This window comes from Hirundo rustica, chromosome Z (genome assembly GCF_015227805.2).
Source record: "Hirundo rustica isolate bHirRus1 chromosome Z, bHirRus1.pri.v3, whole genome shotgun sequence".
NCBI classification, from domain to species: Eukaryota; Metazoa; Chordata; class Aves; order Passeriformes; family Hirundinidae; genus Hirundo; species Hirundo rustica.
Window position 1 is genome coordinate 64,199,979 of NC_053488.1, and position 52,056 is coordinate 64,252,034.

General features: G+C 40.0%; 1 protein-coding gene across 2 annotated transcripts; it reads right to left on the minus strand.

The window, feature by feature from the left end:
• Positions 1–3,896: 3,896 nt before the first annotated feature.
• Positions 3,897–39,319, minus strand: LVRN (laeverin). Of its 2 annotated transcripts, none has more exons than XM_040090138.1 (20): positions 38,730–39,319; positions 32,071–32,213; positions 30,728–30,867; positions 28,550–28,676; positions 26,233–26,387; positions 24,750–24,863; positions 22,496–22,636; positions 22,102–22,167; positions 21,909–21,974; positions 20,650–20,819; positions 19,153–19,229; positions 17,461–17,600; positions 15,210–15,265; positions 13,749–13,902; positions 12,402–12,496; positions 11,599–11,706; positions 7,706–7,876; positions 6,048–6,188; positions 4,730–4,805; positions 3,897–4,083 (listed from the first exon to the last, which is right to left on the minus strand). In XM_040090138.1, exons 1-20 carry the CDS (start codon positions 39,317–39,319, stop codon positions 3,937–3,939), a joined length of 2,877 nt encoding a protein of 958 aa, XP_039946072.1. In that variant the 3' UTR covers positions 3,897–3,936. The 2 variants fall into 2 exon arrangements, with proteins under 2 accessions (XP_039946072.1, XP_039946073.1); XM_040090139.1 differs by lacking the exon at positions 38,730–39,319 and adding an exon at positions 36,844–36,953.
• Between the last annotated feature and the right edge of the window lie 12,737 nt (positions 39,320–52,056).

A 52,056-nucleotide genomic window follows, 5' to 3' on the forward strand; every position in this document is an offset into this window, starting at 1 on the left:
AGTTGGTAAAGGCTGTTTCAGCTTTTAGAAGCAACCCTGAAACCTGTCCTAGCTCCAGTGGAGATCACCCCAATGCCACTAGCTGTTTAGCAGGCATATAGCTCAGAGAAGGCTCACACAGGCTGTCTAATTTATGGGATAAAGCAGCTGGCTCACAGTCTAATTACAGGTGATGGAAAAGGGAAGGGTGAGAATCCTCGCACCCACAACCCCCTTTGTTCCTTGACAAATGAGTCTGCTGTGTTGTGTTAAAGACATTTCCAGTTCCAGTTTCCAAGTTTATAGCATTAATGCTCACCTTGTCACTCTTTTCCTGCATGGGCTACCAGAAACTAGAGAAGTTTTAGCCTGGTCATGGTCTAGGCCTTTGCTTCCTTTGGAGTCTGAACCAAAGTACCATTAGTTTGGCCAAGAGGCTGGGATGTATACGTCACACCTGGCTCTGGAGGAGCCCCTACACCCCTGAGACAGGGGATGCAGAGACGACAGCTCCTCTTATCTTTTGTGAGTCACTGCACAGCAGAAATGTGGCAAGGCCACATCTTTGTTCGTTTTTTGACATTTTAGCCCATGTCCCATTTCACTACCCTATACTCACTCTTCTGGGACTTCCAACAACCCCAAAAGAAGCACTAGGCTGCTCCTCATCAATGTGCCATCAGTGCAGCCAAGATGGTATGGGTTTTGTGCCTTGGCCACCCAGGCCCCACACCCAGCTGCCTTCCCCTCACTTGCCTGAGAGGTTTCTCGGGGTGACAGGAGGGAAAGGGGGCACAGCTGGAGTGGGGAAGTACGACAACTGTGCCAGGAGATGCAGAGGAGAAGCTGGCCGGTGCTCCTAAAGTCTCCCTCTCCACTGGGTTTGGTGTGCATTCCTGCCAGCTAACAAGTCTGCTGCCCTGTCACACACACAGACAGTATTCGCAGAATATGTGTAACTTTTTGACTTCCATGCTGTCAAGACAGAGAGCAGGATTTAAAGCAAAAATCTGGTCTTTCACATCATATCTACTTTTTTTCCCCACTAAGAGCCTACTGAATGCATCCTATCACTGGGATAGGACACATCTATTTTGACTGGAAATTGCCCCACACATGTACACTTCACAATTGCATGGTCCATAACACTTACACAGTCTGCATAAGTACAACAAAAGCTGTTTTCCTGATGTCCTCATACTAATTTCCAATAGACTTTCTTTCACCCCAATTCTCTCTTCAATAAAGCAGCTTTCCCAGTTTTTCCCAGATTCCTCCCATGCACCTCTTCTTTTGCTGTATTTCCCAGTTGCCACTCTCCAAACCTCTGCGCTCAGCTTGTACTCAACAGCAGCAAGGGCTGCCACTGATAAATGCCATCAAATGCAAATGTGTGGATTCTAGAAGTGATTCAGATCTGCTCCTACTCAGGCAGCTTGCCTAGCAGTCACCTTCACTATTCTGCTTCTGCCATGAAAACTACACCGAAATTCTGAAATACATAGTCAGGAGCCATTATTTGAAAATAACTTCTTATTTTTAATTCTTCTAGTATTTTTTACATATTGACAGTACAAATTAAAAGTTTTGTTTAGTAGGACAAAGAGCAAAGTGACAAAAGCGTGGAAGACTGGTTAGAAAGGCAGTGTGGTTTCTCATGGTTGGAGAGAAATGGTTTGAACCTACTGGGTGTAGGGTGAAGTTATAGGATGTTTCTTGAGCTTTGCTTAACCCACATGATGAGATATATGGTGCCAGTGATGAACTAGTGGAAATCACTGAAAATGCTGAAGCAAAACTGCTTCAGTACTAGCACAGGTTCCCCAGGAAGGCTGTGGACTTCCCACCCCTGCAGGTGTTCAAGGCCAGGCTGGACAGTGCTTTGAGCAGCCCAATCAAGTGGAAGGTGTCCCATACCATGACAGGGGGATGGAACTACATCATCTTTAAGGTCCCTTCCAAACCATCCTATAGATCCTATGATAAAATCCCTGTAATTCATCACAGCCTTGTCAAGTTCCTCTGCTTTCTCAGTCAAATTGTAAAAGACTGGCAAGAACGCATGCAATTTTCTTTGGTGTTATCCTTAACTAGATCAAATGCTAAGAGGTCAAATGTTTCCAGCACAAACTTGTGTCACCAGCTGGTAATTCCCGTACAGTAAAGGGCTTCTCAAGCAGTCTCAAAACAGATCGAATTTTTCTTTGGAAAAAATTCATGGAGAGCAGAGGACATTCAGTGCAGTCATCATGGCAGCATTTTTCCAAAATGTATTTAGAGGATGCCTTTGTATTAACATGTCTGGAGTTTATTCATGTCTTTTCAGAGAGCAGTATTCTAACTTGTCTCCTGCATTCCCACATAATAGTGTTTCCTGATCTATAACATGTTAACTGATCACTAGTACTATAATTTTGTCATAATACTGTTACCCCACAAATAAATTATTTGCATGGACTGAGGATCCCATGCTTCCTTTTAAGCACAAGCTCACGCGTTTTGCTAATACTAACGGACTGAAATCCGTCTGCAGAATTGTGTCACCTCCAAAATGCGCGTAAGCAAGGTGATTAAACCTGTATCTACAGCAATGGAGCTGGACTCTCTGATTCTGTCGGGCCCCTTCTAACTCAGCATATACAGTGATTCTGTGACCAGCGAGCACCTCAGTGCAATTAGAACAGTGATGTTCTGTAGAATATGGGGTTGTAATTGTGAAAGTGTTCAAGGTTTGCTCTCACCAGAAGGCCCTATGGGAAAGCCACAGCGGCACGTCGGCGGGCTAAGGCGGATGAGGGGCGAGCGGCCTCAGGAGCGAGAAGAGAGTCGGCCGAGTGACAGTTGGAAATGAGGTTGTGATTGGCTGGAGGGATGTGTGGACAACGCAGGAACAGAAAGGCGATTGGTTGGAGGGTTGCGTGGACAGCGTATGAACAGAAAGGTGATTGGCTGGAGGGACGCGTGGACAGCAGCGCTGCAGCTGGGCCAGCCCGGGGTGCCTTGTTCCTGTGGAGTTCAGTTAGGCCTCGGTTCGGTTTCAGGTTTGTCGGGTGGGGACAGAAGGTATAAAAGGGGTGCGATTTCTGCAAAAAACCGATCTCCTTTGGATGCTCGAGGCGATCCGTGTCGTCTTGTTCCCCGTTGCCATTGTGTTGCAGAAGGGTTAGTTTAGACCAGTTGCACACTAGTGCCATAGACAAAATGACCATCAAATGTCACACGTCAGGAGCTCATCATCTCCTAGATAAATTTTATCCAAAAACAATCCAGTTCACACACTCCAAGACTATTCTGGGCCTGAAGCACGCTAAATAGACACAAGCAGCAAGGTCTCTTCAAAAGCAGTTCCTAATCAAACACAAATGTAGACACATTAAGTACTGATCTGCTGAGAAAAAATGAAGTTTGAATGACAGGGCATTAATTTCTTAATTAAAATTACAATTTGAGGATCTTCTAGTCCTTTCCTCCCTACAGGTCTGAAGTAATTCTGAAGTTTATGTTTCACAGAACTTTCTAAATTGTTGTCCTCTTTGCAATTTAAAAATGTAGAAGTGGAGAGAGACAGGTTATAGATCACTGTACAAATGAAACAAACAATATAAACTTATTCAGCTTCCTTATTTTTTTGCCACAAACATGCAGCACACTTTTCATTTGGCTATTCAGAAGAAAACCTCCAAATGATTCAGGACTGTATCTATTTGTTAAATTATTATTAGCAATTCATCCCTAAGACCATGTTCAGCAGTAAATTATTTTAGATATAAGATGCAAATATGTTTATAACTTCTTTTCCTAAATCCTTGATTTCTTTGTGAATTATTTTATCCAGACTTTCCAGTGGAAAGAAAACCAAAGGACTCATAAAAATGTGCTTTATCTTTAATTACAGCTTATAATGAAAATCAATATGACAGCAAATCACATATAATATACTGCAAATCGTTTTCCAAGTCAATCATCTACATTTTTCTCTAACCAGCTGGCAACTTTGGTTAGTAGTTTTCTCCTTTCAATATTTTCAAGCTTTGCAGATTCCAGTAGCATAGTAATAGCCTCTCTCTCATCCTCTTCCAAAGTAGCATTATAAAAAACCTGCAACTGAAGAAATGAACACATGAGCTTCGTTCACAAGTAACTTTACTTGCAGCAAGAAACTGTGTGCCTGGCAGATGTTTCAGACAGAAATGCACAGAAAAGGGACAGATCACTGTGACTAAAGAGGATGTGGGGCAAGGTTACTGATTTACACTGATGTGGGACATCTCCTTATATATCAAGAATGTGCCCTTTTGCTTTCCTCTAAAAATCCTTCCAAATGCAGCCAGCTTCACTGGTACTGGTGGTACCACACCATCTAGGACTAGTTGGATAGGGGAATCTTCTTGTGCTGCCTGTTCTACAATAACAGAATGAGAAATCTTTCTCATCAGTCTAATAGGCAAAAGACAAGAGAGGACTGAAAAATAATAAATAAATATTTGGGGGAAGCAGTGATTGAACAATGTGAGAAATTAAACAGTCAGTATGACAACCTAACAGGCCAGCAACCCAAATGCTGGTACATTTTCAGTAGGTATGAAAGATAGAAGAAAATGAGACAGTTTTGATAAAATTTGTGGGCACTCTGCTCCAAACATGAAGGTTTGGAAGACATCAACATTATGTTCAACAATTTCTTTAAAGAACAAAAACTTGTATTTACAAACTGGCAATGAAGTTGAGATTAAATGTTTCTCTGGTTTACCTCTCGGATCTGTACATCTGTTTTGACAAATCTTCCCATGATTTTAAGTACATCATGTAATAATTCATGCCCATATCTGTAAAATTGAGATAAAGGTCCTTCAAATACCACATTAGTAAATATACTAAAATTAATCTAATTTGAAAATAAAACATTTAGTGAGTAATGACTATGCTACAAATACCAACTAAGATTAAGTTTGCAACAACGGACTGTTTTCCTTCCTTTAAGGAACTACCATTAGTATTCAATTTAGACATTTGAGCTGCATGACAAACAATAATTACCCTTCATTTTCACTTCCCAGTAAGATCTGGTATTTGTACTTTGGTAATGTGAATTCTTTACATGAAACAGATCATCTCTCTGAGCCCATACGGCCAAACTGAGCTTAAAAAGCTAACCAGTAATGCATCTAACAAGCTGCTGTTCCTGTTGCTACCTTGAAGGTGGCCTATAAAAAAACACTTCCACTATTCTTTTAGTTTGAAAATAAGGGGCAATTTCCCACCAATTTTCTCATTAATTTAGAACACAGAAAAGCTCTGTAAGAGAACAAGTTGATATGACCCAAATCTTCTACAAGGTGCCTTTTCTAGCATTAGCAATAATTTACACATTTGAATGCTCCTAAATGACTGATTTTGGTTATGCTGCCACTAATGGATCACAATGGCCTCCTGTGCCATCAAAATCAGCTGGAATGTACTCTGTCACAGCCCTGCTGCTTTTCACAATTGCCAAGGAGAGAAGGAGTCTTCAAACAGACATTAAAATGCTTGCTTTCCTCAAAACAGATAGCCCAAGCTCACCTGCAGATTCCCTACAGCAGTGCAGGTAGGCTGGTGATGGGTTAAGATTTAAGTCAGGGAATAACACTGTAGTTGATTCTAGCAGCTCTTGCATGTCTGCATGCTCTAATACTCCATCTCTTCATACACTTTTTGGAGAAAAGGTGAGGATTTCACTTCAGCATTTTACACTGACAATTTATAGCATTTACACCCACTTGTAAAATCCTAGTGGATAAACCCACTTCTAGAGTCAGAATTCCAAGGAGTGCTTAAAAACACAGAAACAGTCATGAACAGACGAATTTTTAAGTCTTGTGTGTTTGATGAGCTATTCTGTGGCATTAAACTCTGATCAGAACTGAATCCTCTGAAAACTCTGCTCTGCATACTTAATTGAATCAATCATTACAAATAACCATCACTGGAAGGAAAATCTGCACCTGAATTTTACAGCTCAAACATAAAGATAGAGGAAGAAAACTAAGAGTCACAGATATTAAAGGAAGCCCAAACTTGTTGCTTACCCTTGATTTAAAAGTGGCCAATTTTCTGTAACAAAATCCCAGGCCATACGGTGCCCAATATCCTTAGTCACTACATGTGAGATGATGACTGAAGTACAATTGGAATAAAATAAAGTGTCACTGAGTCCATATTGCAAGTATCTGTTAGAAAAGCAGGAAAGAAATTAACCTGTCGTTTGACAGAAACTATACAATATTGAAATCTGGAAAAATAATCCAGTTCACAAAAAATCCTATCTCAAAAAATATCAGCATGTGGAAGATGATACCAAAGTTGGTGTCACTCTGAACTGTGTATTCAGCTTGAGTTTTGTCCTTAACATTAGTTTTTGCACACTGACTCTTCACTTCTTAGTAAAGTGAGGGTGTAGAATATCAAAAGGACATAGATGTGTTTATCTTTGTACAAGAAAGACAACTGCCAGTACCAGACAAGCTTGTGGAAGGGCAGACTCTCTTCACCTTCATGCAATTCACTTTACTGTGACTCAGATGGAACCTACAGAGTATGCCAGCAGTGAGACACTTTTACAAAAAATTACCTGTTTTACACAAAAATGTCCCCTATAACAAGATTCAATAAGATTTTCATGAGGACAAAGGCAGGATTTCAGAAGTATTTCAAGAGGTGTCTTCTAATTATGTCAGTGGCAGTGATTGTCTGAACATCTTGAAAAATAATTATTCTCTTTGTTGCCTCAATGTTTTGCCTTGAATGTTCCTACTTGCAAATGAACCCTTTTGGAGTTATTTTGTCATAAGATCTTGCAGGCAGCTGCTTTATGGGTAGAACAGTTGAGCTGGGTTTCTCCCCTTTGCATGAAATCACTATGCCTAACATAATGGACAAAGAATTGTGAGGGCCAGGCAAAGCACATCTTAACATTCTTCACCCCAAAATACTCCCTGGGTGGCAATTCAAAAAACAGGTTGCCTTATCAACTACTAAAATACATGGAGGAAGAAGCTCATCACAGCTCCCTGATTTATCAGGGAATGGTGCTAGTCTGTTCCAAGAAATAGGCAATAAAGGATTGCAGTTTAAGGAGGAAATGAGTATAGCTGGTTGGGCATCTCTTTGTAATATTTTTTGTCTTATTCTCAGTCATATTTTTTGTCTTCCCAAGTGACCACCACACTGGAGCAGGTGGCTGGAAGGACTAAAATGTTACTTCCACACCTTTAGGCCCATGGAGTTTATGTGAATATTTAGATGATAATTCTTTAGACCATCACTGCCAAAATTCCATTCCCTTAACAAATTCTTTAGGCAGTACAAACATAACCGATTAGAGAATTCAACATCTTTTTACTGACAAAGGTACAAATGCCAGTAAAAGAAAATAAACACTGTGTTCCAAACTGTGCTGTGGACACATTTGGACAAGGCTCTTTGATATATGCTTTAACTTTTTGGTTGCCCACATGGAGTCAGGAGTTAAGATGACCCACATGTTGTCTTTGCAGAAGGATTGTTTATTTGTGTTTGTCCCATTTTTCATACTTGCTCCCTAACAAAACTCTTTAGAACCTTACCAGTGGTTGACAAGACACGTGCTTCTGTGGCAGACAAACTTCCACCAGCTTTGTACAGTAAATTATTTTTGTTCCTATCATTTACTTCTACAAACATGAATATATACTTTGTTCAAGGTCACCTGTAAAGTAACCATGACTCTTTGGCACAGCTCATGGCATAGAGCAGGATGTCTTCATCTTCCTCAACAGAGTCAGTATGGTTGTACATTTCCCATGCAAAATTCCATTCTTTATCACTTCCCACTGCAACACCATAGCAGCAGACTGTTCTTCTAATTAAAAAGGGAATTCTGCAAGGCAAAATATGGTTTAAAGGTACTATACTGTTGTAGAGACAAACCCTGTAGTTAATGTATAACTGAAATCAAATGTTTATTTACAATTAAAAGATACACAGCAAAGCAAATATAAAATAGTAGTGTAAATAAGGATAGGAAATCTATTTCTTTATGATTTAAGCATTTAAAAAGCATGCAGTTTAAAGGAAACCAAAACCCCCAGCATTTTTAGAGCAGTTGGACCAGACTATTTCCTGTACATACAGTGTCAATGCCACTGTTCCCCATCACAGCCTAGGAAATGGGTCACACCAGTAAAGAGTGTACTAATGTATCATCACAGACAATCCTACATTTCTTCAGTGAATGCCTCCAGTAGGAAGGGCCATTTGCAGCACAGAAAGAAACAGAAGGGACCTCTTTCCATGCAACAGGCAGCCTCCTATTACTCTCACCCCAGGGAAGACTCTTCAACATAGCAATTAATTTCGTAACAGAAACTAAATGCAAACATTAGCAGTATAACACTCCATTTGCAAAGGCTGACCAGGAAATTTCTCCTGTAGCAACAATGTGTCCCTGACATTAAGATATTGTAAACACTTTCCAGTGATAGCACTTCTACTACACAGGCTATCTGAAAACAGTTTCAACTAATGGTATTTTGGACTAATTCCCTACCGAAGAATGGGTCCCGTTGCTACAAGCAAAACATTTGACATCCCTATGTCATACTGTTAGTCTTATTATTACATCAAGCCAAGATTGTAAGTGGAGGTGTAAAAATTATCCTCCCTTTGATCAGGGGATACACTTGGAAAACCAGATAAGTTTCTGGTCAGAAATGTCAATCTTCAGGCCCAAAACTGGAAACAGAATATTCAAATTTAAATACAATTTGAGAAAAATCCCTGAGTTTTAGCAGACTATCCTAGAGAAAATGAGAATGATGCCAACAGAGTTAGTCATTTAGGAGGAAGGATCTATGACATCAACCCTTAGAGTACAAGGTAAAGAAAAGGAAGTTATAAATTTTGGAAACAAAGGACTAGTAGGAAAGAGGGAGAGAGTTGGGTGTTTTACATGACAGACATCACTTGTTAGTGAAAAGACAAGATACAGGGATTTTGGTAGGTCTGTTGCAGGTGGGGGATTTCACTGTCATACTAACAGAAAGTGTGGGCATGTTCTATGTTTACTTAAAAATTAGTTTGGATTCATTTGCCTAGATATTTTCTGGAACATAAGGGATTTGCCACCAAGAATGACATGTAGAGTAGTTATGTCATGCTAAAGTATTGTCCTGTGAAGAATCCTTCTCTGACAGATTTGAGTTATAGGCTCTAGTATTTTGTTTAATAGTGTTTTCATAATGTTGCAGTAAGAGGTCATGGTAAGCTGATAACAGGGTAAAGCTATTTTGGCCAAAGTACAGCTATTTATTTTGCTACTGAAGCTTTTCCAGTAGTTGCAAGAAAATGTTTATTAATAAATGTAAAGTTGTTGTGTGTCAATAGACAAGTTCTGTGTATCATATGGCTGCAGCTGTGATGTGCAACATTCGAGGCAGGCTGGATGGGCAGCCTACTGTGGGGCAAAGGTTTGCTGGCTGGAGACATCTATGGTGGCCCTGAAGTGGTTTATGTTGCGTAGTTCCCAGAGGGTGTCCGATACAGTCCAGAGGGACTTCGGGGCTTGAGGTTAAATTAAGTGAGGGATGTGACTTATTCATCTCGATGTTTTTCCTGGGAGTGGCTGTGTGATTTGACATTACTGGTCTGCCAGCATCCCCTATTTCTGGATCTTCAAGAAGGTGCAAAAAGCTGCTGGAAAGCAGAGCAGGTTATTTTACATTGTTTTTTCGGAACTAATCCAGAAATGACATGGTGATTTCTTAACTTTTGAGGGTAGCAGCAGTATATGTGAACCTTTAGTAAAAAAGTAAAATGGACAGAAATTATGTCCCTCCCCCTAGGCTAGTTTCCTTTTTTCAAAAGACAAGCCAGTAGCAGGACCTAAGAGAATACATTAATTTAGCAAGCTTCACTACACTCCTAAAATGAGAAAGGAGTAAAGCTGAGAAACTGGCTGGGGATTATACTCTAGCTATTTCCACAAAACAGATAAAAATGCACTGTATCAAGCCCAGTTATGTTCTGCCAGGAACAGTTTGGAAATGTTCAGCTGAAAGTTGATCACCCAGTCTGAAACAGAAATGCTTTATTTCGTTCCACAGATGTGAGAATCTGTCTGGGTTCCACTTGTGACAAAACAGCTGTAGTGTGCTGTTATGAATTTGCTCTCAGCATGGAGAACATCAGAGCATCTAAAGGGATTAGTCTGTGAAATATGGGTTAAAATCGTATTGTGTCTGTTTCCTTTCCTATCCAGCACAGGTAAATTCTCTTCATTAAGTGCATGTGAAGGGAACAGTGATCTACCACTTGAAACCTAAGAAGTGTCCTATCTTCTTTGGGGTTTTCTCCTTAAAACATGATCATTTTTTCACTTAACCATATTCAGAGTTTTGGTTTTTTCCACAGATACAGCCCAGTAAAATCCATTTGAATTTTTCTCAGTGCCAAGAAGGGCAGCAAATTAATATTCTTCATCAAATTCAAAATCCAATCTGCTATTATATTTCACAGACTTTTCAGCTATTCAAATCAAATAAGGTATGTAGTATTCCATCACCTCAAATGTTATTAGTAGGGAAAGATGACTATTTTGAAAACAGACTGACTATACAGCACAGCATTATTGGTTTTAGTGTGGAATTCTTTTAGTGTGGAGAGCAAGAATATCCTCTCTAGAATGTAACAGCATATATGTAGGCTGTTTAATTTTTTTCAGTCTAACTGCAAAACTCAGTTTGGCTTTTATGGGGATGATCACTATGAAGCTATTTTAGAAAACTCAAATATAATAGCACAAATTCAGTTTACTTAGCCAACTACATGTATTGACATATATAAAGTAAAACAAAAATATTTACCACAACTACAACAAATAAAAATAAACTTTAAATATTCACTCACCAGTGCCAACACTATTTGATTATTGCATAGAAAGACATCAGAAGAAAAAGGGAGGGAAAGAGAATAAGAATTTCAATACATTGTAAATTTTTTTTTTTTTAAAATAATGTAGTACTTGACTACAGGAATTCTCTTCCTGGTAGAGTTGAGAGCCCATTCTCACAGACCAGACCCTGACCAGTACCAGCATAAGGACTGACAGCTGTTCCCAACACCTCTTTATGTGAACACAGAACATGCAAAGCACTTTGTTGGGCTCACCACGGGCAGATGGTTGTATCATGCAAACATCACTTCACTCAGTATTGTTAAGAGAAGCTTAAAAGCTGAGTTGGTGTACGTGACAACCCCAAGGCTGTACTATAGCAAAGGGACTGGGCCATATGGGATATCAGCACTAACAGGAGGTTCACCTGTTACATGGCTAACCAGGTTTTGGTCTTCATGGCAAGATCTGCAACCTCCAGCCTATAAAGTCTATATAAAAAGCAGAAATTATGAAATCACCCATAAAGCTGGGATTTGAGGAAGAGGGGGAGGTTGGGCAGACATAGTTGTCTTAAATTCCGTCATTCTGTCAAGAAATAAGAGGAGTGCACAGAGGCATTTCTCATTCTGCCTCCCATTGTAACAGCCTTTTAACTTTCCACCTCCCTTAGACGTGCACACCACTAAGAGCAAGAATACCATTCTTACTTGTACTCAGGGTTGTCCCTCCACTTAGCATACAGTTCAGATGACAGGTCCAAACAGTCTTGGAGGCCCAGCCAACATGCTGTTGCCAAGAGTTTTTCCAAATACACTCTTGAAGAGAAGTTAAAACAGTAAGAATAAAAGATATGCATACCGCATTTGGAGTACTTGAACTGTGCCTGAACACCACAGTTTCAGAACATGATGCCATTAACCCATATTCCTCCACTAGGAACAACTGATAAAATAATTTTATTAAATAAAATTTAATAAAATAATTAAACAAACAATATTGGTCTCCAGACATTAATATTAGTGGATATTAATGAGGCAACTAAAATACTATATCTTTTGTAAGTTTTTCATGTGGTTTATATCCTTCTTGGAAGTTTTAAGGTTCTGGTCCCCTCTAGTCCAAATCACTCTGATGTTTAATCCTGTGGCTGCAGTGGCATTGCAAAGTGAAGTATTTTAAAGTTTTATTAATTGATCCAAAAACCATATCTTAAGTCCATTGCTGTCAGTTTTTCTTCAACTAGCAGCAGCCTATTGAGCCTGTTCTGACAAACGAGAGCTACCACAAAGATCCTTAAATGATCATCCTTTATGCTCCTATCCTGATACTGCAGTTTCACTGGAGGTGTGAAGATAAAGAATACACACTTAAGGACAGTAAAATAATGATTCAGTTACATTCACATTAGAGAATTATTCCTGTATCTTGTATTTAAATTTACATGAGCAAACTGCAAAGTATCAGATCCAATCACACCAGAAAAAACTCTTTAAAAAGGCAGACTACTTACTGAGCAAAATAGTCATCTTCCAAAGCATCAACATTTTGACGAATAAAACCTGCATAATAATGGTATATTGGCAACATTCTCTTTAAAAGGTATTTCTTTTAAAAGAAGGGAAAGAAAAATTACTTTAATTTAGATACAGGTTTTTATTTTCCTTATTTACTCAGATTTATCCTAGAAATTTACCACTATTAATGTTTTGAAAACACAGGACATTAAATAAAATATAAGCTGGGTCTAAAATACAATATACCTGTACTTCAGTTCAAACTGGCACATTAACATTTCACATCACTAGGACCTTTGAACTTATTATGAAAGACAACAAATTCACAGAGAATCGGGAGAAAACACTTCTCAATAGGAAATGCTTTTTTCTTCTCACTAATTTTAACATACCTTTAATTTTTACAACTTAAGAGAACTATTACTGTGGGATTATGAAAGATTTCAAGTAAGTGAAATCTTCAAATAGAAGTCAAGGAAATAAATATGACAGTGGTATATCAAGTAAGTCAAATATGGGAGAGAATAATTTCATTTAGTATCTAAACACAATTCCTTCTTTCACTCCATGAAGGTGAATAGAAAGCAGTATGATGCACAGAGCACAAATATAGTATATGCCTTTTATACATAGAAGTGTTGGTCTTTTCAATTACTACTGACTGATCCAGGTTCATAGTTTCAAAACACCAAGAATGAAGCTTAATGTAAAGAATGTGACTGTATTTCTTCTTTTCAGTAAGAATCAACTCAAGATTCAACGAGACTTTTCACTGACTAATAATAAGTACATTCTTGTTGTAATGCATTAATTGGGTTTATATTGTGTTTCATTGGATTTGTAATGTTTTCCCCTGTTCCCCGTGGAAACTGTATCCCGTGTTTTGTCCCTGCTCTGCCGCGCCCATCCCCCACACTGGAATGTAACCCAGCTCTGTTCCACTCCCACCTTGTCCCTGACTGGGCAGTGGCTTGTCCCTGCCTCTGGGCTCTTCCCCCCGGGGAAAAAGCCCTGGGACAGGTGGGGCCCTCAGTCTCTCTGGCACCGGCAGGGACGGGAAAGGAGCTGAAACTAGCTCTGGACCAAATAAAGCTATAATTCCCCCACCCTCCCCGGACAAAGAGCAGGCTCTTTCCTTTTGCCATCGGCGGTCGTCTGGGTCTCTCTAAAGAACTCCACACATTCTCCTATTTAAAAACCCTAAATTTGATAAAGTCATGCAAAAGGAATCACAAGCACTCGGACTCGTAGTGACCACTACATCCTTGAGAATTTAAGCATTAATTTTAGACTAATGTATTTGCATGGTCTAATACCTTTGATAACTAAGAAAATGGTCATACCTTTAAGAGTGGATATACTTCATGGTTTTTCAGTGTACTTTCCAAATTATCAGGTATTAGGTTTAACAATACCACATTCCATATGAAGAGTTCATCTTCTCTGGCAAGGTATTTTGTTAGTTCAAGTGCTGTTTCAATTGGAACATATCCAAAGCTACATTAAAAAAAAAAAAAAAAAAGCATACTTATACACATTATTTGTCTGCCACACATATCTGTTTATTTATTAAACAGGCAGTAAAACATCAGGATCCTGTGTGGACGGTAACCTAGAAAAGGTACTGAAAAATACAAGAAATATAAACAAATGGTGATTTTAGGAGCTGAACTCTCAAAACATCTGTTAAGGAATACTGTGCCACTGTCAAAGCAATAGCCAATCATGGCAGCAAGCATGGCAGCATGCACACTGTATCTGCTTGTGTCTGCAGGATATGGTACACAGTGACGTGTTTTGACATGGTTTACAAACACATTGACTGACAGCATGTGTCTGTCCCACTGGAAAAAAAATAAGCAGAAAAGCACTGTTTTAGTTATCATACAACTTCATTTTATCATGAAAAAACCTTTTTTAATTACATGTTCTTTCATGTAATACTGTAAAAATCAAAACATTTAATTCACATGCACACTATTTGTGACATTTATTACTTCATCATGACATTTCTGTCCCTCAGTGTGGAATAAGCATGAAATTCATTTTTTCACAACAAAATTCCAATTCAAGCCCCTCTTCTTCATAATTTTTTTTTTTTTTTGTGTGTGTACTTATATAGCAGCACAGTTCTGTACTTCACAGTTACATTCCTTGTTAACCACTGTTTTGAGCTCTCTTACAAAAAAAGGACATTTTTTATGGGAGGAGGAATAGGAAATTTTACTTCCTCCTCTCAGAGTTACTTCCAGAGGCCCTGAAGCAGGGTAGTGTGCTTTGGCCACCTCGTCCCTGAGGTCCCTCATCATAGGACACCCTCATCATAGGTGTCTGATGCTTTTGGTACCTCTGGTGTATGTGAGGTACAGGCACACTTAATGCTTCTCAGTTCCCTACACTGCTGCTGACCTCCTTAGCATCACTGACTTGAACAACCAAGTCGTGACCCGGCAAGAGAAATTAAAGAGATGCAGCACAGCACAGCTGAGATAGCCCAGAATAAATGAAGAAAGAAATATTCATTTGGAATATTTTTTCCATTAAAACAAATACAGGTTAATCCCTAAAGAACTCATGGCAGTGCCACTATTTAAAATAATTTCTTTGGAGCTGGAACAAAAGAAACTTTGAAGTAAATCACTCAGCACTGACAAAAGAAGGGATTAAATAATTCCCCCACTATTTTGTCAAAGCAGTAATTCTTAGGAGGCACACATGGGTAGAATGAAGGAAGCAGAAGTAGAAATCTTGAGTGCAATCCAAATGTTTAATCAATTACTGTAACATTTTGGAAACATACTTACTCTGTCAATGCAAAAACATCATCCATAAGCTGGAACCTGCTGACTGTGGGAATAGCCTGCAGAAAACATTTGTGTAGTGTTAGTCAATTTCAACATGTCATTGAGAATACAAAAAGCTTTTGGTACCTCTATGATGTTTCAGAAGGATCCCTAACAGTTTTTCTAAATCAAAACAGCCTACAAAACATTGTGAAATGGATCCTGAATTTTAAACTGAAATTATTTATGTGCTTTAAGAGATGTTTTTACATTGTATATAAACATATAACTAAGGTACATTAATCAGAGAATTTCAAAACCCCTCTTACTCGGATACAGTAATTGAAATTAAAACATGGAAATGCCACATTTCCTAAAAATATCCTAGTTATGCAGCTTTGGTACATCTTTTTTCTTTTGCGGTTTAAATACAGTATCTGTACACACTGCAGAGCAGAGTGTCGAGCACTACCATTAAATAAATGACTGAGGTACAGCCATGGGTGTACCTTTGCCTACAGCTCATGCTCTTGGCAGGATGGCTGTCCTTGTCTCCTTCCTGTTCCACGTCCCTGCAGTTTGGTCACTGCTTGAGCAAACATTCCCTCTGACAGCTGGAAGCATAAAGCAGGGCAGAAATGCAAAGCTCAGCACACCATGCTGAAAGCAGACAGAGGTCGGGGGGCCAGGGAGGACACTGAAGCTGGGTGGAAGCCACATAGTCTTGCTCTGACTCCTGATACCAATAAATATTACATGCAGTGTGACCACAAGGAATAGATGGTTTTGCACAACTGCTACCAAGAGCACTTCCTAACGGGAAGAATTACCACAAAAAAAGAAGATGGTTTGACCACAGTGCCACCCACTTTGCACAATTGCAGTTAGTTAATAAGGCATGGAATGCACCCTGATTTTGTACATGACTGGGGATTGTGAGAACTTGACCCAAATTTGCAGGCACAGATCGATGTTTCTATCGTCATCACTCTTCCCAGAAGGGATGCCTTATGTTAAGGCTTGCGTCCTTGGCCATGCTGAATATTTTCACTCAAGAAATTTAGCTTAGGCTTAGGATTGCAGTCCTATTGTTAGTACTATCAATAGCTGTTCTGCACTTGTCACCATCAATCCAAAATAACTACTTTGTTGTCTTTAATAACCCATGCTACTCGTGAACCTGTCTCATTTGAATGTGACAAAACCTATGCTTAATAGACTACTCCTGCACCTCCTGTCTGGCGCATAGTTACATTTTTGCCACACTGTATGGTGCCAAAAAATGGCCCCAAGTCAGCACACACCCAATGCCCTGATAATGTGAGAAAGAAAGAATGGAAGAAGAAATGAAAGAAAGAAACATAGAAGAAAGAAGCCATGAAAGAACGAAGCCTAGAAGAAATGAAGCCACTGTGCTGTAGGAAGGTTTAATGTGCTCTGCTCAGCCTTGTGCCCAGACTCTCTAGAGAAAGATTACTGATTACTGTTAGGCCAAAAGGTTAAAGTTCCTCACTTTTGTTACCAAAACCAATGAGCTGACACTACTGCTGCAGCCTCTGGCTCACTGTAGGTTTAGGAAACACTGAAACCATGCAACCCCACACAGAGTCACATTTCTTCTGTACCACTTTCACCTTCACTTCATGCTATGGCAAGTCAAAGATGGGATGAAATCTCCTCTAAGTCAGTGTCTACAGAGGACTGAAAGAGCTCAAATCGGATTGGAACTTCTAGGAAAAATATCCACCAGAAAAACCCAAAACAACAACAACAAAAACCCAAAAAATCCACAAAACCCCAACCAACCAACCAACCAACAAGCCCACTAAAACATCAGGTGGGGTGGATTTTTTTTTTTTTAATTTATTTTTTTTAATTCCACAAGCAGAAACATTGTGGCTTGACAGAACATGGAAATAAATTTTAAAAAATTTCTCACAATTTTTCCTCTTCATGGTTACTTTATACCAGCTATAGCTCAGTCCCACATTCATACTGAAACCTCCTTGAGCCAGATTTAAAGACAGCAGAAGAACTACAAGCTTTTAACACGAAGAAGACAAAATGTCCTGTAAAGTTGTTTTTCTTTTTCATGCTTATGTGAAATTGCTCAGACCTGTCATCTTCCACTACAAAAAGCCATTGACTTTAGTGGTGCAGTGGTGAGTTTGTCATTATTCCAGGTTTTCAATGTGATTCCAGGTAAAAACTGCATGAAAAAATACATGGAAAGAATCTGCTCATAAGCTTGTGAAAACAAACACGATCTTACCTTTGGATCATTTTCAAGCAAGCGTGCTAATCTCTTCAAGTTTATTTGGTCATAGTTCACTCTGTAGTATCCACTTAAATTTACATTTAGCAAGATCCAGTCATATTCTGACTCTGATACTTGCATTTCAGGAAACATTTCTGTAAAGTGACATTAGAATGTATCATTTTGTTTTCCACGCACTGCTTCTGCATTTACAAACAACAGACTTGATGCTCCTCTGAGATATGAGACACAAGTTTGAGGCTGGACTCAAAAAGAATCCCCCAAAAGCTCAGTGGACTAGGAGATCTCTGGTCTGCATAGCAGAATGACTTCAACAAGCCAATGATGCCTCAAGTACTGAGCACCTTGAGATTCTAAGTGGAAGCTCCAGCCCTTTAGCTCCATGGCAGCTGTAAGAGTTCAGAAAGTTTATCCCAGAGTAAACTCTCAGGATGAGGAGCAATATCCTCCCTTGCCAATGCCTCCCATGGACCCACAGTGCACTTGCTGCTCTCAGCTCCAAGACACAGTGATCAGCACCTCACAAAAGAACTGTCCACCTACCAATATTCAGATAATTGCAGATCAAGGGAAAAAAAAAAAAAAAAAAAAAAAAAAGGTAAGTTGATTTGAGAAGGCAAATTCTGTTAAGACAGTGAGTCAATACTGGTGAGCAGTCTACTCCCATCAGTGTTTTACCCTGAAGAGAAGACTGAGACTCTAGCATTTAAACAGAGCAAGTACTGCAAGATTCATCCTGTATTCAGAGGAATATACAAGCATTTTTTATTATTTGCCTGTCTGTATAGAGTCAAATTAATTATCACTCAAGCTATCTTACTGCCTGAAAAAGAGAGGAAGTAACTTCTAACCAGTGCAATCAGAGGGTGGAGAGCTGCAGTATGCACAGCATATTGAAGATTTGCGCTTAAGCACTCCACTGCATTAGTCTCTGCATCTCCTTTTGACTCATCTAAAATCTGATGCATGGCACACTTGCCAAAGCAAAATTATTATCCCATTCTATTAATTATAATTCTTAAAAAAAAAAAAAAAAAAGGCAAAAAAGCTATTGGACAGCATTGAGCACTGAGTTGAGAAAGAACTATATTTTTTTATTTGGTTGGAGATGCCCATAAAATATTTTTTTTTATTATGAGACTTAAAACTTTAAAAATCCTAATTTTTGATAATTTATTTTTAAAATTCAGTTTGAATAAACAAATTAAATTAAACAAATGCTCTTGAAAACATTAATTTTTCTGTTGTTACAGATATTGATGTGTAACAATATTTGGTTCACTTCCCACAGCCAGCGATCCTGTCTATACTCAAAAGCTGGCATTAACATCAACGAGATCTATCAGGGGAAGAATATTACAGAAGCATAAGGACCTTAAAACTTGGATTTATGTAAAAAATTATAAAATCAAAATTCCTCTGGAAATTTCTATTGATAATATGTGTTGTACTATATTATTAAAACTCAAGCTTACACTGAAATTTGGTGCAACATAGAAAAGGACATAATATTGACCTAATTTGACCTACCACTATTGTAACATAAAATAATTACAATAGATAAACAGGGACATTTCTGTATTAAAGTTTTATCTTCCTATTCAACGCAAATATACCGTCTGTTTTTAAAAGACTTTGGAATGTTCTCATCAGTTTGGTTTTAGAATGTGCAAATACATTACTTACTGCTGCTTTTATCTAGCCAGGTTAAGGGTTGTGATGAACCATTTCTCATCCAAGAAACAGGAATAATCCAGGTGTTACTTAACAAATAAAAGGATATTATTAAAATTCTTATATTTAAAAAATCCTTTTAGCTGATGCTAAACTACAGTGCAGATTAGTTCCATCCTACAAGAGTATCCATCTACCTTCTGTCCTCTCTGATGCATGCAACTTCATGAGATAAGGGTACTTCCACTGGATCAGCATTTACCTTCTCCAAAAAGTCTCCAAAAGGGAGTTTTAGCATGGCTTTATACATTCATATATGTTATACACTCATATCAAGAATATTGTTCAGTGCTAGGTATTTCAATACCATTGTCTTTCTGTTCTGTCTTTCCTTCTCCAGGCAGTCATTTTACTCTTTGTTCTTATTACACTTTACTCTATTTCTGGAGACCTTAAAGCTACTTTTCAGAAACACATCTAGCAAAAAAAGGTCCCAGGAAAGCAATACAACTGTCATTCCAACAACCATAATTTCTTTTCTGAGGGAAAGTAAAATTCCTTTCTGGTAAAAGAGATTAAAGCTTCAAACACCTGAAAAATTCTTTAATGCAGGCTTTTTTATTTTTACATGGTAATTTGTGCTTGCTAACTGTAAAGAACTTCACACTTGTGACTTGGAATTCCTTATCTGACCTAACAAAGAATATTGAATGTATCAATGCTTTGCAGTTCCTGGAGATTGAGAGCAAAGGAAACACTGTGGCTCTTGTCAAAATTCCTTTTGTCTGTTTGTATTACCAGCAATAATTTCCAAGAAAAAACTGCTTTGGATTTTGCTCTCCTTTACACTTTTTCCTCACATGACAACTCATCTCATTGGCTCCATCCATGCACCCCAAAACTGATATCAACTGCTCCTTCATAAATATTCAAACCCTAGCCAGGAGTTTCAAAAGTGGGTGACAAAAGACAGCTACTTCTATCATCATTTTCAGACATCTAAATAAGTTTTCAAAAGCCCTTGGCACTTAGCAAGGTTCACTGACAAGAAGTTAAAACTGTTGTTCAGGTATCAGCACGTTCTGAGAAAGGGGACATTTATTGAAGTATTTCAATGCAACACTTTTATCCTTGTCAGGCAGAAGAGACTGGGAATATGGGAAAGGGAAAGAAGCTAAGAACAGTTCATCTAGGTCCCCAGTCTGTTGATCTGACAGATGAGGAAAGAAGAAAATGTCAGGCAAAAATCCTCCCTGCAACACATTCATCGCCTACATCTGTCTTTATGAGGCTGCAAAAGTCACTATTCCAGAGGAAAGAAAGTTTTTGGCAAAACAAGCAGAATTTGCAGAACTATTGCAAACTCCAGCAAAATCTCAAACAGATTTTACTTGACTGCTTGTCACAAGTTAAAAAATCAGATGGTCAAAACATGTTGTTGTTTTAACTGAAGCATTTCCTGTAATAAACAGGGTATAAATATACAATAAAAACACAAGCTAAACATACTTATAAGAATCAGTACTCTTTCTATTGTTTTTATTAAAAAATTGTTCCTGTCTGATTGTTCCAGTAGTTAGATCTAATGTTAAAACTGGAAACCCATTTTGGCATGTCCAGGAATCCATTATTTGCTTTACGGGCGCTGGCAACTGAACTTCATCCTGTGCATCTATGACCTGAAAGAGAAGGAGAAATTAGAACTACTTATGATGAACAGGTAATTACTGACATTGCTTCAGTGAATCTCTGGGAGTGTTGATAACATGGTAGAGAAGATAATGGTAAGCAGCTTGCTGGTGTTTGCCATTGATGCAAAAAATCAATGTAAAAATGTCCAAGGAACCTTTCTGAGTAATAAAAACATAATACAAGCATAAGCCTTTCTCAGGAGTTATGAAATATTGAGATGACATTTTTCATTCTACAACCTGCTGCTAACCTTTCCCTTTTTAGTGTACACATCTCTATGGCTGTGACAGACTTGATTAGCTCATTTCATTCAAATAAAACTGATGGAACAAAAATATTTTTAAGTTACATAATAAACAAACTGAATCAGTGAAGACAAATTGAACTAGTGTGAATTGATACAGTCTTCACTGGCTTATAACATGTGACAACCTTGCATATCTGAAATTCTAGCACTCCCATTCTTAAGACAGAGCGTGTCTGCAACACAATAGAAGCCTTCTTTAGAGGACCAAGAAGGTGGATTAAAACAAACAAACAAACAAACAAACAAAAAAACCAAACAAACAACAACAAAAAAAAACACACCACACCAACCTAATATTATCATCTGTTTTCTTAGTCAGATCTCTGCCAAAACCATTTAAGGGTGAAATGCTGAGCTACTGCCCTGGGTATAGATTTTACTGGATCTGTGACACACCAGCATCTTTGATCATGAAGCCCAAGGTATCACACACTCTGATTTAGCAAAACCTAAGCTCCAGAACAATAGGCTATGCAATTTCAGGTAGGCTTATGTAATTACCATGAAGCCCAGAACTTGGCCTTGAGATTTCCTGTCTCATCTCTCTACTGCTTGTACTCAGTCTCACTGATCACAGGTGCAGCAAAGCAGCCAAATGAACACTTGAGTGGACATTAGCTGAAAGAACAGGCAAAGCAAATTTTATGCTGGAGAAAGACTGCACTAGAGACAGCCACATTCCTATGCAGTCTTCTACAAATAGTTTATGCCTTAAATTTGGACTGTGCCAAACACCAGAGAAAGAATACTAGAGACATAAAATGAGTACCATCTGGATGTGGGTCCAGAGATCATCTTGATTAGCATTTGAGAAGGAAAATTCTTTCAGATACGACTGTGAGGAAACAAAGAGAAGCATCAGAATTAATAGAGGTTCAATGAAATCCATTAGTAAGGCAAGAAATTTGTACAACTGACGTTTTCAAGCTTATAAATCAAGACGAAGGGGGCTGTTTACTTACAGTAAGTGCTCTGATGAACAGCTTTTCAGTCAGGAAACCAGAAAGCATCCAGGTTATAGAAGCCCCCTGGAGTACAAAACAAACAAACAAACAAAAAAACCACACCAGAGAGAGAGAGAAATGAATTATTATTGCAAGTACTGTTGCAGTATTTTTTCAAATATTCCAGAGGTGCTAGTCGGTCTACACCCACACTTCATATTTCACAGAGGTTAAAAATGTTTTCACCACTTCCTTCATAGCCAAGTAGATTTGCAACACCCATTGAATTGGTATGTGTAGCAGAATCTGTTTTGAATGGCAAAGCAGTTTTGTTCAACAGTTCCTCTGAAAGCTACCTTGTACCATTAGCTTAGAATCTCTGAGAAATGGGAAGAATTTTCTATTTTTTTACCTTGCTGTATGTGATGTTGTCAAACAGAGACATTAAAGAAAATGATCCTTTGACCTTCTCTTCACTTTCTGACAGTGATCGGGCTATTTCACTGTCTTCCCTTAAGACAGGTTGTACAACATGAGCATAAAAGATTTTATCCTGCAAGAAGAAAACAAATCTAAGTGAACTGAACAGAAGATACTAATTTTCTGGAGAGAATGAGGAGTATGGAATTAGCACTACTATGAATCATTTGTCGGTGAGCACACTCCCCCACTCCCTAACTTTCTCATGAAGCACAAGGGATCCTACGCCTGATTCTAATATTTTCTATATGTAGTGTCAGTGACCAGTGAAAATGTAACATCTTCAAGTACTGCGGTCTTGGGCCTGACAGTCAATTACAGTGTAATATTCAGGCAAAAATAAGTTAACTATATTAAACAGCAAATGAACAAATACTGAAAACTTTAAGCCTGTATTTCATTTACTTCTGTCAAGAATATGACAACATTTTTCTCCTAAATTCCCTGTTCCTTCTGCTGCAACCCTGAGCAATAACCTAACCCCTAAGCTACTGAAAGTGCCAGGGTTTAGCTATGTGGCTTTGCTGCTGTCACCCAGGGAGAAATAGGGACGGAAAATGGCTCTCCAGAAAATGTCTTCTGAGTAAACACCACCTGCCATGGTCAACTGCTCAGAGAAGGGACTGCAGCACCTCTCATGTAAGAATGGGCTAAGAGAGCTGGAACTGCTCAGCCTGGGGACGAGAGGGCTCAGAGGGATCTTGTCAATGTATATTGACAAGATGATTGAAGGAAAGCTGAACAGAGGACAGAGCCAGGCTTTCCCAGTGGTGCCCAGTGACAGGACCAGAGGCAATGGGCACACACACTGGAACACAGGAGGTTCCCTCTGAACACTAGGAAAAACTTTTTCCCTGTGAAGGTGACTGAACATTTCCTCAGGTTGCCCTGAGACGTTATGGAGCCTCCATCCTTGGAGACATTCGAAAGCTGTCTGGGCACAGTCCTGGGCAATTGGCTCTTGCGTGACACTGCTTGTGCAGGGAGGCAGGACAAGAAGACCTCCACATTCAGCTGTTCTGTGACTCTGTGAACATTTATGACCCACAAAACTGTGCAGGAAAGACCTATATTCTTACACCTGTGTGACTAGTTCTGCATTCCCAAGGCACATTACCTAACTTCAATGTATGAAACAGAATTATTGCCCAGCATTAAAATTTACTTTATGGACACAAATGACAACTGCAAATTTTTATAAAGGCAGGCTTCTAAATTAAATCTTTAAAAAGAAGTGAAGAATTTACTTCCAATTTAAAATCGGGAGGCCTTTAACTTTTCAGTGGTATAAAGACTGCATTGCAGAGAATAAAGTGAGCTGTTGTAAAAGTTCAAAGAAGAAGGTAAGCATATCCCATGACATAGAAATCTTCCTGACAGAGTTTGTTTGGCATGCCTTTATTAGTTTCCAGTCAAACATGTAATTAAGAGCTTTGGTGAATGTGAAAAGGAAATTGACAAAATGGTGTTTCATCTTAGCCAAATAAAAAGCACCCTGGAGTAACTGCCCAGACTTAGGGCCCTTCCTTCCTTCCTCCAGAAGCTGAAGGCACCACGTACAGACATTTAAGACTGCACAGGCAAGTGCACCTCATCTCATGGCTGCAACCAGCAGCCCCTATCCATTTCTCTCTGAGTTAAACAATGGATGGAATCTTATAATATGCTATGGAATTTATGCTTATTGCCATTTGGGCAGAATAGGAAGGAATTTTACCCTGCTGTTGGATTAGCTATGTGCATTATACTTGTCCTATCTACAACCAGATATCCAGGCACCCAGTGGGATAAGCAGACTCAAAATGACTCAGCCTAATCTCTGCCTGGAAAAGATACCTGAGGACTGGGGTAATTAGAAAAGAGCTTGGAAGAGGAGGAAAACCATCAGCTACAACAGGACCCACGAAAGAAATCAGGGTTTGTTACATGACAAACCTAGGGCAAAACACCCACTCCTTGCCAGTGCAGAATCCCAGCTGTCCACCTGTCCTCTACACCAGCTGTGGAGAGCTGGATATGATCAGTGTCCCTAGAGATGGACACCTATGAAGAAAGAATCAAGACCCACTGGTCTTTCTCCCAGGAGTGAAGTTTATAATACCACTGTTTAATAAACTCCCATTTCCTACACCTTCCTTTCCTTTGTAGATGATGGAACTTTGGTAGCAAGTGCTGGTTCCACTTACCAGTGAAAGCTTGGGTTCGACAAAGGTAGCTCCCAGGTACTCAAAGTAAGATGCCAGGCCCTCGTTAAGCCACAGATCATTCCACCAGTTCATTGTAACCAGATTTCCAAACCACTTAAATTGAAAGAAAAAATACCTCAAAATCTCCTTGGAGTGTCGTTTTCACTTTTTTTTTTGCAGGTTAAACACACATACATAGGCTGAAGTAACTTTATTTAATGTCTAATTGTCAGTTGAATAAAATGCTGAATGTTCCTTCAGATAGTGAAAATTCAGTAGAAAAATATGTACTTTAGAAAAAGTCAGAGTTGCAGGGCAGTTATTTTTAAATTGCTTCATATACAATTTCATAACTTGAGTGTCGATCTCAGTGCATTGTGTCATTCGTATAGAATATTTCATTTTAAACGCTTCTCAATATAAGTTAAATTTCTAAAATATCTTATCAGGCTGTGATTAAAAGCAGGGCGTTTATCAAGCAATTACAAAGTCATCTTTCCATGCTCTTAAAAAAGTGAAATTGTCAGAGGAATGGTATGCAAAACTGGAGAAATAGCCATATCCAAAACCAGCAAATACCTCTCATGGCAAGCACAAAACTTCCAAAACAGCTGCTGTATAATCATATCTGGCATTTAATACTTAATAAAAATCTTATAATTTCTTGATTTATATTTTATTTGCTAATTCCTATAAACCTGAACTACAACTTCTTTGTAAAATAGATTTTAGTTAAGCACTGACATTTATTTCATTGGTCTGCAGTACAAACACTCTGCTCATCTGAAGGTCTGTGAAGTTGCAGACCTGGTCATAAAGGCATAAAAGTGCACTAGCCAAATTAAGCTTTTTTCCATAATTTTACTGACTATATGCAAATAGTTGTTGCTCTGGCAAATAATAGGAAATTAAACATTGTCAATAAGGAAGTGCAAATGTATTATCACTCCAAATCAAGTAGGAAAGAATTTTGAAATCACTATGAAAGCTGGGCAAAGATCCAGTTCATAGTATGTTTATGTTAATTTTATTCTATTGTATTATGGGCTGTGTCTTACAGAAAAACAAATACCTTTTGCAGTATGTACATGCACTGCTGCTACAAAAGAATATTGATGAAGTATGAGTGTCTGCCAACAAAGTACTAAATTTACTGTATAGAGAGTACTGTCACCCCTACATCCCTGGAGTATATTCTCTCATGGCATTCAAGAAATGTGTAAGAAAAAAACAAGTTTCCCATTAACAGTTTTGTATCAATGAGTACTGTACAATCAGCATGCAATCTGTCAGATGATAGAACCTACTTTTAACATTGCTTCATAAGTAGAACATATGATCAAATAGGCTTTCAGTGCTCTAGTGCTCACATCCTATACTGTTAAGTGATTCTTTGCTTCTACTAATCAGTAACTGCATGACCTGCAACCATGAGGGAACAACGTCATAGGCAAATATCTGTACTGAGTTTTTTACCACATGCCTGGTGTCCAAGTTCATGTGACACAATTAAGGCAATCATTGCCTTCCTGCTTGTGAATTCATCACTTGGGAAGTTCATCAATGATGCCTCTTGGAAAATCATTAGCCCCCAGTTTTCCATACCACCTGCTCCAAAATCAGGAAGTGCGACCAGATCTAAATTGATTAGAACAGACACACACACACACAAAATGTTATCTTAAACATTTTCATAAATAAAATGCTCACGTGATTTTAATGCTCACACTGGCTCAACACCCCCTTGAAGGATACTACATTGTAGTGCTTTTTTGTGGTATCACAGCAACACTTGCAAATGATCACTTTTTGTCAAGATTTCCACCTATGATGCCGTTCTTTCAGAAGCCACATAATTAATTCCCACAATGCCCAGATCTGTACTGTATCTTCTACATACAAATGTTCCAAATGAAAATGGGAGTTTGGAAGCGAATATACTAACTGCTGGCTGTCAGAAATCTTTCTCTGTGAGTTTCTCCAGTGTTTGAGTAAGATAATAATTACCTTTTTTTTCTGCCTAGCAACTGATGAAAAAGATGTCTTGCTCTTTCAGCTGGGTGAGCAGAGGTATCTTTTCCACCCTTGTTTCAAAGGTGCCTTAGAAACATCATCTCTTTATTTACATAGGAAGACTGTCACCTCTCTTCTGCCCCTTCTGCCTTATGCACAGGCATTAGTTTTCCAGTTCAAATATGAGAGCCAGACAAAACATCAGGGTCTCAAGGAAAGATATACTTTTTAAACTCAGCAGCAAAGATCAAAATTTGGAAAAGGTATACAGAATATTTAGAAGCAGCTGACCACAAGAAAGCCGCAGTCCAAAAGCAAGACAAGTAATGCAAGCATGATGCTGAATCCCATCGCAGGTAGGCTGAATATCAACTGGTATTATTGCCTCTATCTTACAGCAAAGGTATTTCACTTTCAGTGAGGCAGCTCTTATCCAGCCTCAGGGCAAGACACCTCACTTATAACTGCATTAAAGTCAGGTGTAGACAAACCCTTAAAAATCCCTGGGTTTAAATGTGTTTATTCTTAATTTCACATTTTGAGTTTGCAACAGATATCTCTTGCATTTGCAAGGAAACACTCTTGGTTGGTCTAATTTTACTATTTTTTAAGTGAAACTTCAAAGAAAGACACTGGGAAATCCAGTGGATATTGCATGGCATTACGGTGGGGATTGCAATGGTATTACAGCCCTCTCTGAAACTGAAATCCTACCTAACAGGAAGTCTACAACACTGTTCCTCTATTTCTGTTGTGTAATAGTTTTATGTTAATGAATGAATGTATCAACATTGCTGCTAAACAGAAGTATGCAAGTATGAAACAGAAAAATGTACAGCCCTTGACTAGGTTATAAGATTACTAACACAAGAAAATCTAGAGTGAAGACTGCATATATTGCGTTTTCCAAAAGAAGTGTAGTGAGTAATTCTGCAAGTTATTAGAAATATACTGGGAAATAATAAATTTACACAGATTAACTTTTATTTCTTCCAACTGCCAAAATACAGATTTGACAAATCAACAAACGATCCAGTCAAGAAAAGAGGGAAATTCCTTTCCCCCAGTCCTGCAATCCACTAGTATCATTGGAAGGTCCAAAACTAATTTCAGATAAGAACTGCTGTCTTCTCAATATTCTACCCATTTTCCCATAATATTCATGCTGAAACCCCTGGGAATCCAAGTACAAGTAGCAAACGAACTGTACAGTGAAACTACATAGTGTCATCATTTTTCTTGACTGAAGTTTGACTGAACCAACTTACCTAATGTTCATTTGAAGCAGAAACTGTTTTCCTGCAGGGCAATCCTCCCTGTTTTTCTGGGGAGGAATGTGCAGGAACATACACCCAAGGCAAGACAGGAAGATTCTGAAGGAAGAAGGGAATGCTTTGCAGAGACACAGGCTACATACAAGCAGCATGGATTTACTAGGAGGACATAGGAACTACAACATCCTTGGATGTTGTGGTCTGTGATCCCAAAGACAGCCACGTGATTGAATTACTCCTTCCTATCCTCTTTGTTGTCCCAACTGCCCCTTTCATTAGGAAATCAGGCTTTAAAAGAATGAGTGGAATGCGAGGTAAGGGTGTTGAGTTGCAGGTTAATAAAAGCCATGAGATAGAAAGGAGAATTCAGTGATTTAAAGTTTAGGGGATTTATTCCAAGAACATGGTAAGTTGTAAAAGGAGAATCCTGCAAAAAAAAGACCCCATAGCTTCTGTGAACATTACATAATCAGCAGCTATTTCTGATCCATTTCAGAAAATAAGTCATCTCACCTGTCTTTGGCAGAGGGTAGCTGACATTAAGTATGTCTTCCAGAAATGAAAATATTGGGCCCGTGATATTTAAAGCATAGTCAACATACCCATTTTTAACTGCCTCCTTCCGGGCCCAAATACGGATCTGCAATAAAACAAGGAAGAGTTATTTTAAACAACCCCCACATTTCATTGTCTTTGCTTCTCTTCTGTGAGTCATTGTTGGAAAAATGCTGTCTGTCCACACCAGACCATGCAATGAAGTTCTTAATTAAAAAAAATCCAACTGAAGTTTTACTGAGCCTAATAAAATGCGGCACAGACCCTGATCCTGCTAAAGTCTAGGAGAGTTCCAGTACTGGAGAAGGACAGATTTGAATACGACTACACTTTGCAGGAACAAATGAACCCATAGCTTTTATTTTGTTAAGTGGAAAACACTGTAAAACTATTTAGAATTACACATCTTAAACCAGTGTACTCCAGTGAGTGTGTCTGGGTGGCAAACTTCAGCCAATCTGAAGAGAGAGAAATAGATGTCCAGAGAACGTTTGAGGTCCTAACATGCACATCTCTCCTCCCAAACTTTCTCCTAGACCACTGGCCTCCCCTTTGCTGGAGAGAGCAGGTGACATCTGAGCAGATGACATCCATACCTCTGAGTAATGAAGACCACAGCAGCAAGAAAACTTTCTGCTCCCATGCCCATCAACTTTGTCCAATACCAAAAAGGGCAGCTGCTTGCCCAAAACGGAAGGAGTAGCCTGAGAAAAGGTTTGTAACTCCATCATGTATCTCTGAACAAGAGACCCCCTGCCAGGTGCCCAGCAGCTCAAAACCTTCACATTTCTTGCATCTAAATGCAGCTCATGATCTTACAAGGAGCTGCACAGACAAACCTGAAGAGCATAATTGGGAGGATCAGGATTTAATTCACAATGAAAGAAAACAAAAAAAGCAAGCATATTCAGTCAAACAGAGACCCTCTTTTCAGCCAATGCTTCAGAAGAGATTCAAAGACCTGATCACTTCATTTTGCAAAACCTAAACACCTTAGCACCTTAAAATCCTAATCCTAGTATGACCTTTGAGTGCTTCAGGTTACCAGAAGCATCAAAACAGGCACAATAAACATGCTTACACAAATACTGTGGAGGGATAAACTGAGCATCTCTGTCCAAAAACAAGGGGTGAAATGCTCTCTCCACTCAATCTCACAGAACACAGGTGGTGCCTTTTCCCTTTAAAAAACAGCTCACTTGAATACTCTGCTCTGTTGAGTCCTGTCAGTCCAAGAACTAGGCCCAATAAAAAGCCATAGCTGTAAGTATCCAACAGGTCCAACACAGGAGATGGGAGGTCTCACATACCAATCAAACCTTCCTTTTTAAAAAGAGCCAACACTATGCTTCTTAGAAAATCTCCGCACTGTCTACTTACATTGTCCCACCCCTCCCCAGTAGGATGAGAGTGAACTAACCATGAAGTGTTCTCATTTAATAAGGGGATAAAGTAACTTCTATATTTAATAGCTTTATGTTTGAACTTATTATTTATTTTGGAAAAACTTGATATATCTTTTCCCTGTTGACTTTAAGCCTAAGAAAAAAAGTGAAGGAACTGATGCCTACACAGCACATTTGTTTACATCTTCTCTCAACAAGCTTTGGCCATTTTAGTCTAAGAGCTAAACTGAATACTCACAGATGAAGAAATTTCAAACCCAAAAAGTCACTTTTGGAGGCTAAAAATGTGGACACTGTGAAATAGAAGGTTAATATACTAGTATACAAATGTTTGGAGCACAGTGTTAATCCCACTGATGTCAGCACATGGCTCCTCAAACGACCTTGAGGAACAAGGCACTTGATAACAGTAAGAAAGTAAGAAGATTGTGAATTATAACCAGTAATATCTACAGAGTAGCTTCTCCTAGATTTTAACATACATAGGTTATACTTACTTGTGAAATTGTATGAAATGAACAGGACAAGACAATAAACTAATTATTCCAAAGGAAAGCTTTCTGCAGAAATGTCTATGGGACAAATGTTAGCAGTTTTGCAACATAAGTAGATAGTTTGGGAATGGTATTTAGCACAGTTAATATCTGTGATGTCTTCAAACCACATAATGCGCCAGAGGGCCAACTTGTGTTGTAAATTTCTATAATGTGTTAGGCAGCCTCATATTTACCTCATTTCCCCGCTCAGTTCTGGTGACATAATCAAAATCACAAACCACAAAAGCAGTCAAGTAAGTTGACATTTTCAGTGAAGTGTTAAATGTGGTAACTGTCCACAGGCTTCCATTTTCATCCTTCACTTGAGATACATCTAGAAAAAAAGTCAAAGAAATATTCAAAGCAATGTTCTTCCAAAATAAACAAGGAATTTTGTGTTTTCTGCCTTTTTTTTTTTTTTTTTTTTTTTTTTTTTTTTTTTTTTTTTTTTTTTTTTTACCCCTTTCTCTAATATGGTATATTCCTGCACCCACTCATATGTTTCTGGTAGAAGGAAGACAGCCAGACTTGTTGCTATTGACACATATCAGAGTTGTGACCTTCCTTGCAAACAGCAAAAATCTACCCTTGGGCTTCTTAACTGAAGTTTTGGAAGGATATCAAACTCCATCAATTTTAATTTGTGGGCAAGCTGAGGACAATTTATCTCATGCTACCTATCTAAAACATACAACTTGCTATGGTCAGAATATTGGTAAGATCTGCTGAAGAATTATTAAATACTTAATCAGATACCTTCCTCCTAAGTAAGGAGGACATAGGCGAGATTCTTGGGGTAGGAAATGCTTCCAGTGATTCTCACAGCAATCCCACCTATTATAATTCCTAAGTGACTTAGTTTCCATGCAAATGTCATAAAACTTACTTTTATGGCTGAAAAATAAAGATTCATGCCATTGAACTGCAAAAAAAGAAGGCTTTTTAAGAAGGAGGCGAGAGACCAAATGGATTTCTGTTTGGAATCTTATACCCTAGGGACATCCCACATGAGATCCCAGCAAGGGACAGAAGGAGCCCCCCCAGAGCTTTATTGTCCTCTTGTTCTTATTCTGCACATACACAGGAGGCTAGAATGTCTCTGCCTGGAAAAAAAAACTTTTTGTTTGTCATAAATATCTCAATATCCATTGAGAATTAAAGGAAACCCTTGAGGCCACAAATACAGGCTTTGCATTCCTGGGGCTGCCATTTTGCTTTAAAATGATGTCACACAGTAAGACAGACACACTAACTAAGCAGTAAATACCAGAAATCAAACTGTGCAGCCAGAGGAGAGCACACCACAACTGATAAAATTGTTTGACAGAATGGTTACCATCAGAGACATTAACTATGAATAATAGTGCCCAAATTTTTAAGTTTTTAGACCTAGATTTTCTGTACCTTTTGAAGACTATAGCAAATGGACAACAGAACACTTTCCTGAATGACATAAGATTCTCTGATGACTTGTACTCTTTTTAAAAGTAATGTAGGGGGAGGAAAAAACCCATACATCAACTTGTTGTTTACCTACCAATAGCAGGCATATTGGAAAGAGCCACATAGCTTGGGTCATGGATAATTCTGATATTAAATGTGGCCTTCATGGCAGGTTCATCAAAACATGGGTAAACTCTCCTGGCATACGTTGGTTCCATTTGGGAGGCAATGAGCATACTGTATTAAAAATGCAAATAAGATTAATCCAGCATGCTACAGCTGATCCAAATCCATATATAACCCACAGAGACAACAAATTAGAAAAAGCAGCAAGTGAAGCATGTAGATAAACAGATTTGGAAAAGATTCAGCTATTATTTAAAGTCATGACTAAGTCCCCATACCCAACAGCCAGTTCAGTTTGGATGTTTGTAGAGAAAAGCAGTCTTGTTTAACTGCATTTGGGTTTTTCCTCACAGGCCTTTTCCAGAGGAAATATTTGAGCATTTCTACTTTTGCTAAAACAGAGTTGATTAAAATTTTGCATACAGCAGCCTGTTATCTCTTTACACCTGCTCTTCTCCCTAAAGCATACACTGATATTAATTAATCATACATTTTAATAAAATGTTGTGATAACTGTTAACTAACTTCATATGCATTGTCAGGGGCTCCTTTTCCCTGGAGTTTAAATTCCCTGGCATTCAGGTGTTTTTAGAGTTCTGGCCCTCTGCAAAGTTCTGTGCCAAACGCAGGAAAAGACGGAGTCTTCAAGGTTACATGCTTTGTTTATTAGTTCTTATCTTACAATTTTCTCAGTGTCCAAAAGATGTTTGCCGCGGCTCGGACATCTGGTGACTCCTCCTGTCTCTGGGCAGTCCTTATCTTTTACACTAATTGCTACGTATTCTTTATTTACTATTTATTACCAATGTCTATCACTATTACCAAAAAGGTCATCTTTACTCTGACCCAATCCTCACTAACTACTTTGTGCCAACGTCATTGCAGAAATAGAGTGAGGGAACAAGAAGGAAGAAGAAGGAGACAACGCTCTAAATTCTCCATCTTGCCCCATTCACTTCAATGCCAAGAATCCCAAACCCACTGTTTTTTCACCCTGTGATATACTGAACTACTATTTTTCACACTCTTGTGGCCTGCAATGCTTCCTGCAGTGCAAGAAGCCTCTCCCATGGACTGAAATAAAACCAGGGTCTCTCTGAGCTCTGGGCTCTGGGCTGGGGTCCCAGACCCCCCTGCCCAGGTCCCTGACCCTCTGGGGCAACCAAAGGAATGCCCTGGACTCCAACAATTCATGCACTTGCACAACTCTGACAAATGCCATGGAGAAGTACCCATGGGAATACAGCACCAGTGCTGTCCCACTGCACTGGCAAGCCCAGAATAATATTCAAAAGGGTCTTTATGCCAAGGAGCTGTGCCTCACTTGAAGCAGTTCTCTGGCACACTGTGACGGATGCACTCCTCCTGTTTGAACCAAGTGAGCTTTGCTCCATTCAGATGCTTAGCAAGTAGGTCTAATCAAGGTTTAAGTAGGTCCAATCCTATTGTGTGAGGCTGTCAGTGAGAATTCAGCAGCAAACCAAAATTGGAGACTGTACTGGTAAATGGCAGGAATTGCATTAGCAGCAGAAAAACTGACTACAAATCACTTTACACTGTAATATCCACGGCAATCAGTCTGTTGAGCTCTCCCTCCACAGCACCTGGCTGTAGGGCAGTGATCTCTCATGGAGGCACACCTTTGAAAGTTACCCTTGAAGCTGTAAGGCTCTTTACCTGGCACCAGACAGGGCTGATCTGGGGACATTTTTTACCTACACACAACATTTAAGATTTTTTATAAGAAACTTACTCAATTATCTTTGTATCCCACCATAACTTTAAGTGTAGAATATTGACTTCTAATCCATCTGTACTTATTAAATACTAAAATACCTATCTGTACTTAATAGTTATTAATTTTTAAATATTAAAACCTAAATTTACTGTTGGCGTGATCTCTGACTCTTCTCCTGCAACACACACTTGCTGGAAGGAAAAAATAAAGCAACGTCTTGTGGCAGAACTCTCAACAAGCTGTACATCTGAGCTGTTCACATGAGGGCATCCGTACCAAGAATTAGAAAAAATACACATGCAGTGGTCCTCAAAGGTCCACACCTGTCAGCTAAGCAGTACCAGCAGCTGCCACAAAAGAACAGCATAGTCTCCTGGTTCTCTGACCTCACTACTACAGGGCAAAAATTTTTCTGCTGTAGTTGAGGTGCTCCCCAGCAGTTTATACTCAAGGGTCAGAAACACTTATTCTTAGCACTGGGGCACTCCAAACAAGCCAGGAGCCATCAGGACAGTATCCATACCTACAGCATGTAATGGGTCAGATCTGCACTATATTCTAGTAATTGGTGCAGAAGCAACTAAATAAAAATCAGTGCAAATACTGTATTCAGTTAAATTTTGGAATGCCTGTTCAGCCCTATCCAGTCAAGTATTTTATGCACAGGACATGTTCAGAGTGGCTTCCAAGCAAAATTCTGAAAGGATTTCAAAATATTGATGCGATCAGTGACATGCATAGAGCCTGCACGTCGTAGTACATCCTGTGGGATCCTCTGACTCTGAAGTAGTATACATGAGCTAATGAGCTCAAGGCAGTGCAAGAAGACCTCTGTGGAGAACGATGGACAACAAAAGCCCTGCACTGTGTATGCTTGAGCAAGCATTGCTAGAGAAGATGGGCTAAACTGGTTTCTGTATCTTTCTGCCTACCCAGGTCCTGGTGTGGATTACCACAGATACATGCAGAATACTGATTCCCCATTTCAAGAGGAAACCCTTCAGACACTTAAAGCTAGAGAAGTGTGAGCTTCTTTCCTTTTCACTTCCTTTGCTCCTGCAAGCACTGCAGACTTGGGCTATCCTTTATCCATAAGAAGCGCTCCCATTTTTCAGTGTTTTCTTTTGTGTGTAAGACAGGATCAGGTGGGTAGTAACAAATTGTCAGCAACAGTAACAACACATACAGCCATCAATGGTCTAATGGATAACAAAAGATTTTCATGCTGGACATTCATTGAAGTTGGAGCTTTGGTTTATTCTTTATTCACAGAGGTAAGGTTAAGACTTCTGAAAACAGCTGTCTCCCTGAACAGCTTTCTGACCCAGCACCCAGCACAACAGCAGTGGGGTTAGCTGACCAAGAAATATGACAAATTTAAAAAAAAAAAGTACAGATGGAACAAACATTTCAGGGACTTCACTTCTCAAAGCTTGCCTTGCCGAGACTCTTCTGAAATGAGAGGTCTCCAGCAGTTCCTCAAGCAGAAATCGCAAAAACCACTAGGGCATTTACTGCATGCAAGAAATACAGGACTGCATGACCACAGACAGATGTCACATTGTCTATTACAGCTGCTGGTTTCAGTCAGGTGCTGAAGTCAGAAAGCCTCTGCAGGAAACTGACCCGAGTGTCTGCTGAAGACTGGTAAGAGTCACTTCAAGAAAAATTACAGGACAGTCTGCTGGAGGTGGACATTTCCTTGCAGAACAGCAACTGGCTTTACACTAACAGCTGAAGGGCTGTTAGTTTTTATATCACTCCACATCTATGTAATCCATTAGAATCAAACTTTTTCCATCATTAATACCTTGACAAACGTTACACATCCTCCAAAAAAAGAATGCAAAACCCCTTCAGTGTTGTTGGAACCCAACAGGTTAGGAAATGGCTGGTAAAGTGATGACCTAAATCATAGTGTCGGAAAAATACAAAAATACCATTGCATACTCTTGATTCAGAGAAAACCTTTTTTAAAGCAGAAAAAAATATGCAAAAATCACTCAATAATATAAGTTATGTGTGCAGGAACAAATAAGAAAACAATACATTACATCTGCACTCAGTGGATTTTCTTTGATTTATTCCATTGTCTAAATACTACTGTCATATTTTAAACAAGATTGCACTCTCACATTTCATTAGTGCTTTGCGATGAGCTAAGAATGAAAAGGAACATTTGTCACAAACCCTCTAAACAACTGAGAATTTAATTACACACATAATTTGAATGATTTAAAAACTTTTTTTTCTTATTTTCTACTGTTGCAGCAAGGCCAATAACAAATTTTTTTTTCCAGACACTGAATTTTATACAGCCTGACTTAAAAAAAAAAAAAAAAAAAAAAAAATCAGCATCTAATTCAGTGTTTCTTATGTTGTCTCATATCAAAAGACAAAAACCTTCAGAACAGTATTAAAATGGTAAGATAAAAAAGCAGTACTTTATTGGAAGCTTCCAGATGTCTCCACAGTTATGGTCTATGGGCACGTCAGTATCAGATTTCTACAATTCTTTTAAGTTTAACAAATTATCACATCTAAAAAATACTGCCCATTTGGAAGAGCAGTTGGTTAGGTATTTTTTCCCCTGGGTACTGTCCCACTGGAGTTGGTCCAGGGCTTCTTTGCCCTACTCCTTGTTATGTCTTCTCAGATTCTGATCGAAAAAAAATGTTCTTCTTGTAGGTCCTCTATGTAAAAATAAGACTAAACAGTATTTCAGGAATGTGTTAGAAGGTTAGCTTATTCCGCTAAAATATAAGAGAAAGGGTAGGAAAAATACCGGGATCTGTATAACCACATATAAATGGTCTAAAAAGCTACAAATATATGAAAAATACTTAAAAATCAAAAATCTTTAGGTGTCCGTCATTTAGATAGGACTTAATTGAATTAATGCTGCATTGGAAGGCACTCTGACACAGAATTAAGTGCTTTTTCCTTTCTAGTTTGGATGTTCATAAAACTATGCAAATAAAAAAAATTTTAGATTTTTCTTACCTTAAATTGCACAAATAATCCTGTGAATAACAACCAGTGAATGAAGAAATAGCAATTAAACAAAAACAGAATGCACTTCCTAAAATACTTACTATCATACTGCACTTTTCTCAAAGGCTTACCAAATTATCACCTTTTTCTTAAAAAAAAAAAAAAAAAAAAAAAAAGAAAGAAAGAAAGAAAAAAAAGTCTGTATAAATTGCATTTTCCAGATGTGACAGACAATGTTATCAAGATTGACACAAGAGCTAGCAGCTGAAAAACCAGCTTGTTGAAAGAGCCACACAGGCCTCCCCCATTTCCATAAATACTATTAACTTCATTTTGTGATTTCATGTTACTGCTACTACTCTTCAGAGGCTTGAATGTATGGATCTTGTGACTGCATTTTACCCACTCAAACAAGAAGCCTATGAACTGCTGAGACAGTGGACTCATGGATAGACAAGAGCCAAGAATACCCAAATTTTAACTCCAGTTTTCCTTTTGACTCAGTGTTTGCTCAGCAAATCATGACATCTTTGATTATTAAAAAAGAGGTAACTAAAGCAAGCAATTCATCTGTCTCTTCTTCAAACCCCTATTTTGAGAAACTTGTCTTCCAGTGGAAGCACTTAAATTCTACTCTTAAATTTCACTTCTCTTTAACAAGTTTCACAATCGAGAGAGAAAGAAAAAGAAAGACAAAAAGAAAAAAGAAAAAAAGAAAGAAAAAAAGAAAATAATGTGATCAGGATACGCAAAGCAATCACACGGAGACGAGAGATTTGCGGGGCAGAGTTGTTCCTCCAAGAGAGCCCAAGGCTGAGCCAAGGCCGAGAGCCCCTCTGCCTGTTTATTTCTTACTTTTTATATATTTGTAGGTCTGGCTGCGGATTGGCTTCTGGAGTTTTCACTTCCCAGCCGAATGGCCAGACCAGCCATCAGTTACAATTGTTTTCAGGTTAGAAATATGCAAACAAAGGACAGAGAATGATAAACAAAGGATTTGTTTATGTTACATGTGTGAGAAAGGCAGAAACTGCTCCTAATATTGTACAATAGCTAAAAAGTCTGACTCCATTTTATGAACAATCAAAAGGCTTTAAAAAACTCAGAAAAAACAGGGTGACAAAAAAAGAAAAGAAATAAGAAAAATTATTTTGAGGGTGAAAGTGTTTTATATGATTGTCTACTTGATATGCTCACACTGCCCGAGCACTGATTTTGCAGTTCAGAAGAGAAGGGAAGCATCTTAATAGCAACCACAATGCAAATCACAGGTTGTCTGGTGACCGGTGAACAAGTTCATGTACAGTAATACCTACAAGGCACAGGCTGTTCAAATCCTACTTCCACTATGCTTCTGACATTGCATGTGGTCAGCGTCTCTAAACTCGTGCTCAAATACACAGCCAGAATCCAAATAAAGACATGCTCCCCACAAACACAGGTCGAGGAGGTGGGGAGCTGTCAGCACTACGTGGACGTGGGTGTCGCCAGGATGAATATTCCGAACCGGGCTCCATCTCCCAGGCACTGGGCGCAGGTACGGTCTGACACCCTCGCTGCAGTCAAAGGCACTCAGAGATCAGAAGTTGTCCAGCCGGTGCTGCAGGTGAAGTCACCTGCCGACGGAGAGCCAGGGCAGCCTACCCGATGCACTCCGGAGAGCAGAGGGGCCGGCCTGGGCACAGCCCGGAGTTCGCGGCACTCCCCCTCCGGAGCCCGGGCTGCGGTACCTGGGAGGTGCTCACGCCGTGCGGAGCAGTTCCCTCTCCCGCGCCCGTGCTGCGAGCGGCTCCGTCCGGCGCGGTGCTAGCTCCCGCAGCTTCCACGGCACGGGCGACTCCAACCCGAGGCCACACCACCCCCGCTGCCGTCGGCGCAGGGGCTCGGGGTCCTACCTGCTCTGCCCCCGGTCGGTGTAGCGAGTGAGGAAGAGCCCCTCGAGGTCCTCCTCCAGCCGGCCCTGGAAGCCCAGCTGCAGCACGTAGCGGCTCCCGGCTCGGAGCCGGCCGCGGAGCTCCAGCACGGCCACCTCACCCGCCTGCTCCTGCCGCAGCCCCGCCACCTCCACGGCGGCGCCCGGCTCGGACAGCGGCCCGCGCACGGCGGCGGCCCCGCGGCTCCGCAGCCCGGCGCTGTGCAGCACCGCCGCCTTCGTGTCCTGCAGGCAGCGCACCGTGATGTTCACCTGCCCGGTGAAGGCGAAGGGCCCCGCCTGGCCCGGCCGCACCCGCGGCCACAGCTCCAGGTCGTAGTGGAGCGGCAGGAGGTGGCGGGGCAGGCGGCGAACGGAGCCGGCAGCGGGAGCGAGCGGCGAAGGGGCGGCGGGGCCGGGGGCGGGGGGCGAGGGCGGCCGGGCCGCCTCCTGCCGGCAGCTCCCATAGAGCGCGGCGAGCGCCAGCAGCGCGACCAGCAGCGCCAGCAGCAGCGCGGCCCCCAGGGCCGCCGCCCTCCGCCCCACGTACAGCCCCCCGCCGCGGGTCCCCATCCCCGCCGCTCTGCGCTCGACGGCCGCGGCCGCCGCTACTTACGGGGCGGGGGAGTGAGCGCTCCCGAGGGCGGGACGAGCCGGGCCGGGGGAGTGGGGTTCGCCCTCGTCCCGGGGAAGCCTCTCCGCCAAGGGCTGCTCCGGCGGGGCGGGCGGACCGGGGACACCGGCCCCGTGCGGGGAGCGGGGCGCGGTGGGAAGAGGGGGAACGGCAGCCTTAGCCGGGGGGAAGCTGCCGGCTGCTCCCGTCCCGTCTGCCTCAGCAGCCTGCGGGGGAAACGCCACGGCGGGCAGCCGAGCAGCCGCTCTTTATGTCCGTGCGTGTGGCCGTACCGGCGACGGGGGTGGGCGGGAGACGCTGGATGCCGAGGACCCCCCGAGAAGGAGGGATAACGGCGCTGCCCGGACAGACGGAACGGGCCCCCGACGGTCTCGGCCGTGTCTCGGCGCAGGGCGGCGGCTCGGGGCTGCAGAAAACTCCGGTACGGGAGGCGACTGTCGGGCCCGTGATAGGAGCTCGCCGTGCGCCTGTCAGGAAAAAAAAAAACAAAAACACAACCAACAAAAAGACACGCAAACAAACAAAACAGCAACAACAAAACTCACATATATTCCTACGTCTTTTACCACAGTATCAGGAGAAAAGATGAGAAAATGGCGGGCTCACTGTTCGAGGAGCACAAATCTTGTGGTTAGAGCGTTACCTGTTCTCGAGGGAAATCTACGATGTTAGGTGATCAAGTCTGAAAAATCTTTGGTACATAAGGCGTGACCAAAGTGAGTTTTTAATAGCTTAGAGCCTCATTTCCTGCGTAGTTCAGTTAAGGCCATAAACATCACTGTGCCGTCCATACATAGTTAGTCCCATTACAATCAACAGGATTAGCCCCGTGTTTCCATTTAAACACATCCTCAAAGGGATTGCCAGTTGGGGCCAGATTGCAAGCAAGACTGAGAAAATTAAATCTTGTAAAATTTCCTGGTGTTTTCTCTCAGCTGCAGCTACTTTTTAAAATCATGATGAGCCATGAATTAACAAAAGCAGAAACCAGGAACAATGGCTCTTGGGTGCCATTGCCTCAGACACTTTGTAAATAGATTTTTTTCCCCCCCTTTTTTCTTCCTTTTAATTTACTTCCAACCAACACACACCCCTTGCATTGTCCTGAACCCAAGATAATTTCCTGGGGCTTTTAGTCTGCACAAGAGGCACCTTCAACACCAAATATCTCTGTTTGCAAAATTGAGGCATTGGATTAGATATTACGGTCTCTTTGGTCACCAGAGTTAAAGCAAATTCATGTCAATGACCTCACTCTAAAGGCTGTATCTCCTGCTAATTTAGTTGTTAATTGAGAGAAAAAACTTTTCTGGTTTTCCTGTACAGAATACAAGTATTGTTTTCCTCATGCTGGGCTGGCTGCTCCGGGTCTAGGGAACAACTCTGAGCCACTGCACTGTGAAAATTTCATGTTCCTGCAGAAGACTGTATCCTGTTTTCCTGTTGCTTGAGGGGTGGGGGGATACCGCCTGACAGCCTGTTCCACTGATTGCATATTTTCCACTCTTCTTGCCTCATCGGCTGCCTGTCCTGATGCCTTTGCTGCTGTTGCCCATTAGCTTCACAACATGTTGTCTTCTGGTGCTGGCTGACCCACCTTCCTTTTCTTTTTTTCACACAGCTTGTCTTGTAGGTATCTGTTTCCATGCTTCTTTTCTCATTTGGTTTTCATTTACCCTAGCCCTCCCCACCCACACCCTAGGACTTTTCTGTTTCCCTGGTTCAGAGCTTTGCACTCTTTCCACTTAACCCATCATCCTTGCACATGCCTCACATAACTTTACTCTTCATCCTGCACATCAGCAGCCTCTCCCTTTTCTCTGAGCATATTTTACAACATCCATCATATTGCTCTGCTATTAAGACTTTACAATAATCTCCAGCCAACTCCTTGGAGGTTGCCAGACTTGCAGCCCTGCTTAAATACTTCACAGAAAATGTGTTCAAGCATATAGGAAAGTATAATTTCCTTTTTGTTGACGTTGTAAGCTTGGGAAAGAGTTTGTTGTGCCAGTCCAAAGAGCTGGTCAATCCCATAGAAGAAGCACTGACACAATAGGGAGACCAGGTAAGAACAGTGTGCTCCCAGAAAGATAAGCATAGAAAAGACTGCACTGCAGAGGAGGACATGATGGGAAGAAGAGTACAGATATTGTAGACAATTAAGGAGGATGTCCATGTCCTCTCTTCCAATTTTTTTAAATTCATTCTTAACACTGTTCAGTAAAGCCGTTCTCATCCACTCAACTCCTCAAAACAATGCACAGGCAAAATTAAAAAACGAGGCATTTCTTTCCAGATCTGTGAAAAGAAGCAGAACTTTTCAGTGATAAGTAGTGCAGACCCCATGGGAAGCTTGCCCTTATTAACAGTGCGGGTTATGTTTTAAAATTTACAGTTCATGTCTATAAAGCACACTTTATTTTCTCTTGTTTTCAGTGGAGAATTCAAACCTGCTACTTTCCTCCACTAACCCACAATAAACTCACAATAGCTGTCACTTAGAATAAATGTTTTTAAAAGTGTTTTTAAACTACCTTTTCCTCTCAAATAATTTGTAATCTCACAAAGTGACTGATGGATGAAAGCCACAACTGGACATTCCCCTCCTGGGAACACGTACCAGGGAATGTTAGAAGTGGGAAAATAGTTTGCATGCAGTGCAAAACATGTGAAGAGCTTCTGATGCAAATATTACAGTTTGTCCCTTCTGCTGAACTTTGCAAAGTTAAGACATCTGAATGACATGCTCCTGAAGATGCAGGAGGCCCTAGACACTGTGACCCAGACACTCTGAACATGGCAAGCAAGGCAGTTTTTTAATCAGGCCATAGTATAGATCAAGTGATGACCTTGGACAGGAACAGGAGGCTTATATTTAAGTCAGAAGAATGTATGTACCTTCATATGTATCTGAAGGTAGAAACCAATTGCCTGAAGTCAAACAATTCTGTTGCTTTGAAGAGCACCAAAGCATCTGACAAACTTTACTGTCTTGTTTCAGAGGATGCTCGCCAGCTGTTCAAACTACTATTGATGTCCCCTGAATTTTGAACAAGAGAAAGATCACCTCTGACAGTATGGGGTCTACTATCTATTAAGGTGCAGTAAGGTAAACAACATTTCCTGAGGCAGCTGGCCAGGAAATTTGACACATTTCATGTAGCAAAATGTTACAATGGCCCTCCCCTAAAGTTTTTCAGTATTTTAAGGTTAATAGTATTGCTTTCATAAAACATATTGTAATGTCATCATAGATCATATCTATTGAATCCCAAGAAAAAGGACAATCACATGTTTAAGCAATATGAAATAAGTTTTATGCTGAAAGATTATCCCCTCAATCACTTTCTTAGTAGTTTGTTCATTCTAATTTGAGAATGAGTGATGGCTTACATGGCAATTCCAGCATTCAGTCAAGGGTGATCAGCACTCCTGAAATTTTGTTTTTAATAGATCTGATCATGTTTCTTCTTAAAGTTTTGGGGAAGTGCCTGGTTTCTTCTATATTTACAAGATCAGAACTTCTAGGCATGAGGAATCCATATATACAGTGAAATCACACCCCCCCCCTCCCTTTTTTTTTTTTCTTTTTTAAACTTGGTCTGCTCATCTCACAAAGTGTAATTTGTTTTGCATCATTTATTTGTCTTCAACAATAATGTATCAGAGCCAAAATTGTTGTAATGTCTGGGAGCATTTGTGGCAGGAGCTATTCCATGGAAGATGCTGAAGCTGCACACTTTTACCATTGCTCTGAAGGTCTGAGTACGTGGATACTTCAGGATGTTTCACAGCCATCTGAAGTAGGCTGTGAAAGTGTGTGAGCTACAGGTGTCTGTGCACAGTTAGCATAGCTGCAAATAAGTTGTATACAGATGAAAAAAGCATGAGCAGCTGAAGACCTTATCTTCTGTCCGGACACATTTAAGAAGTTCTCAGCCTTCCTATGGACTCAGGATGAATACTTTATGTCATTCTTTATGGAGTATGTGTCTTCAATATCAAACTCAACACATGTGGTACTTGGTACCAAGTCACTAGAATTAGACTTGAAAGAATGACACTTCTTTCCCTAATAAGGAAAAAAAGAACTCCAACAAACCTAACAAAGTCAACAACAACAACAACAAAAAGCAACCAAAACAAACAAGCAGAAACCAAACCCACCACCAGACCCTGTTCCACTGTTTCTGCCCTCAAGAGATTTTGCACACTCCTGGTACAGAAGTCAGAATTCTGAGTACAGAGTGGATATAAAGTTTAAAAGTTGTCACAGTAATAACTGGATTGGCCAGTACAGTGCAATACAGAAAGGCAACATGGAGAAGATTTCAAATTTAAAAGGGCCATATTTGACCAAGCATTGCAATGTCATCAAAGAGCACGAAATTGAAAATTCAGGTTAATGGTTTTGAGTGAGGTGTCATTGTGCAGTGGTCACAAATCAAGTGCTTTCACCACAAATTATGCATCTGTTTTAAAAGTTGTGTGCAGGGAAGCATGCTTTAAATACTACCATTATTGGTAATGAAGTATGATCTATAACTGGAAGGGTTTTTTTAAGGCATGCTTTAATTAAAATATATTCCTTGGTGTTTCAGACTGACAGGTCACTGATAATCCTCTGTCTTGCAGATGATGAAACCATGCAAAAATTTGTAAATTCTGTTCTCATTTGATGGACCAGCTGTGAGCTGCTCATCAGGGCCTTGCTGACTGCCTCTGTAGATCTGTGTACTACATGGATGGTTTGGATCTGCAGAGCAAAGCTGAGTAGGAGCAACAGCTCTCACCACTGGAGAAAGAACAGCCATGGAGAAAAACAAAGCTATTTCTTTTGTTACTTCTGCTTGTGGAGGACAACAGAGTAGTCTCTAAAGCATATGGGTAAAACAGAATAATGATGAATCCACAAACAGAATCACAGTGTTGAAGACTCCCTCCAGAGAGCTGAGGGTGCTCAAAGAAGCCAGCAAGACCTGCAGCCCTGTTTGAATGTAGGATACACAGGAAAAGCACCTCCTCCTTAGGAAGGGTCAGAAAAGCATTTCTAGGAAACATGAAGAGATCCACAGAAGAGTATGGAAAACAACAAAGAAGTATGCACAGCTGGAATGGAAACCTCTAACCAGAATATGAGCAGAAAATTAAAGAGGCTGCATTTTTATAAGTTTGTTGGTTTTTTTATAGCTGGTGATACTATCAGTTGGCTTTGAAGTTTTGGCAGGCAGTCGATAGGAGTGATAAACTAAGTCTTGTGACTGAGGCTATATGGCAAAGAAATATCACATTTTTATCAGTCTGCTTAGAAAGAAAAATCCCCATTGGAACATCACACTCTGGAATGAAGTTTTTAAAGAAAATTGTTGCAGATTTAATAAAAAAAGTATGAGTGTATCCATGAAACTTTGTTCCAGACACCACTTAACTTCTTCTCTTGTTTAAGTTTAATGTTTTCTGATTATTTCTGCAGTTTAAAACAACTTGTAGAGGTATCAGTTTTTCTTCAAATATTTCTCCAAACATTTTCAGGCTTGCATCATGTCAGAATGCATGGAAGTGGTTAGTAGATTGATATTGCTTAATATGATGAATGGTGTAATTTTTTAAATCGTTGGCTCTTTTTATTGTATGTTTTACAAGCTTTTAGATGCCCAGAATTTTTCTGGGAACTTCACTGAAATTAACCAGGAATGTAGCTACTTGTCCCCGGAGTGCTGATCATACTGAAATTTATCAGCTCTCTAGGAGGAATACCAAGTAAAACTTTGAAAAATTGATGCATTGGGATACTGTAAACTTTTTCTCATCCATGGAGTTGGACCAATGGATTTGGATCAAGGACCCATGTGTCTTCTCTCATTTCATCTGGTATTGTTGCAAGGAGGGCTCTTGGATGGTATGCAAGCCTGAGACTGCAACAGCAAAGTACAGGAAATGCTTCACAAAGCTTACTTCAGCCCTAGAGCTGCAGAGGGAGCTGCAAGGGAAATAACAAAACCTCAGCATGTCTGGCGTGCTTTCCTGTTAGGACAGGAGGATAGCAGAAGAGAAAGCCATGGCTGCTCCTGCTGGAAATAACCTCTTCATCTGCACTAGGCTGGTGCCAGCCAGTCCAGCTCTTCAGGAACAGCAGGCCATGCTCAGTCTTTTTCAGGAGACATTTGAAGCCTCTCTCCTGGGGCACATTCAGTCCAGGACACAGAAGAGAGAGGTCCAGGGCATCACAGCTAATCCAAAGTTAACTCCATGGAAATGCACATGCTTTGGGGACTGGATCCTCTGTACTGACTACTTTACTTCTTTAGGGTCACCATATCTGTAAATGTCAACTTAATCTTTCTTAGTCCATTCTCCCAATAAAATGCTTGATTTTTCTGTACTGAGAGTTAGCTTTGAACAGAGCCCTATTTTTGCACACCTACAGCAAGCTCCTCTGGCTCATCATCATCATCAAAAAAAAAAACAAAAACAACCCAACAGGAAGTATATATACTTCACATTTCAAAATATTGTTTTAAAGCTGTCCTCTAAGATTATAAACTGTTTGCTACATTTTGAGATGTGTTAGATTTTCAAAAATTACTGAGAAATTTGTAGTTATTCCCCTACACTTTTTTTCCCATTAAAATCTTCACTAAACCAGTCAGACCTGAAGATCACTGGTGGGAATTCCCATGCTGATGGGAATTAGCCTTAAACACCCAAGAATCCAACAAATATAAAGCTTGCACATCGTCTTTATTCCCAGATTCCAGGTATCATATTTTAAAAGATTGAATTCTTGAAGAAGTTCACAAACCACTCCCTTCTTTATTGGTCCAACAAACCTGTGCTTCACTGCAGAATGTGGCTACATGTCAACTTGTGATCAAATTGACCAGAGCTCTGCACATCCCTACAGGCCCTGGACAGCCTGTTCTCCAGGGCCTCTTTCTGGCAGGCCTTTGGCAGAAATGTATTAAGGTTTGAGCCTGATCCATAAATGGAATAAAGGAGGTTCTCCACTTTAACCCCTTAGTATGTTTTTCTGGCGTCTCAGAGCACAGTACCTGTTTAGAATTCTTGTCAGGGTGCAGCTTGCAATCCCGTTGCAGTTCTTCATTTCTGCTTGCTAGGTTTGCTCTGACAAACCCTAAATCTGATCTCATCTGATCTCTAAATGCTCTGATCCAATGAGACAATTAAAAATAAAAAAAAATTTAAAAAAATCTCTCCTGAAGCCTGTGATTGGCTGGCAAAGAGTTTCAATATTTTTGGCAAATCTCTATACTTGGTGACATGTGACCTATCTCAAGAAAACATGTATCATGAAAGGAGCTCAAAATAAATAAACTACAAAATATAATTCATAAATCTTTTCCATGGATGGACCTGAGGAGGGACTGTGCCCTGAGTTCTTGTACAAATCAGTTTTCTACAAAGAATGTGACATAAAATAAGATAAAGAAATAGGATGTCCCTACTCACTATTGAACAGGAATAAATTTTTCACTTTAAGTTAATGTGTGTAAAATAATAATGCTGCTAGCTACTAGACCCTGTCCTTAGTGCAGAAAAGATCACAGTAGAATAAAGTATGTGGGTGAGCCTTTGGATACCTCTTTATCTTAAACAAACAAACAAACAAACAAACAAACAAACAAACCAATAAACCAACCCAAAACAAAACCCCAAAAACCAAACAAAGAAGAAAGTGAATATAACACTTCTGTGCATTTGTCTGTATTGGAAAAGCTAGAACTACAAAAGCAGGATTTTCTTTCAGGACTAACAATGCCTTTGAGAACACCTCAGTAACAATAATAGAGTTGGGCAGTATTTCTGATCTTTCTTTTGGTAGAGTTGTGTGGGACGGCAGGCTGACCCACGCCATCAACTCCTAAGTGTACTGTAGTGGTTTTTGAGGTGATATGGGAAAAGTCCTAGGAGAGCACACTTCTGAGGAAGAGGGCAGTAGTGACATGAAGATCAGTGAGAAGTCTCTGAGCTGATGGCAAGGTGAGGAGAAATGGTAGGAAGGCACAGGGCCTAGAAGGCAGCAGGCTACACCGCTAGTTCATTCAGGGGATAAATTCTGAATCCTCAAAGCCAAACTGCAGGAATACTAGTTTCATTATAAAGTTGAGATGAGGAACTTCTGCCGTTAAGATCCATCTAAACCATGAAATTATGAAATCTCTGTAAGTGACAGAGGGATGCATCATAAAAAGGAGCATCTCACTCTTCATGTCTGGTACAAGGGTGACAGAAACAGAGTCTCCATGCCAAGAAAACCCAACCCACAACTGAGAAATTACTGAAAACTAAGACAAGTTCAACCCGAGCAAGTTTGGGTGCATGCAACATATGTTATTAATTTGTTCTGGAAACAGAAAGAATGACATTGATAAAGTACAGAAATGGGCTGCTGGCCACATTCTTCACTGAAATTAACAAATCTAGTTGTTAGGTAAGGGAAGAGAGGAACCTAGCAGGCAGATAAAACCAAAACAAATACCATGGAAAAAGCAAGGATATCCTGGCAAAATATTCAAAGGCCATGAGAAGCTCAGTGCTGACATTGCAAAAAGAGCATGGTTTTGTAGTGCTAGCCACTCAAGAGGGGCCCCAGGATTCTTCCCTTCCCACTGCCTGGCAAACCTTTGGGATGATCTGCTGTGGTGACAGGACCTCACACGCCAGAATTATTTGTTAAAGCTTTAGCTAGTGACTTTTGGAAAATTTATAATACACTCAGTAACTTGGAGAGAAAAATCTCATTATGTCTTTTTGGTGAACTTTAGTGATTAAGACTCTTACCTCACAGTGCTCTCAAACTGTTTTCATTCACATCTTGAAGGAACTCTTCGGCTCACTGTAATTCCTATACTGCTGTGGTATCATACTGACTCAGTCATCTTAAATACCAGCATATCCCTAAATCTCACTTGCAGGCATCGTGCACCACCCTTGTCCTCACATCAATCCACCTGATTCTGGGGGAAACCACTGCATGCATCAGAGATCATAGGACATGCACACATTTTCAGTTCCTGTCCCTTGCATTATGAATGAGTGTTAATTTTCTTCCCTCAGGTCACTTCTGACCGGAATGAAGGATGTATGATCCCCCCTGCCCCCCCAGCAGCAATTTAAACCAGAATTTAAAACTGAACCCCACAAGACCTATGTCCCACCCCCTGAAGCTGACACTTCAGGAGGGATAAACCTCAAAAGCCCAAGCAGATGTCCAACATAACTATACCAGGATTATCATGGACTCATTTACAAAAGGGAAGTTTTGAATAACTTTTGTTCTGGGAACTCATGGGAAGCTATTGGAAGATTGTCAAGCAAGCTCAGCTTTTATTACCAAACCCGCACCCATTTCATGCACATTTCAAATGATGTCCAGGATGAACAGTCTATTCTTTGTAGTGTTTCCTTTTCTGAAGTAAAAAACCCTCCTGTTTTCGATTACCCTTTTCAAGCACCTCCTCAATCTGTTGACTCATTTAATATTCCCTTGGTCCCTCGTTGCATGACTTCTTCCCTCACCATGTGCACAAAATAACGTATGCGCCAACAAAATGTGAACTCTGAAGTGTTCCTTTCTGTAACAGAACAAAGTGTTCTCTTTCCCCTTCAGTTGACTACTGTTCCACACTCTGCTTCAGCTGATGGCACCTTAGAGGTTATAAACAGATACTCTACAGGAAAGGTTTTTCCTACTGTGGTTGATAGACAAAGATGAAGCTCAGCATAGAGAGTACACATTAGCAACAAGTACTCATCTCAAGGTAGTTTATAACTACCCTGAGCCTTAGTAGTGCATTCTTCCATAAGACAAGACATTTCAAAATGTAGAAGGAAGAGCAGCAAGGAAAGTGAAAGTGCTAAAACAGAGAGTGATTTTGGCATGAATTCTGAAAGGCAAGAAAATAATTTCAGGTCAAAAAATTACACCAGTGCTAGCCTTCTGCTGCAGCAAATTTTTGGAAACCACTGTGCAGAGTAACATTACACACCTTTTGCTGATTCCCCTTTTGCCTGTTCTGCACATTGGTCAGATAAGAGATACATCTCAAAGTAAAGATGATACACAACTTGTAATTGGGACACTCCTGTATCACACAGATTACATGAAAACATGTCCAGCAAAGTTTCCTCCCAAGTATTGTGCAGATGAAGGCTGAGACCCCCCACCTGTATTGAACAAAGAGACATTTGTAAGCAGTTTCTTAAAGCTGGATACAAACAAGAGTAAATTAGATCCCAAATCTTTGCAACAATCTGTCCTATTTAATTTCAAAATACAAGGAACCCTATCCTCTTGCCTGCATTTAGACTCAAGAAGCACAAAGGGCAAATGCAGATCTCATCTCAACGTCCTTCTGCAAGTCTCTGGGTCACAGTCCCTGGCCAATGCTGTCATAAAATAGAGAGTGGGTGCCTCCTAGCCCAGAAATTATAGACAGCAATGCAATTAATTTGGTGTTATATGGATGTAGAGTATTTAACCACAACTTCTCTGGGCCAGGAAGATGTCAAGTGTAAAAAGCTATGTAGAACATAGTGGACAATACACCTTCCAAAGAAAGAGTACTACCCCTTCCATTACCTCTTCAGTAGCTGCTTCTCCTGATACATGTCTTCTTTTCCCCTGGCAATTAACTTTCCCTTAAATAATCCTGTTTGAATAGTAATGCACAATAAGTTACCGTAATGGCTTACCCCATTCTTAGTTTCTTTACTTCCCTCTGATCACAATCTGCATATTATGGGGTTAATCCCATTGCTAGAGAATCTTCTACAACAAGTAGTAGTTTTTAAAAAGAATATTAGGGGGAATATCCAAAACAAACTTTTTGAACCAAAGGCAACTATTCAGGACTCCATCTCAAAACCAGAATTACTGCATACAGTCACTTTTGGGGGGTTTTATGTCTCAAACTGAAAATATTTTCAAAGTTTAGTTAACACAGTTGTATTCATAAAAAGTGCAAGTGAGCCAAAGCCCCGGAAGCATGTCACTTTTGTTACACTACTTAATCATTCTTTTCCTTCTCTCACATAATAGACACTTCAGTTGCATAAACACATTTTATTGTATCATAAAATGGCAGTCAGGGGTTGCTTCAAATATCTTAATGATTCCTTGCTCTGTATATGTAGCAGAAATAATAAAGTTTGGAGTGTATCCCAGGAATTATGTCAGTACTATTCCCAAATTCATTGTGTCAACTCTAAAACAAAGTGATGTGATCATAGCAGGCAAGAGCAAAAGACTTCCATGGGGAACGGTAACTTCATTTTAACATCATGACTGTCCTCATAAAACTGCAAACAAGCTAACTTTTGCCTAACAACTGTGTTTATTGATATCTCTGTTGCCATGCTGTATCCCTTAGTACCATCAGAGAGGGTCCCCATTTAGGAAGGTTCCCCACTACCCCAGAAGCTCATGGCTCAATGAGACAGCAAACCACTGCATAGGAAAGATAGGGCCAAGCTAATAGTTCTCCTTAGAGGGACATCTATCACTTCTGCAGCCATTAGTTTTCCTTGCCTGAACTCTCATTAGAGTGTTGCTTATATATCCAGTACTACAGAGGAACTCAGAATTTTTATCATCCACATATCTATCCAGCAGTTGTGAAATAATGATACTCACCAGCAGTCTGAAGAAAATGAGTCACAGACACCAAATGAGCCTATTGCCTCATCTACCATCTAACCTGCCAGGAATGAACGCCTCACATGCAGAAATCTGAGGGCACCAGTCATGGCCAGTGTAGTGGTTTCCCACACCAACACTTGCCATTGCCATGACTGTTGTGCCAAAAAAAAAAGCTTTCCTGAAATTAGCAGAAGAGGAAAGAGGTCATGAGTATGAATGTTACAGGTAAAAGGAAGGTGTCCATTCGTCTCTAATTGAGGAATATCATATATATTGCCAATTAAAAGAGCATAAATTTCTGATAATCCCTTTTTAAAAGTTTGGCATCATGCTGCTCTAAGTATATGCTCATTAATACTGTGTGACACTGAAATAGATCCCTGGATACCTTCAGAAAATGCCACAACTTATGCACACACTTTTTTATTCAAAAGAAAAACACTGAATGTGAACATACACAGCTGGTTTGGACAATTAGAGATTCTCTTATTCTATACTGTAAATTCTGTCAGCAAAGTGATTTCATTTGCACTTACAAAAAAAAAAAAATAAAAGGCAAGCAGGTAAGCTGGAAAACAATATTTCTGGAATTTTTAAATTAAAAGCAAGAATTCCAGGAATGGTCTGAATAATCAGAAAACTGGAACAATAGAGTTCCAACAGAAGGGGTGGAAAAAAAAAAAGAGCAGAAATTCTGAATGATCGATCCCTTATTTGCATTACATGTTTTAATGTTTGTAGAAAGACTATTGCCTGAAAACCAAAAGAGAAATTATTAGAGGTAGAATGTTACAACTTTTACACTGAATTCTTTGTGTAAATATACTTCTCTCTAGTTAACCTAGTAAGTTTTTGTGGTCATTTCCAAAAGTATCTAACCTCTTCTGTGTAAAATTGATTACCACAACAAAACGGCTGCAGTATCAGAAAATGGGTAGAGCTAAGTAAGCACTTTACCATACAGAAAGGACCAGCCCCTCTAATAGCCCTGGGAATCAGACTTTGACCATA

Bases quoted from the DNA above. Each gene is read 5' to 3' on its own strand.
- LVRN (XM_040090138.1), bottom strand. From the start codon at position 39,319: ATGGGGACCCGCGGCGGGGGGCTGTACGTGGGGCGGAGGGCGGCGGCC. The intron at 20,820-21,908 runs GTACTCATTTTA...CTTCTCTTTCAG, and splicing joins TCTGGACCCACATCCAGATG to GTCATAGATGCACAGGATGA. The intron at 7,877-11,598 runs GTAAGAATGGTA...TTTGCCTTGCAG, and splicing joins AGGGACAACCCTGAGTACAA to AATTCCCTTTTTAATTAGAA.